Consider the following 72089-nt stretch of genomic DNA (forward strand, 5'->3'; position numbering starts at 1 on the left):
GTGGTCCAGGAATTATGGTGCTGGAGGCATAAAGTTACATGGCCGGTACTTTCAGCTGTCAGCATTATTGCGACACCACACTCTTCCCCATCGGCGTCTTTTCAGAGGTACATTTCATTCCATCTTCAATTTTAAGGTTAACTATAGGTCACCGCTGGAACGAAAGAATATTCAGTGAACGGATTTGCTTTTCCGTTCCCGTGACTTCAATCACATTGCGCATTTGCGGGATGCCTTGGGTAGACGTACTGCAACACGTCCACTTACGCTAAGGACCATCCTGTAGTTGTAAGCTGCGATGGTGTAGGAATGGAACGCCCTGCTACAACTTTCTGATCGGCAGGGGAGCAAGTTGCCGAGCATACAGTGCCGTCCATGGGGGTCACACGCACTCTTAATAATCATGCCTCACCCTTGTTAATGTCCAGGTAACAATCTAAACTCGCATTGACTTCAGTGCAATTATCTTCTTTGAATTAAAGTGTAGTTTTTTCGCCTCTCTGCGTGTTTCTATCAGTTGCTTTCTGTACTATACTGTAACAGTTCTTTCTATGTACGGTCCAAATTTCGTCAGCTGTATTACTTGGCAAAGACCCATCATGCCAAAGTTACTTTCGCCTTTAAGTTTTGCACACCAGTGTATAAGAGCCCACTGGCTGTATCGCGACGGGGCTGCACTAAGCTCGCCATATGCTTGGACCTGACCTGTTAGTCTTTGGTTCGTTCAGACCAGAGAACTTGACGTGGACTGGGTGTCATGAAATAAGTACCGTGTACAGTTCTCCATGGGTGACTTTATTTCGGAAATAATTAATGTAGCCTATGCACACTGACATGCGCAGGATTTTCCCCCCACAGGTAATGTGTGTTCAAAACGCCGCTTTCGACCTAACTGATTCGGTACCGGTACATTTGAAAATGAAATTTCGGGAATACATCTACATCTACGAGGATGCTCTGAAAACCACACTGAAGTGCCTGGCAGAGGGTTCGTCTAACCACCTTCACAATAATTCTCTATTATTCCAATCCCGAATAGCGTGTGGAAAAACGAACACCTATATCTTTCAGTGTGAACTCTGATTTCCCTTATTTTACTATGATGGTAGTTTCTCCCAGTGTAGCTCGGCGTCAACAAAATATTTTCACATTCGGCGGAGAAAGCTGATGATTGAAGTTTCGTGAAAACATTCCGCCGCAACGGAAAACGCCTTGTTTTAGTGGTGTCCAAGCCAAATCCTGTACCACGTCAGCGACAGTCTCTCCCCTATTTCGTAATAACACAAAACGTGCTGCTGTTCTTTGAACTTTCTCGATGTACTCCGTTCATCCTATCGGATAAGAATCCCAGACCGCTCAACAGTACCCCTGAAGAGAAAGGACTAGCTAAGTGAAGGCAATCTCTTTAGTAGATTTGTTACATTTTCTACGTGTTCGCCAATAATATGCAGTCTTTGGTTTCCCTTCCACACAACATTTTCTGTGTGTTCTTTCCTATTTCAGTTGTTCGTTATTGTAATTCCTAGGTATTTAGTTGAATTTACTTCCTTTAGATTCAACTGATTTATCGTGTAACCGGAGTTTAACGGATTACTTTTAGTACTCCAGACAACCTAAGACGGCTGTTCAGATAGTCTCCTAAATCGTTTGTGTAGATAAGGAATAGCAGGGCCTTATAACTCTACCTTGGGGAATGCCAGAAATCGCTTTAGTTTTGCTCGTCGACTTTCCGTGATTTACTACGAACTGTGAACTGTGACCTCTCTGACAGGAAATCACCAATGCAGTCGCATAACTGAGACGCTATTCCATAAGCACGTAATTTGATTACAAGCTGCGTGTAAGGTACGGTGTCAAAAGCTTTCTGAAAATCTAGAAATACTGAATCAATCTGAAATCCCTTGTCGATACAACTCAACAATTCGAGTGAGTAAAGAGCTAATTGTGTCTCACAAGAACGATGTTTTCTAAACACGTGTTGACTACTGTTTTAATAAGCCTTTCTCTTCAAGGTAATTCATACTCGACGTTGATGATACGGGCCTGCAATTTAGTGGATTACTCCTATTACCTTTCTTGAATATTGGTGTGACCTGTGCATCTTTCTAGTCATCGGGTACTGATCTCTCGTCGAGCAAGCGGTTGAATATGATCGTTCAGTATGGAGCTATTGCGCTAGCATACTCTGAGAGAAACCAAATCGTTATACAGCCTGTGCCGGAAAACTTCCTTTTACTTAGTGATTTACGCTAATTCACTGCTTCGAGAATATCTACTTTTAACTGATGCTGGTAGCTGTTCTAGATTCGAACTCTGGAATATTTACTTCGTCTTCTTTGTTAAGAAATTTCGAAAGACTGATTTTAGTAACTCTGCTTTGGCAGCACTGACGTCGATAGTATTTCCATTTGCTATCGCACAGAGAATGAGTTGACTGCGTCTTACCGCTAGCATATTTTACATACGACCAGAACTCTTTGGATTTTCTGCCAGTTAACCAATTAACATACGTAAGTGATTAACATTGCAAGATCACAGCGCGAGATAAGCCATTGAAAATGAGAAATGCTGGTATATAATAAATGGTGTAATCGCCAGAATGCAAACGAGTATGCATTCTGCAGCACAGGGTGTCAGTTTGTTGGATGGAGTTCCACCCCTGTTGCACGAGGTCGGCCAATAAAGGGACAGTTAAAGCTGTTTGTGGATGGAGTTCAAGTTGTCGTCCGATGATATCCCATAGATGTTCGATTGGATACAGATATGGTGACCGAGCACGCCAAAGCAACATTTCGACACTCTGCAGAGCATATTGGGTTACAACAGTGGTATCTGGGCTAGCGTTATCCTGTTGGTGAAAAACCCCAGGAATACTGCTCATGAATGGCAGTGCAATAGGTCGAATCACCCGATTTACCTACGTATTAGGAGTCAGGATGCGTGGGACGACCACGAGAGTGATCCTGCTGTCATTCGAACATCGCATCCCGGACTACAACTCCAGGTGTAGACCACTGTGTCTAGCATGCAGACAGGTTGGGTGCTGAGGCTCAACTGACCTCCTTCTAACAAAGACACGGCCGCTGCTGGCACCCACGCGGAAACAGTTTTCATCAGAAAACACATATCTGTCCTACCCTCCACTGAGCTCTCGATGAGTGGAATGCGCGCTCAAAGGCATCTGGTTCAGTGATGTCTGAAGTAAACGATTTTTTACAGTTCGATGTCTCAGTATGGTGACAGTTAGTGCTCAGATTGCTACTGCAGATTCAGTGAGATGCGACACAGCCATATGTCGAACACGATGGTCTTCCCTCTCGTTAGTGCCACATGGGCGTCTCCAGCACGGTCTTTTTGATACCATACATTCTCGTGACCATCGCTGCCAGCAACCATTCAGCTTCTCGTAGCCCTATTGGGTGACTTCGTTCACCTAGTGAGCTGTCGATTTTGTCACCTTAAAGGTACCCTTAACGAGCATCAATTCATCACGTCCAATATCAAAGCTAACTAAAGTGTATTTTTAACGCAAACTTGATTTGAATCATCTTAGTGGTCTAGTAGCGCCATTCTTATGCGACTGGCGCTAAATCTGAATAGAGATCACCTTTCAGGTTTAGAAACACCCCTAGCAATTTTCGTTTATGTCGTGCAACACCTGCCTGGTGCTGAGATTTTGTCCGTGTATTTATTTCAATGTTAGATATAAGCTTCATCTTTTTATTGCATTAATTAAGAGAAACCCTGTTACCTTGTTTCACAAACTTTATTATTACTTTAGGACCTAGGTTTCAGATAATAAGTCTATTTTTTAGCATTCAACTGATCCCATAGATGGCAACCGAACAAAGGTGAACACTTCATTTCTTATTTTATCGATTCTTGACTTCACATATAAAAGTTATCTCTGTTAACAGTTTTGACACAGTTACATTTGTATTCTACAACAGTTGTTTTTATACTAAGTACAACTACTACGAAAAAATACACGTGAGCTGAACTAGGTGTACAGTTACAGGAATTTTTTGTAGTTATCTGTTGATGAGTGAAGGCAGAAAGCGTCTTGTCCTATGTAGAGGTTGTAACAATGTCCACAAGGGGTGAAAAACTGAAATGAGTTTGCTAATTTAGTAGTAAATGTGGGGTACACACACACTTGTTTTTTTTTTTTCATTACCAATCTTTATAGGTGTGTGAGCTTTGCTTTCGTTCCATCTATGTGTGAGACATCTACACTGACTACGTATTTGCGGGTTTGATTCAGGCGTAGTTCCCCCAAGGAAGAACCTGCCTTCTTTAATCCACAGCTTCTGTGGCGTTCTCTGAGCCTCGTTCAGATTGACCTCCCAGTCCCTCCATTGTCGCAGGTCTAACACCCCTGGCAGATTATCTTACGAACTCTACATTTCATGATAACCTGTTCTTTACCTTTTGGTCTGAAAAATCATCTACCTAATGTCTATGGGATACAGAAAAACACAAACGAATCTTTGGCCTAAAAATATTGCGTATCCTTTTAGAAACTTTAGCTACAAAAGGAAAGCTATGCACTCTCCTTTTAGGTTTGTGTACATCGTTCAGCGGTGACAGTGGCGATCTTGCTTGCTTTTTCATTTTTTTTATTGTGTATGTTGTCAGTAACGTTGGATGAAAATATATTATTTGTAGTTATTGGTTTTATTGTGTTCCGTTCATGATCATAGTCTTCCTGGGGTTTGGGGGTAGAAAGGACACAGTGGATCATGTAGTGGAAGCTTATATGTTTGTAGGCTGTTGAATGCCGAAAGAAAACTGGGACCAATGTATCAATACGGGAGTCTGTCAAGTATATCTTAAATCTATGTTAACTATTTTCTGTCGGTAAGTTGATGTCTAGGTAATTTATGGTGGAATCCCCTAACTTCATTCTGACCTTTATGTTAGTATGTCGCTGATTCATATTTTCCAAAAACTTAGAAAGTTGTGTAGTAGAACCTTTCCACCTCTTAAAAAGATCTATCTCCCATTAGTCCATTTACATTTTTACTAGCTACGGGGGTGAGAGTGAGCTTTCTGTCTGATCATCTACTTACTTAAAATAGTTTTGTTGAAAGGCGAAACAATTTTGATTTAAACTACATTCTAGTATGCTAACTATGTTCTACTGTTCTTCTGGATTAATGTTATATACGTACAATGACTCCGACCCAACATCTATACACTCTTTCACAGGAATGCTTGAAACCAAGCTATGTATGTCAAACGAGACTGCATTTGTTGGAATCTTAACATCTTTTAACTTCTTCACTAAATTTCAACTGTTCTTAATGCTGTATTTCCCAATGAAGTTCAGTTATTTCTTCATAATGAAGTTGATGCTCCTGGTAGCATTTTACGCTGATGCCTGTATTACAGACAGCACTGATCTGCTTGGCTCTTCTGGTTTGTCCAGCCGTCGGATTTATTTGAAGAATACTCTCACAAATACATTCAGAAAAAATATTGGAGCACTTATTTGCGAACTGTTTAACTTCCTCACTGTGTTTACCTGTTGGATATCTCTGTAGTTTCAGTAGGTGAACTGAATGCCAAATTTCTTCCACATTGTGTGTATGATCTGTTGTTGTTTTTTATTTTTTTACTTTTTTTAACAGCGTTTGAGTCCCTCCTTTACCTGCTCCAGTCACAATCACGTTACTGCTTTCAATCCCGTTTTAGATTTCTTCGTGACTAAGAACTCATTGTTCTCCCCATACTGAAGTTAGTGTTAATTCTGCTGTGCACCTGCTTAGTTTCTCCTGCATGTTGTACGTTTGAAGCTATATCTTTCTCTAAGGCACTAGTTCTAGATCTACTTTTAGGTGGTCTAACACTTTCTTTGTTATTAACATGGATATGGACGCAATCTTTTCTGATTCAGCTGTTAGAAATCGAATCCTCATTGACTACATCCAGGGTGTCGTACAATAAAGCTAGAAAATATTCACAAGGACGTTATTCGTATTCAAATAAACTTAAGTTGTAACTGACAATTAAATATATGAAGTAAAAATATCTGTAAACTTGAGATAATTTGGATAACAACAAAAACAGCTGACACAAAGTACCACACTAACACCCTTCGAAGTGAAGAAACACTGAGGAAACTTGTAGAAAACCTTATTCAACTTCAGTGCCATCCAAACAGTTTGCTTCAAAAAATCTCATATATGGTGACGTTAATGGATTTATTGCACTGCTTTCTTGCTCACTATCTTCTTAAAGTTGAGCAGCTTATGTAAAGTGAAAAAAAAAATGTTTTGAAAGCTACATTCTTTATGTGGATTAAGCATACTGTAGCCCTGAGACAATATATGAACCGAAGTACATGAGATTCTATGAAAACCGCCCTAAAATTGGACGACATTGGCGGACATTTAACATCCTAGGACTGAACAATGGCAGTCTTCATGACTCCTCTTTGTGACATTTAAGCACAGTCATGCCAGTTGACTATAAATTACGTCGCTCTGTGACTGAACATGGTGCTATGTAGCACACAGTCCTGGACGGATTATCTTTTATATCTGAAAATTGAATACTTTTGCTCTGTATTTTCGTGCAAGAAATGGTATATGTACATATCTAAGCTAAAGCACTGTTGTCTTCTTCAGAGTCTGCGATGGAGATATTCGTTTTACGTAATTTGTATTTGTTAATTGATCGGTACTTGTTAATTATCTTAGTTTCTAGTGCAAATTTGCTGCATGTTTATTTACCGGTATCGTTCACAGAAACATAAAATATTAATGACTGTATCATGCTCTACGAAATTTTATTTTTAGATGTATTTATTTCCAAAAAAATTTTTGTCATGTAAGTTTTCACAATATGTCGTCAAATACTATACCAATTAGGTCAAAATTAATATATTTATTTTGTATTTGGTGTGGGTGACGAGTGATACTTAAGAGTAGAAGTGTGACAGATGGAAGTTCGTTACAGTGCGGACAGGGATGTAATGCGGTTAAGAGGAAATATTTTCAAGTAATGTATTGACTGTAATGTGTAGAAAGAGTGTGGAAGGAAATACTGTAACGAAGAGGAACTGAAGTTAAGCTATCTTACGATATGGCCACGGTAATGAAGAGTGTTGTCACCTGTCACGGACGATAACGGCCCTATTCTAGGACGAGCTAACGAACTGTACGCTGCAACATCGTTATGTAGTCTTTAAGACTGTATAAACACATGTGTATGGCAGATAAAAATACGAGAATGTGGTAAAGAGAACAGAACTTGTGTACTGAAGACGTTTCTCAAGAATGGAGAAAAGAACTGCAGACATCGGGATTTGTTCAATGGCGGACCGCAGCTTTATCTAGTTTCAAGAAGATTATTAGATGTTGGGCTTTTACTGAAAAGATATGGGCGAAAATGTGTGCTACAGGAGTATAATGGCAAGAGCAGCAAAAAATACCTTTACTTTCAGTATAGTGAAGGACGTGTGTATGAACTGTGATAAAGTCCATAGTCTGTGTTTCGAAGGGATAAATTAAACCTTACAGTGATGGTCAACATTTAGAAGCAAGTCAGAGCTGTTTCGTCATTTGTGAGGACACAGTAGTGTTTTGTTGAGGAAAGCGAAGTATTAATAAATATGCACTTCCCAGAGAAAATATAATAATAGTTTGGATACTTATTGTTAGAATATAGCTTTAGTTTGTTACCAGGACACCTCAATTATATCTTTACTGAAGTTTTCCCTGGATTACCCAAGACAGTGAGTTTTCAACTAACTTTTGTGTGGAGTGGAATCTTCGGTTCATTAATTTTCAGCTAAATTTTATTAAAATTTGTAGAGAAGACGTCACCATTTATCCACCTGACGAAGCTGATCAACCACGGCAGAGAGACACAAGAAATATAGCAGCCAGCCGTAGCCACAGCCAACTACGAGTATCTCGGTTCAAGGGTAAGATCTTCTTATAAATAGATCTTTGACAGTAGCCGCAAAACAATAACAAAAATGTAATTGTTATGACTCCAAACGTCGCGATCGTCACTAAATCAGTTTATACAATGGATTTAATGGAACCTCAAACTATCTATGTGTAGTACGAAATGAAGTAAAGAAATCAATTTAACTTACAGGCTAAAACCTCGAGAGTTCACTCAAGGTTACGATAGGTAAGCCGACATTAGTAGAACACACAGACAGTGCAGCTTCTCTCGCAGTCTATCACCGTAAAACGGAAGAACAAACGCGAATACAAATTAGTTACATCAGACTCATTGCTGATAACCTGACAGATACAAAAACGATGGTAACAATCGAAGACCAATCATCCGACGCCCGTCCGGCATGAGCGGGACTGCCTCAAAGATCGGTTCTATCACCCCTATTAATCAATATATATATCAACAATATGCCAACAGTCGGAGTACAAATAGCACACTTTGCTGATGTTACAGCCTGCTTTACTAGCGGAAGATAAATAATGGTTCAAATGGCTCTGAGCACTATGGGACTTAACATCTGTGGTCACCAGTCCCCTAGAACTTAGAACTACTTACACCTAACTAACCTAAGGACATCACACACATCCATGCCCGAGGCAGGATTCGAACCTGCGACCGTAGCAGTCGCGCGGTAAACAAGTCGACGCTACAGTGACATGGCGCAAGATTAACTAAGTGCAGGTAAAGCTGGCTAAGACGACTGACATTTACTTCAGTGAAAAACGCTCGCAAATGCCTTTTACACTGAGACTGAATGGACAAGACATTCCATGGAGTACTAAGGAGACATACGTAGTGGTACCCTAAACAAACAATTTTTCCTCCATAAACATATAGAAGATTTTAGAAACAAAGCCACAGGAATAATTAAGAAACTTTTGCTCCTTCTAACAGTTCTGACCTAAGAACCACAGCCAAATTACGACTGTATAAAGCTACAGTCCTTCCAAAAATATAGTATGGCAACTCTGTTTGGGGTATGGTTAGCAATTACAGATAAATTGCCTCCAAGTAATACAAATAATATCATACTCCGATGGATACATGATACTATTCGCTACACCAGAATCGTTGATCTACATAACAAAAGTTAGCACATCGTACTCACACTCGGGAGAACGATGGTTCAAACCCGCATCCAGCCATCTTACTTTACGTTTTCCGTGATTTCCCTAAATCACTTAAGACAAATGCCGGGATGGATTCCTCTGGAAAAGAACAGCCGATTTCTTTCCCATTCCATCCTTCATCCGATGGGAGCGATGACCTCGATGTTTGCACCTCCCCCAAATCAACGAACCAAACAACATAACGAACTCCATATGGACACAATAAATGAAAGATTAGGAATCGTTCGACGAAACTACAAAATAAAGTAGACAACTTGAGAGTCTCAATACATCATATGCGGACATTAGGTAGGGCAATGCTACTCTCATAACACGTTTATAAGGTACCACGATCATTAGTACAACGGAAATACGAACCACTACATTAGCTGGACGTATCTTGCGGACCAACTTAAATACACTGATAAGTAAATCCAAAAAGTTCAACAAATAAATAGAGAGAGCAGACATCCCTGCTTGAGTCCTGGAAGTGTGGATCGACGTTTATTTCATTTCTTTTTCTTTTCTTGAGTCATCAGTCTTCTGACTAGTTTGATGCGGCCCGCCACGAATTCCTTTCCTTTGCCAACCTCTTCGTCTCAGAGTAGCACCTGCAACTTGCGTCCTCAATTATTTGCTGTATGTATTCCAGTTTATTTGTTGGATGTATTCTAGAGTTTTGGCATCTGTAGCTCCTTCTACACTCCTGGAAATTGAAATAAGAACACCGTGAATTCATTGTCCCAGGAAGGGTGTAATATCCCCACGGAAAATTACCCTCTACCACGCACTAATTAATAGTGATCAATCAAATCATCCACATTTATTTACGTTTGAAAAGTATCTGATCAGATTTTCTAGTAAGATATGCGCCGACAGCTCGTCGACGCCAAGGTAATTTTCTAGTACGTTTATTCTCTGGAACAACAGAGGTACAGATATGTATGCTCCATGGTTATTATAGTTTAGAGAGAGAGAGAGAAGGGAACAGTTTTCGGAAATATCGGTGGGAGGATTTTTGGATTGCTAAAGAAGTTTTAGGTACTCCTCTTCGCACTAAAGCGAACAAGGGAAATTTGTGCCGCTAGCGGGATAGATAAAGAAATGATAAACCTGTAAAAAAGTAAATTTCCTGAGACTTAAAATACACGGAAACGGAACCTGTAATTAACAAGGATTCAATATACATCTTTCATCAGAAATAAGGTTTGTGATCATTTTATTACAGAGTGAATGAAGAATGAGTTCTCTTTATGAATCATTGATGATTGTCTAGGCCTGTAATTAATTGGGAAGTTTCAGCTGTGACGAAGAGAACCTGCAATCTATGAGTTTTATAAATCGTCCAAAAAGGCTTCGTCCACATCTGAAATATTAGATCTGTCGTAAACTGAACGAATGGTTCAAACGATCGATTTTCCCAACTGAATGCAGCGCTTAATAATAATAACAAATGTAAAGATTTTTTCTAGCAAGACCGCCGCTGAGTATTAAGACGAAGGGCTCTACCGGAGATTCGACCAGGCTGATCTCAAGTAATTTATATTTGAATTGTACACAGATAAATTAGAGAGAGAGAGAGAGAGAGTGAATGTAATTCTAGAAATTACTTAGAATCCTCCAGTAGTATAATTGTTTGTCTGTCCTTTTACGGATCAGCCAATCATGATACACGAAGCCCTGACTTTACTGTACTGATTCAGGTGTGAGAGTGAAGGAGCGATAAAGACGACAGACACACTTCTGTACAGACAAACATTACACCAAGTTAGCGGCAAGCTGCATTCACACATAAAGACTTTCATCAGAAACAAAACCACAAAACAAAGTAGTAATAAGAGAATTCATTAGAAGGGGAAACTTTATTGACACATTCCTGGGGTCAGAAACATCACATGATCACACTGACAGAACCACAGGCACATAGATACAGGCAACAGAGCATGCACAATGTCGGCACTAGTACAGTGTATATCCACCTTTCGCAGCAATGCAGGCTGCTATTCTCCCATGGAGACGATCGTAGAGATGCTGGATGTAGTCCTGTGGAACGGCTTGCCATGCCATTTCCACCTGGCGCCTCAGTTGGACCAGCGTTCGTGCTGGACGTGCAGACCGCGTGAGACGACGCTTCATCCAGTCCCAAACATGCTCAATGGGTGACAGATCCGGAGATCTTGCTGGCCAGGGTAGTTGACTTACACCTTCTAGAGCACGTTGGGTGGCACGGGATACATGCGGACGTGCATTGTCCTGTTGGAACAGCAAGTTCCCTTGCCGGTCTAGGAATGGTAGAACGATGGGTTCGATGACGGTTTGGATGTACCGTGCACTATTCAGTGTCGCCTCGACGATCACCAGTGGTGTACGGCCAGTGTAGGAGATCGCTCCCCACACCATGATGCCGGGTGTTGGCCCTGTGTGCCTCGGTCGTATGCAGTCCTGATTGTGGCGCTCACCTGCACGGCGCCAAACACGCATACGACCATCATTGGCACCAAGGCAGAAGCGCCTCTCATCGCTGAAGGCGACACGTCTCCATTCGTCCCTCCATTCACGCCTGTCGCGACACCACTGGAGGCGGGCTGCACGATGTTGGGGCGTGAGCGGAAGACGGCCTAACGGTGTGCGGGACCGTAGCCCAGCTTCATGGAGACGGTTGCGAATGGTCCTCGCCGATACCCCAGGAGCAACAGCGTCCCTAATTTGCTGGGAAGTGGCGGTGCGGTCCCCTACGGCACTGCGTAGGATCCTACGGTCTTGGCGTGCATCCGTGCGTCGCTGCGGTCCGGTCCCAGGTCGACGGGCACGTGCACCTTCCGCCGACCACTGGCGACAACATCGATGTACTGTGGAGACTTAAAGCCCCACGTGTTGAGCAATTCGGCGGTACGTCCACCCGGCCTCCCGCATGCCCACTATACGCCCCCGCTCAAAGTCCGTCAACTGCACATACGGTTCACGTCCACGCTGTCGCGGCATGCTACCAGTGTTAAAGACTGCGATGGAGCTCCGTATGCCACGGCAAACTGGCTGACACTGACGGCGGCGGTGCACAAATGCTGCGCAGCTAGCGCCATTCGACGGCCAACACCGCGGTTCCTGGTGTGTCCGCTGTGCCGTGCGTGTGATCATTGCTTGTACAGCCCTCTCGCAGTGTCCGGAGCAAGTATGGTGGGTCTGACACACCGGTGTCAATGTGTTCTTTTTTTTCCATTTCCAGGAGTGTAGTACCATGGAGGTCATTCCATGATGTCTTAACAGAAGTACTATTATCCTGTCATTTCTTTTTGTCAGTGTTTTCCACAAATATCTTTCCTCTCCCATTCTGCGTAGAACCTCCTCATTCCATGCCTTATCAGTCCATCTAATTTTCAACATTCGTCTGTAGCACCACATTTCAAACACTTCGATTCTTTTCTGTTCCGGTTTTCATACAGTCAATGTTTCACTACCATACAACGCTATGCTTCAAACATAAATTCTCAGAAATTTCTTCCTCAAATTAATGCGTATGTTAGATACTAGTAGACTTCTCTTTTCCAGGAATGCCCTTTTTGCCAGTGATAGTCTGTTTTTGTTGTACTCTCTGCTCTATCCGCCATTCGTTATTTTGCTGTCTAGGTAGCAGAATTCCTTAACTTCGCCTACTTCGTGACATTAATCCTGATATTAAGTCTCTCGCTGTTCTCATTGCTGCTGCTACTCATTACTTTCGTCTTTCTTCGACTTATTCTCAATCCATATTCTGTACTTATTAGACTGTTTAATCCATTCTGCAGATCAAGTAATTCTTCTTCACTTTCACTCAGGATAGTAATGTAATCAGCGAATCGTATCACTGATATCCTTTCACGTTGAATTTTCGTTCCACTCCTGAACATTTCCTTTATCTCCATAATCGATTATTCGTTATAAAGATTAAATAATAGGGGTGAAAGACTATTTCCCTGTCTTACCCTCTTTTTAATCTGAGCACTTCATTCTTCGTCGTCCCTCTTGGCTCTTGTACATATTGGATACTACCCGCCTTTCCCTGTAGCTTACCCCTATTTTACTCATAATTTCGAACATTTTACATTCTCGAACGCTTTTTCCATGTTCAGAAATCCTATGAATGTGTCTTGATTTTTTTTTTAGTCTTGCTTCCATTATCAACTGCTACTTCAGAACTGCCTCTCTGCCGCTGTTGCATTTCCTAAAGCAAAACACATTCTGAAGTTTCTTTTCCATTCTTCTGTTCATTATTCTTGTCAGCAACTTGGATGCATGAGCTGTTAAGCTGATTGTGTGATAATACTTGCACTTTTCAGCTCTTGCAGTCTTCGGAATTATGTGGATGATATTTTTCAGAAAGTCAAATGGTATGTCGCCACACTCATATATTCTACACACCAACAAGAACAGTCGTTTTGTTGTTACTTCCGCCAATATTTTAGAAATTCTGATGGAAAGTTTTCAATTCCTTCTGCCTTATTTGACTTAGGTCCTCCAAAGCTCTAATACTTGATTCCCTATCTCTTCTAAATAAATTCCTGTTTCTTCTTCTAACAAACAGACAGATCTTCCTCCTCACAGAAGCCTTCAACGTAGTCTTTCCATCTATCCGCTCTCTCTTCGCATTTCAGAATGGAAATCTGGTTGGACCTTAATGTTACCACCCTTGCTATTAATTTCACCGAAGGTTGTTTTGACTTTGCTGTTTTCTGAGTCAGCCACTTCGACAGTCATTTCTTTTTCGATTTCTTCACTTCTTTCATGCAGCCATTTCATCTACGCTTCACTGCACTTTTCATTTATTTCATACCTTGGTGATTCTATTCCTGAACTTCCCTGAACATTTTTGTACTTCCTTCTGTGGTCGCTCAACTGAAGTTATTCTCCTGTTATCCAGGTTTTCTTCGCAGTTACCTTCTTTCTACTTATGTTTTTCTTTCCAACTTCTGTGACTGCCCTTTTCAGGGATGTCCATTCCTCTTCAACTCTACTACCTACTAAGCTACTTGTTGTTGCTGTATTTTACGCCTTAGAGAACTTCAAGCGTATCTCATCATTCCTTAGTACTTCCATATAAGACCGTATTGATTCTTCCTGACTAATCTCTTAAACTTCAGCCTACTCTTCACCACTACTACATTGTGATCTGAGGCAATATCTGCTCATGGGCACGCCTTACAATCCAGTACCTGATTTCGAAATCTCTATCTGACCACACGTATTCTGACTGAATTCTTCCCGTATCACCTGGTCTTTTCCAAGTATGCTTCCTCTTGTGATTGCGGAGCAGAGTATTCGCTTTTACTAGCTTGAATCTATTACAGAACTCAGAATTTTCTTCTGAGTCATTCCTCGTCCCAAGCTCACACTTTCCTGTAACGTTTTAGTCCACTTCTTCCTCTAAAACTGCATTTCAGTCCCCCATGACAATTACTTTTTCATCTCTCCTTATGTACTGTATTACACTTTCAATATCCTCACATAAATCCTCTGTGTTTTCATCTTCAACTTACGACGTTAGCATGTACACCTTGCATGGGGGCTTAATTATTTTAGAACGCAAATAATTTTAATTTTTTAGTAGCTATCTGTCCGATTACGAAGTCTCGTAAACGGTTGGCCCTGACTAGTTTTAGTACGCAATCTGACTGCATAGAATAACAACAAAGAATGAAAGAAAATTTCCGTTAATACAATTAATTAAGTCCCCAGCAACTATAAAACCTACGAATCCAAAACACAAGTGTAATTGTTCTGTGTGTGGAAGTGTGATTCAACGTACACATCTGGCACGGTTCTTCTTCAATAAGACAAGAAATTTTAAATACCATTTATACTGAAGTAATTAAAAAAAATAGAAAACTATAATTGCGCAAGAAAACCAGAATTACACTCTAATACAAGAACACAAGCAAGATGCTTTGTTGACTGAACCTGTAATGACGCATTATTTAAGACATTGAAATAATAAAAAGAAAAGGGAATTTTTTTACCTTCATATACATTGACGAAAAGCACTCTGATCATTACAATATCTCCATTCGAACAACATCTGCTGTCTAGCCCATCAAACAACTGCATAAAACATGGAACAAGCACTCCCTACTACAACATCTCAACACCGACTCACTACTGCCACATCTCGACAAGCACTCCCCACCACGACTTCTCGACAAGAACTGCCAGTGGAGGCGGCGGAATAAAACTCTTTGGCGCAATCTCTGGCGCTGTGACTCAGTGTAGCCACCTTTCATATGCCCTTCCTCCACGGGCCAGAATTTGATGGTATTTTTGCCAGCATTGGTGGTGAAAATACCACCAAATTCGTCCACAAAAATACAGACAAAAATAAAAGATAATATTAATACGTAAATATCACTTAATTAGATAAAATTTTGGCTATGCACTGACCTTTCAATAACCTAACATATAAAATACAGTAAGCAATACAAATTCTTTCATACATGTGACTTTACATAATAGTTTACACAATACACAAAAAATCAGTTTATACAAGTGTTCACTTAAAATGCTTTCAATAATTCAAAAAAAAAAAAGAAAACAAGTAGTTGATAGTTCCAGCAGTAGCACCCAGCAATGGTCAACATGTGCAAATACCAAGAAGTAACATCATTTCAGTAGAAACAGTTCCAACAGTGGCACCCAGCAATGTTGAGTAGGTGCAGACACCGACAAGTGACATCATTTCAATAGAAGTAGTTCCATCAGTTGCACCCAGCAATGTTGAACAGGTGCAGACACCAACAAGTTACATCATTCAGCAGAAGCAGTTCCATTAGTGGCACCCAGCAATATTGAACAGGTGCAGACACCGACAAGTCACATCTTTTCAGTAGAAGCAGTTCCATTAGTGGCACCCAGCAATGTTGAACAGGTGCAGGCACCAACAAGTGACATTATTTCAGTAGAAGCAGTCCATCAGTGGCACCCAGCAATGTTGAGCAGGTGCAGACATCAACAAGTGACATCATTTCAGTAGAAGCAGTCCATCAGTGGCACCCAGCAATATTGAGTAGGTGCAGACACCAACAAGTGACACCATTTCAGTAGAAGCAGTTCTATCAGTGGCACCCAGCAATGTTGAGCAGGTGCAGACAGCAACAAGTGACACCATTTCAGTAGAAGCAGTTCCATCAGTTGCACCCAGCAATGTTGAGCAGGTGCAGACAGCAACAAGTGACACCATTTCAGTAGTAGCAGTTCCATCAGTGGCACCCAGCAATGTTGAGCAGGTGCATACAGCAACAAGTGACACCATTTCAGTAGAAGCAGTTCCATCAGTTGCACCCAGCAATGTTGAACAGGTGCAGACACTAACAAGTGACATCATTTAGCAGAAACAGTTCCATTAGTGGCACCCAGTAATGTTGAACAGGTGCAGACAGCAACAAGTGACACCATTTCAGTAGAAGCAGTTCCATTAGTGGCACCCAGCAATGTTGAACAGGTGCAGACAGCAGTCCATAATATTCACTATCACTAACCACACTGTTCATCAGAGTTTATCAGCAGAAATTAAACATTTCTAAGTGGCACCCATTAATGTTGAACAAGTGCAGGTAACAGTCCATAATATTCACCATCACTAATCAGACAGTTCATCAGAGTTTATCAGCAGAAATTAAACATTTCCTAGTGGTACCCATTAATGTTGAACAAGTGCAGGTAACAGTCCATAATATTCACCATCACTAACTAGACAGTACATCAGCAGAAATTAAACATTTCCAAGTGGCACCCATCAATGTTGAACAAGTGCAAGCATGAACAACAGTTTGAATGCACACACAATTCCTTTTACAAAGTTATTCTCAATGCTCTTACACTAAACATATAAATTATAATAAACACACAAATGATATCAGATAATTGTCATATTAACTATTACAAATACACAAATATGAGTAAACCTATAGTATTTATGGGTGTCAGTGCTAGCCACAACAAACAAGTAAAATAATATTTAGGAGATAGGTCGGTACCAATTATCTGGGATTAGGAAGGGAAAACACACAAAACACACCCACTCATCTTTCGTCCACATTAGTGCCACTGTGTAATTGGATAGTGTTAACTGTGTAAATGCAATTCTGTCAAAATTTGATGTTCATCATGTGTATCAAGTAGTAGTGGCAGCAATGTATAACAGTCAATAATAGTTAGTCAACGTCATAGTCATCATGTCAAGACCAATGTTTGCCAAGCCAGATCAAAATGTACGGTTGCTGAACAACTGTCAGTGTGCCAAGATATGCAATTACTTCCTTTCTCCCAAAAAAAGTATGTACTGCTTATTGATTTAACAAAGTGTGTGTAGACAATCTTCCTTCCACTTTAGTGTTATAGTCTGCCATCTTCATCCTCCTTGTTCCATATAAACCAACAAAAAAAATATGCTCCTCGCTTACTTTGCCTCTTATCCATCAAAACTCCAATAATCATCAGCATCACATAATCTTAATACTTCAATAATACCTCTTACGTCGATACATATAAACCTTATCATCAATATCATTTACCTTACCTCTTGTCCACCAAAACTCCAATAATCATCAACTTCACATAATCTCAATACCTCAATAATACCTCTTCAATACGTCGACACATATAAACCTTAGCGCCAATATCATTTCACTTCCATAACAACTCTTTCCTCTAATCGGTCTCCTCGAACAAGTACAGATAAAATCCTAGTGCAAACTTCAATTCATCATCCCATGCAATCCGAAGACACAATATCCACACACAACCTCTGTGTAATCCATCTGACCCAAATCTTCTACTCATTATGAATTATAAGATACATTTTGGTTACCTTGTCCATCATTAAATAAAAGAAATGCATACATGACCTCTAACAGACTTTAGTTCGAATAACTCTCAGTAATTAAGTACGATTACGGAGTGGGAATGATCATAATATTTCACAGTGTGTACACCGCTTCAAGAATCATGGCAGAAGCAAACATGTGGAGTATTTTTTGTGTCAAGTGTCACTTGCTATTTCAATTGCTCACGAAGAATGCAGTGTAATAATTGTTAATGGTCTAAACCTAGTATTGATATGTCATGTCGTTAGCTTCCTTCCTATTAGCATAAATTTATACAGCTTCCAAAACACCTCCAGCTCATGTGACTTCAATGAAGTTTCTTGTACCAACGTCGTTCGTAGAATTACAGCAGTTCATTTTTTTATCTTAAAATATAAGGCACTAAGCGTAAGCAAAACATGCAACAGCGAGTAAATATACCAATGGAGAACAAAATGTCAACAAGTGGATGCAGCACAATTCCTACAACGAGGCTCTGCCAAGCAAACAATCTATAATTAATACCATAGTGTGACCTAAACTCTATGTTCGTACACTGTACATCAGCATTGCTATATTCCAAATTAAAGAGTAGTTATGACAACAAAACAAAAATGTGTAAATATGCAATCCATACGCAAAGCAGCAAATATATATCTTACATAATAAACAGGTCATTATCATCATATCAGCATAAGCAAATAAATGCTCATATGTAATCTTAATAAGTAAATATGAAGGCGCAAGCAGATAAATCACAAAGTGTAACGTACATACATAACCATATCAGCACAACTAATCAGGTGACAATTATAATTTAAATAAATAAGCACAGCAGGCACATAATAAAAAAACTGACATCAGTGAAAAATATACACAAGTAACAACCCTGTTCATTAATCAATCATTGTCAAAATCAGTTAACGTACGCAAGCACGTCGCTTCAAAAGTAAATTCATAGAACATGAAATTAGCACAAAGTATCAATCACGTAATCGCGAGCAGCAAATTACGCCTAAAGTACGTACCTAAGTGGAATTATGTTACCTGAAAAATAAACTCAATTAATAGTTACCTTTTTAGTTTATTAGTTTCTTCTTCGAAATTACATTCTTCCTGAAATTTTCTCGATAGCAAGTCATCTTAACGTCGGACACGCACAGAATTTACCTTAAATATTTAATACAACCGTATCCTGAAAAATACTGAACGTTAATAACATAATTTATCAAGTCACTATAGCTTTTTACTGAATTTAATCAGAGAAATTAGACTGTGTATTTGTTTACGGCTGTCAGTGCATTCGCACTGAGCGCTCGATCAGCTGTAGGTACGCGTGACGTAGGAAGTAATTGTTTGCGGTCAACGACTGCCTTGTGCGCCGCGCAGACTTGACTGTTGCTTTGAGTATGTGCCGCCGCCGGAACACGGCGCGGTATCCTTGTATTCTCTGCGTGTTTACATGTAACTGTTAGTCTCTCAAAAGTATGTCATTCCACAAAAATTTTAACGTTCGATATATGATGTATTCCCTTAGAGCGCCGAAATTTAAGAGTTTCTACTTCAACAGTGTTATCGTGAATAATTTTGCGAATTCTATACGGACCGTTATAAAGCAGAAAAAATTTGCGACGCAAGCCTTTTCCTTTGTGAGACAAACGGTGAGACTTAATTAACACCTTTTGACCAACTGACAAGGTTTTTAAACGACCAGGACGTTTAGCTGATTTCTCTCTTCTAGCAGCCGCAGATGCAATATTTTGTAGAGCCAGGTTGACAACTTCAGAATGCCGCAGTTTCCGTGTAGGAGGAAAAGGAACGATTTCAGAAATGGGATTTGTCGGTGCTTTATTTTTTAATATCAATATAGGCGGTAAAGAAGTTGAATCATTAGGGAGTTCATTCAGAATGTTTTGAAAAATGTGAAGATACTGATCCCAAGTTCTGTGATTCTGATGACAATAAAGTCGACACAATTTATTGATTTCCTTCATCCATCTCTCTGAAGCGTTAGATTGAGGGTGAAAAAGTGAAATAAAAATTGGTTTAATCTTACGACGCCGTAGAGTACGAAGCCAATTTTTAGAGCGAAACTGTGATCCATTATCTGATATAACCTTATCAACATGACCCACTTCTTCAAGAAAATGTTTGATGAAAGCGTTAGATACTGAACGAGCTGTTGCTTTGCGTGAAGGTGTAAAACACACATATTTTGATGTCAATTCCACTGCTACCAAAATTTACGCAAAACCATTAGTAGAACGAACCACTGGACCGAACAAATCGACTGCAGCCATCTCCTTTAATTTCGCTGGAATGATAGGAAACAACGGTGCTCTGTGAGAAATAGTTGGCGGCTTAGCCTTTTGACATAATTTGCTTTTGGCAAGAAGAGATCGAATACGTTTTTCCATATTACTGAAGTAGCAATTTTCTCGTAATTTATGAAAGCATTTTCTGGGACCAAAGTGTGCAGAACTGAAATGTGTGTACCAAATCAATTTATTGACCCACTCATCAGGAATACAAACTAACCAAACAGAGTTGTCGACCGATTTTCGTTTAAAAAGAATATCATTGCGAACTAAATAATACTGTCTAATCGCTACGCTTTCCTTTGTCCTCCACTTCTACTTAATGTCCTTCCAGACTGGATCCTTGTTTTGCTCCTTAGCGATGTCCTGGAGCGAAGACGAAATAAAATTTTCGAACGCAACACCTTGAATATACATCAAACAATAATTGTTTTCTTTGCAATCCTCTTCAGCACTTTGTTTCAAACCCATAGGTGCACGTGATAAAGCATCAGCAATAATATTTGAAGAACCCTGTATGTAAACAGTACTAAAGTCAAATTCCTGTAGATACAACACCCATCGTGACAATCTTCCATGAGTTAATTTTGTTGACATAAGAAATTCCAAAGCTCGATGATCGGTGTAAACCTTAGTATGTCTGCCAAACAAAAATGTCCGAAATTTTGTGAAAGCCCAAACAACAGCCAAGGCTTCAAGTTCCGTAATCGAATATCTCTTTTCTGATTTAGAGAGAACACGACTTCCAAATGCAATTGTTTTCTGTACTACAACGCCGTTTTCTTCTACCTCTTGAAATAAATGTGCACCTAGGCCTTTGTATGATGAGTCCGTCGCCAAACAAAAGTCTTTAGATAAATCCAGATGTGAAAGAAGTGGAGCAGCAACTAAAGCATCACGAAGTTGTTCAAATTCTGACTGAGCTTCCTCATCCCAACACCAATTAGAATTCTTTCCAGATAGTTCACATAAACAAGGTGTGGCCAAATCGTCCAATCTAACAAAGCGTCTAAGAAAATTACAGACACCAAGGAAACTACGTACATCACGTTTTGTAGTAGGAACAGCATAATTACGAATAGCATCTAGTTTCTCTGGATCAGGAAGAATACCTTCTGTAGAAATAATATGACCAAGAAATTTCACCTGAGAACGACCTAATTCAGATTTTTCCAAGTTCACTGTAATGCCAACTCTTGCAAAAATACGTAATAATGAATCCAAAATTTTGTTGTGCTCACTCCAAGAACGTTTAGCAATAAGAATATCGTCAACATATGAAGTAATATTGTCACGAAGATAAACAGGTAAAATTTTGTTTAAACTACGAATGAATGCTGCAGAAGATACAGTAAGTCCAAACGGTAATTTCCGAAATTGGTAACAGTTACCAAAGGCTAAAAAGGCAGTGTATTTTCTACAATCAGGGTGGAGTTCTATTTGCCAAAAACTTGCGCGCATATCAATCGTGGATAAAACTTTAATTCCATGGAAATGTTGAAGAAGTTCATCTAAATTTTGTGGACGGTCAGTTTCAGGAATGATGATGTTATTTATCTGCCTGGAATCCAGAACCAAACGAATTGACCCATCCTTTTTAAGAACGACGTGTAATGGGCTGGTATAAGGACTGACTGCTGGCTCAATAATGCCTTGATCTAACATGTATTGAAGTTCACTCTTAACCTTGTCTCTGTAAGCCAAAGGAATAGCGTACGTTTTTCCTCGAAATGGTGTGTGTTCTTTTACTTTAAATAAATATTGTAAGCCTTGTATAGTTCCTGTGTGATGACTAAATACTGTAGCATGTGAAGTCAAAATGTGGTGCAGCTCTTCTCTTGCAACGTCATCTGGCACTTCAGCTTTCTTAACCTTTCATTAATTAATTCGTCGCTATTAATTATATCATCCATCCCGTCTCTGTATCTATTGTCATTGTCATGAATGAACACATTGTCGTCATAATACTCAGCGAAAACATCAGAAGTAAGAAACCTTAAACATTTTGTGTCTGATTCAGATTTTGTTAAACACTCGAAAAATTTCAAACTTCTCGGCATTCCGGCAATAGTCAAATTCACACTTCCTTCTTTAAAGTTTAAAATTGCCTTATGTGCGTTAAGAAACTCCATACCTAATATAATTTGTGTACTGAGTAATGGAACAATAATAAAATTAGCAGAAAATTCGTATCCTTGACAAATGAAATTTAAGTTGGTCTGTTGTTTGACTTCCACACTTTTTCCAGAAATAGCGCCTCGAATTGTAGTTTTAGAAACAGGTAACACAGGACAAGCAATAGTTCTTACACATATACGAAAAACTGATTCACTAATGACATTCAATGGGCCCCCAGAATCTAAAACTGTAGTCAACTTATTCTTACCCACACATACTTCAATAACAGGATGTAAAAATGCGTCTACATTATTTTCCTTTCCGTCTAGCAAAATGTCTCTCATGTCTTCCACGCGTACGTAGTGTAAAGTCGTAGTGTCATTACTTTCTGAACCGTCTATATTGCTGCCAGAAGCCGAAGCTACAAGTCATTGTCGATTGTTTGCGTCACGTCTTTGATTATTCGCGTCATTTCGCGGATCAATTTCTACGATTTGCACTTGTCTCTCTGAAGTTCTGTCACGTGGAGGATGCCAATTAGGTCCTTCCTGTCTGTTAGATGCAAATTCTTGGTTGTGTCTGTTATTAAAATTTCTATTTTCCTGTCTGTCCGCATAACTACTTCTTGTGTAATTTCGACTGTCACTTCTGAAATTACTGTTAGATCTACTACCCTGGTTATTTCTGTAGTAAGAATTTCTATTATTGTATGAATAATTTCTGTCTTGATGATACCGATTACTGTTTCCGTATGATTGATCATTCCGGTAGGAATTACCGTTATTATAATTGTCTGTGTAATTTCTGTTAGAACGTCTGTTATTGTCATAAGGCTGGTATCTATTGTCCTCTCTGTTTCGTCTGTCATTCTCAAAATTACCCATATAACGTCCGTTCCGATCATTATCCCTTCTCTCTGAAAATCTATTGTAATTACTGTTACTGAAAAAATTACAAGAAGTCCCGTCGTCGTTGTCATACTCAAGTTCTTGTAGCAAAGTCTTAAAAGTCTCAATGTCGTCTTTACATCTTCCGGCTAAAGCAATTTGTCTTATGAGTTGTGGCAGCTTAGTTAAACAAATGCGAATTAATTCAGTCGGGCTATAAGGGTTGGACAGGAACTGATTCTTTCGAATCATGTCTTCAAAGTATTCTGCCGGCGTGCGGAACTCAGACTGTTTAAAATTACGCTGCAGAATCAGACTATGTTTGACTCTGTCTTGCGTGTTTTCGGACCAATATGCCGATAGAAATGCATGATAAAAATCATTTAAATTATTACAATCTCTAATAAGTGCACGCATGCGCGTCGCCGGTTCGTTTTCTAAATATCCAGACATAAATTCCAGTTTGTGGCTTAGTGGCCAATTTGGTGGAAGTGCGTACTTAAATTGATCTAACCATGAACATGGATGTATGTCATTCTTGGAATTGCGAAATATCTTAAATTTCCGAACATTCAAAAAGTGTTTATAGTCAAAGTTTTCGCCTCGTGGTGACAAAGACCTACCGCGTCTGTCCCAGTCCCAATGTCGATTATTGTCAAGTTCGCGCGCCTGGCGCTCTTTTGTTGCATCCCGTAAATGAAACAAGTTACTTTCTTCAAACCCCTCTGCTATTTGTGATTCTAAATTTCTTATGCTGTCTTTTCCTACAATTTCGCCTTCAATTTGTTTGACTTGCTTTTGTAATGCCTCAAATTCCCTTTTAACGCGTTCATTAAATTTTCCCTTATTTTCAACATGCTTATTTATGTTCTGGTACTCTTCGGTTTCTGCAAATGGCAATGGAGCTGTATCATCTAAATCTCTGTCCCCATTTAAACTAAGACTTGTCAGTTTATCTGAAATCTCCTTAACTCTTTCCGATAAGTCACATATTTTTTCTTTCTGTTTATTTACGTCTTCTGTAAGTGTCGCGACTCGGGTTTCAGTATTGACACATTTAGTAGTTAACTGTTCATATTGTTGTGTTAGGTTATTTAATCTGTCATTTGGTACGGATTCCTCGATTCTCTCAAATATTTCTTCCTTATCGTGTGCACGTTGTAAATTTAACTCTGAAAATTTTTGTACTATCACGCGATCTCTTTCTTCCTGTTCTCTATCCTGTTCCTTTTGTCTGATTTCTATTGAAATTAATCTATTACTGTGAGCATTCAAAATCGGTTGTACTTCCTCTCTAATTTCTTTCTTTAATTCATCTTTCATGTTTTTGAAACATGTCCCTATTCGTGAATCTAACCGTGTTTCCATTGTTTCCATCTCTGTTTTAATTATTCCTATTTGTGAGTCTAATCGTGTTGCCAAAGTTCCCATCTCTGTTTTTAATTCATATCCTAACTGTGATCCCAGTGAGTCCAACCGTGTTTCCATTGTTCCTATATCAATTTTAATTGTTCCTATCTCTGTTTTAATTTCAGATCGTAACCGTGATCCCACTGTTTCTAATTCAGATCCCAGTGAGTCTAACCGTGATCCCAAATTTAATATTGCACCCATCAACTGCTCCATATGAACTGGTTCAAAATTCCTTTCGCCCCTAACATTTCCCACAAAACCAGCTTCCTTCGTCATAGCTGTAAAGCTATCTGTGTTCGATACTATTCCAGAATCTTCTGTCGTTAATCTCGAATTCTGAAAATTTTCTAATTGTGTAAAATTTTGAACTGGTTCTGGACTATTTTCCCTGCTTATTAAATTGTTTTCAACTCCATTATTCATCATATTGTTCTCCTGTGTTGGCGAGTTCGCCGTGTTAACAATTTCGTCATTCTCACTAACCATCATTTTTGCCTTTTTCATCGATCGCGTAATCATTTACAAAACATACAAAACTCGTCACTATACGAAAATTACACACAATGACACTTTATCTCCAACAATACCATTCACATGAAATGCTTCCTTCAAACACGATTAACGAACAATTGAAATTTTCATAATTGCACAAAATTGTCAAACGCGTATACAAGACATCAAAAATTAAATTTTGCAAAATACCATTAGAAGAATGACAATTACCAAATCTACACATGCAATATAGACTACAATTACTAAACTACAAATTACTACAACAATACTTCTGTCTGCTATTTTTACAAACAGAAGAATTCCAAGGGACGATCCGAAGCAGCGGTCGCCATGTGCATGGGGGCTTAATTATTTTAGAATGCAAATAATTTTAATTCTTTAGTAGCTATCTGTCCGATTACGAAGTCTCGTAAACGGTTGGCCCTGACTAGTTTTAGTACGCAATCTGACTGCATAGAATAACAACAAAGAATGAAAGAAAATTTCCGTTAATACAATTAATTAATTAAGTCCCCAGCAACTATAAAACCTACGAAACCAAAACACAAGTGTAATTGTTCTGTGTGTGGAAGTGTGATTCAACGTACACATCTGGCACGGTTCTTCTTCAATAAGACAAGAAATTTTAAATACCATTTATACTGAAGTGATTAAAAAAAATAGAAAACTATAATTGCGCAAGAAAACCAGAATTACACTCTAATACAAGAACACAAGCAAGATGCTTTGTTGACTGAACCTGTAATGACGCATTATTTAAGACATTGAAATAATAAAAAGAATAGGGAATTTTTTTACCTTCATATATATTGACGAAAAGCACTCTGATCATTACAATATCTCCATTCGAACAACATCTGCTGTCTAACCCATCAAACAACTGCATAATACATGGAACAAGCACTCCCTACTACAACATCTCAACACCGACTCACTACTGCCACATCTCGACAAGCACTGACTACTGCCACATCTCGACAAGCACTCTCCACCACGACTTCTCGACAAGAACTGCCAGTGGAGGCGGCGGAATAAAACTCTTTGGCGCAATCTCTGGCGCTGTGGCTCAGTGTAGCCACCTTTCAACCTGAACTATCGGTGTCGGTGTTGCTTTGTTGTCGATTGTGATAAGAACAACTCTATCACTGAACTGTTCATAGAACCACGCCCTCTGCCCTACCTTTCGATTCATAACGGATACTACTCCTGTTATACCATTTTCTGCAGCTGTTGATGTTACCCTACACTCATCTGACTAGACATCGTTGGCTTCTTTCCATTTCACTTCACTGATCCCTATGAGCCTCAGAATTTCCCTTTTCAAAATTTTCTAGCTTCCCTACCACCTTCAAGCTTCTCGCATTCCTCGTTTCAACTCGTAGAACGTTAACCTTTCACTGACTATTCAATCTTTTTTTCATGGTCAACTCCCCCTTGGCAGTCCCCTCGTGGACATCCAAATGGGGGACAATTCCAGAATCTTTTGTCAGTGGAGGGATCTTCATAACACTTTTTCTTCAATTACAGGACACATGTCCTCTGGAAGTACATTACGTGTCTTTAATGCTGTAGTTCCCATTGACTTCTGCATCCTCATGCCGTTGATCTTCCGCCTTTAGGGGCAGTTGCCCACCCCAAGGACAAGAGAGTGCTCTGAACCTCTGTTCTCTCCTCCATGAATGACAGTCACTTCTTGTGCCTGGAGACTTCGGCCGCCAATGCTGATTGTTAATCAAAATTGAAGCTGTGCTGGTGGTGGGACCGAGGACGTTTTGATTACTAATCAAAGACGCTACAGCTAGACCACCGGTGCCTTCATTGGATGGGGTGCAAAAAAAAGTGTATGCAATAACAACAAACCAAGACATATTGAAATTCCTATGTGGCATTTTTCCATTAAATTCAGTGTGAACGAGTGTTCATACTTCTGTTGTCTGCTTAGAACGAGTGAGGCAATGCAACGTCAGAGGAGCGTAAAAATGGTGAGAAGTTACCGACTAGGTGGGTGTGAGGAAAGCGGTAACATTGTTTTACTGGATTACCACTTCGTTCTAAAGATGAAATAACCGAGTTAAGTTTAGCTAAAACATAGTGTGATAGTAATTGGATGCTACAGTGTACAACATGTGTATCTGGCGTCGTAGTAAGCAGTACACTGAAAGAGATTCATAGAAATAGGCAGCTTGATATAGGGAAAGACCAGGATCAGCCAAGAAGATAGTATCAAGCAAGCACGGAGATGGAACGTCATTTGCGATCTAACATCCCAAAGATGTTCGGGCTCACATGCGGTTCTTCGAAGAAATGTTTTGGATGACACTCGTGTAGGGGTGGAACCGCACATGTCGCATTACACGCCCTAAATTAGACACTTGTGACAATTTGTTAAAATTGTCTGGCTGATGGCAAGTTTGCGATATACAAAGTTAACATAACATATAATAACAATAATAATAGTATCGGGAACTAAATATCGACACATAAATGATGTAGGCCACACAGTTCCGATTTGATTAGAATAATGTTTATTCAGAAAGCAAAGTAATTGCGAAGGTGGTCGTATTTAGATTTACTGTTACACTCGAGAGCATATCCATTTGACACAGTTCGATCATTCACAATGTCATCGCGAAATACAAGTCTGAGTTCACACCAGGAGCATGGCTGCTCACCGATCAGAGACTAAGTCCCGCGATACCACAAAACGCGAAATTTTAAGTCGTTTCACTTCCTGGCTGCCCAAAGACCGACTGTCTGCTTTCGCGTTTGCACCAGCACTGTCCCTCCGCTTGTCCTCGGCCGCATTTTCCGCGTGCCTAATATCCTCGCTCAACTGACTAGGGCAGTTCTCTTTCCTGAAGCCGTCCATCTGATTGGCTACAGCTTACCCACCATTATTTTAGATTTTAACATATTTAAATAATCAAAGCTTAACCACTTTCATGTTCTAAATAAAGTAACAATAATATCAATTAAATAATAAACCTTAAATTGGAAGTAAAATCAGCATTTGCCGTATTTTGTTGTTTTATTGTCAGCAAAATCGATTTTCGGTCACTCAGTGACCATCCTCAGTGCTGTAATAAACAATTAAAATTGGTAGGCACTAGTATCAAGCTATAACCACAAGCTTAGAGCGATCAGTTTATGTTATCGCTCTAAGCTTGTGGTTATAGCTTAATACCAGAAGAATTGGTGGTGGCGGGAAGGATCCATTTGGCTCCGGTAGTGAAGCAACCATTGAAATCAAGTTTGTAATGTTCAGCTGCATGTTATGCCACAGGGTAATCTACTTTGCTCTTGGCCACAGTTTCGCTGTGTCCGTTCATCCTGGTGGACAGCTAGTTGGAAGTAATACCATCATAAATGGTGTGAATGTCGTGTGTGGGTCTCCCTGAATGACTATGGCTGTGGCCGAAAGCCTTACGTAAGTTTTTAATTGTGCCTGTCTGCAACTCGATATGTCTTCTCTTTCCGTAAATAGCAGTCTCTCTTTTCCCATGTTGTTGATATTGCTGCCTGCAGTTTCCTTTGTATGAATATTTTCCTTTCATTTGATAAATTAGTCTTAAGTATATGAAAACAGCTCCGCTATGTGAAACAATGTGTAGTCAGTTAGCCGTCACGGGGCCTTGAATTCTTCGTATTTCGAGAACAAAACATTTTAATCCTTTCATGCTAAGCTTTTACATCCCCAGTAGAACTGGATCAGCACATCCTGAGCTATATCTAGCAACGTACTTGGCCCCTATCAGTAGCATCAACGATATGTGGTTGTGTAGCTGCTCATTTACTTATCTAAGTGTGTTATTTGTCTACGGTTCACAGCTCAGAGAAAAAACAGGCTAGAAAAGGCCCTTCTTCAGAACTGTAATTAAGATGTGACACAAATAAATACTGACTTGAATACTGTTGCCAGTTGTGAAATAAATATAATTTCACTTAAATACAGAATGGTTGGAAATCATTACGTAGCTAATCAGTGCAGCGCCATAATTGAGTTCTTATCTCCATGAACAGTAATTGAGATCCTTGAATGATTTTTGCCAAATACCATTTGAGTATCTTAGGGCAGACTCCCCTGGCGTAAGGTAGCCTTCTGTATGTACTGCATTGCCTCACATTCGCTTTAAATGTGTCTATATACATCTACAGCTACAGATACATGATTACTTTGCAGTTCACAATTAAGTGGCTGGTAGAGCGTTCATCGAATCACCTTCAGGCTAACTCTCTACCGTGTTCTCAAAAATCGCGCCACAAAATATAACATCTTTCCGTGCGAGGTCTAATTTCCCTTATATTATTATGATGATAAGGTATCCCTACGTAGGTGGGTGCCAACAAAATATTTCCCCACTCTGAGCAGAAAGATGATGACTGAAATTTAATGATATGGTTTCGCAGTGAAAAGCTCCCGTGTATCATATCCGTATCACTGTATCCCTTATTTCGTGATAATACAAAACGAGCTGCCCTTCTCTGAACTTTTTCGATGTCCTCCTTCAGTCCTATCTAAATTGGGTCCCACAAAGCACAGCATTACCTCTGAGGAGGACAGACAAGGGTAGTGTATGTAGTCTCTTTAGTATACCCGTTACATTATCTAAGTGTTCTGCCAGTAAATCACAGTCTTTGGTTTGCTTTTTACACAACGTTATATATGTGATCGTTCCAATCTTATCGGATTCCATTTAGTACTCTTGTAAATGACTTGACACTTTTAGTTATTTAGACAAATTGCCACCTTTTTCACTGTGTAGATACCTTGTCTATATCGTTGTGTATTTCATTGTGATCATCTGATGACTTAACAATACCAAAAATGAGAGCATCATTTGCAAACAATCTGAGAGGGCTACTCAGATTGTCTCCCAAATCGTTTATGTAGATCAGGCACATGGGAGCTCCTATAACACTTCCTTGGGGAACGCCAGATTTTACTTCTATTTAACTCGATGACTTTCCTTCAGTTACTACTACCTCCCTGACAAGAAACCACGAATTCTATCGTAGACGAATTCTGTAGGCAAGAAATCTGATTAGGAGTCACTTGCGAGGAACTTCGCCAAAAGTCTTGTGGAAATCTAAAAATATGGAATCAATTGGACTTCCCTTGTCGTTAGCACTCATTACTTCGTGAGAATAAAGAGATGGTTGTGTTTCAGAAGAACGATATTTTCTGAAACCTTGTTAGCTGTTTGTCAATAAACCGTTTTCTTCAATGGCTCTGAGCACTATGGGACTTAACTTCTGAGGTGATCAGTCCCCTAGAACTTAAAACTACTTAAACATAACTAACCTAAGGACATCACACACATCCATGCGCGAGGCAGGATTCGAACCTGCGACCGTAGCGGTCACGCGGTTCCAGGCTGTAGCACCTAAAACCGCTCGGCCACTCCGGCCGGCCCGTTTCCTTCGCGGTAATTCATAATGTATATGTTTCACAATCCTACTGCAACACGACGTTAGCGAAATGGGTCTATGATTCTGCTACTTACTCCTGTTTCCATTCTTGGGTATAGGTGTCACTTGTGCAACTTTCAAGTTTTTGGGTACAGATCTTTCTTCTATCGAGAGATTAATTGTGATTGCTAAGTATGTAGCTGTTTTATCAGCATACTCTGAGAGGACCCTGACTGGTACAGAATCTGAACGGAGCCTTGTTTTTCGTAATATTTTAAGATGCTTCGTTACACCAAGGATATGTACTTCTAAATTACTCATGTTGGCAGGTGTCCTTCATTCGAGATGTGGAATATTTACCTCGCCGTCATTTGTGAAGGAATTTTAGAAAATCGTGTTTAGTAACTCTGCTCTAGCGGCACTGTACTCAGCATCATCACCGTCGTCACCGCGCACTGAAGATATTGATTGCATCTTGCCCATCTTGCCACTGGTGTACTTTACATACAACCAGAAAGTCTTTGGGGTTTCTAACAGATTTTGAGACAGATTTTCGTTGTGGAAATTATGAAAATATTTCACATTGAAGTTCGTGCTAAATTCCGAGCTTTAGTAGAACTTCGGCAATCTTGGGTATTTTGCGTTCTTTTAAATTTGGCACGCCTTTTTTCGTTGCTTCTGCAGCCGTGTTCTGAACTGTTTTGTGTGCGATGAGGGACCATCTCTTATTAATTTATTTGATCTATATATCTCAATTGCCGACGATACTGTTTGTTTGAATTTAAACCACATTTGGTTTACGCTTACATAGATTGGAAGGAGTGGAGACTGTCTCTTAGGTAGCTGTCAGGAGAAATTTTATCCGTTCTTTTTCCACTGTGAAATGGTCAAAGTTCACCGTCTTTTTTCCATCTGTTCAGGACCTCTATTATGCCTTTGACTGACATGTTGTGGCAATCCGAAGAAAGAATTTGCTAAACATATACAGAAACAAGTACCTTTTTAGAAAAATATGATTAACTTTACGAAAAGAGAGACTTTACATCATATACGAGTGTGTTGTTACTTTAGTGCCAGAAAGCTGTAAGACTACGGTACATTCGAGTTTTAGGTGTTACAGATATACGGCAGCATACTTCTGCAAACAACAGAATTATCACCGTCAGATTTCGCACTATATGAAATGTAGTTTCAACAACGCTGTTTATAATGTGGATGGAGGTACGTGCAGCTTTGAAACGTTCGAAAGTCTGCAGACTTAGGGCATCACGTCCGTCCCGTTTGTTTGGTACTGTTTGCTGGAGGAAAGGACAGTGGAATGTAGGGCAGCCACTTTCAATAGAGAAATAAAAAATATCGTATTTTGTAACTGTAAACTAGGACACAGAGGTTAATTTTTATCTTCAGAATGTCTATGCTTGTAAATAGCTGTACACAACTTTTTTAACTCATGTCAGAACTGTTCATGTGCTAGACAAAATTATTATACAACTTTTAATGTACCTGCTCTGTTTAGAATAGGATTACCTTTACATGTGGCTCTTATTATGTCCTAACATATGGAAACTCTGTCACATATAAAGCTATGAGCCACATAATTAATTAACGTACGCAGTCTGACTGCAGCACGAGAAATAAAAGTTATCGGAGCAGTCCACGCTCACGTCAATAACGGAGCGACAATTATCAGACTGGAAATCTTAAGGCAGTAGATCTCAAGAATCGTTTACAAATGTACTGCTGCAAAGGCAGTGACTTAGTCATTCACATGTGCAATCGAGCCTCTGTATTATAAAAAATCAGCTCTAATATTCCAGGAATAATAAATGTATTTAAGCACCTCGACCCGTAGTTGGTTACCGAGCACTAGGGATGTAACCTACATTTATGGCTATAACAGTCAAGGACGAAATTTTGAACATACACAGTTCCGTATAGTTACGTGTAGCGTCCCTGCTTGTTGTTCCAGCGTCACACTCATCTTATATACTATAACTGCATGCATAGAACGGGATACATGATATTCCTGTAATGCTATATCTGATGTAGTCCGCAGCTCGTGGTCTAGCCGTAGCGTTCTCGCTTCCCGAGCACGGGGTCCTGGGTTCGATTCCCGGGGGGGGGGGGGGGTGGGGGGGTGTCAGCGATTTCCACCTGCCTCGAGATGACTGGGTGTTGTTGTGTCGTCTTCATCATCATTATTCATCCCCATTACGGTAGGAGCAAGGCAATGGCAAACCACCTCCACTAGGACCTTGTCTAGTCCGACGGTGTGGGTCTCCCGCCACGTCCCCTACGCTCTGTTACGGAGTATGGGATTTCATCACCATATCTGATGCAGAAGTATCATTCAACAGTGCTACAATGAATTTCTCACTTCAGTCAAATGATATACAGGGTATCCCAGAAAGAATGATCAACATTCGGTGATATGAGTGGACCGATCATTCGAGGCAGAAAAGTCTAGCAAACGTGGGCTCTAAAGTTTATACCTTGGGAACTGTGAGCACTCCACCTTCTACACTGTGAAAAAAGTATCTTCTACTGCAAGCTCTTTGCTTTCCATATTTTGCGAGGTGGTAGAACAGACCAAAACAAGGAGGAAATGGGCTCGAAATGCTTATCTGAAGAATTATTAGCACTTGTTCATCTTCGCTACTTTGAAACACTTCTCTGCTATTGAAGGTATTCATTTTAGAGCCCATATTTACTTCACAATTATTTCTTATTTTGCTCATACTACCTCCTCGCAAAATATGGAAAGCAAAGAGCTTGCAGGAAAAGAGATTTGTTTCACAGTATCTAAGACGAAGAAGTGCTCATAGCTCTTAAGATATTAATATTAGAGCCCATGTTTACTGGAATTTTTAGCTTCGAATGATCGTTTCAGTGACATCCCCGATTACTGACCATTCCTCCTGGGACACCATGTGTATTGCATAGTGCTGTTCTATAATGGCTGCAAAGTATCGGTCCTGTTAATGCAGTCAAGCGCTTATGAAACACATGAGAAAATAAGGTGATAGTACTTATGTACGATTGCATATGATTAATTGGTAATGCAGTTAAGTACTAAATAAGCGACCAGGGAAAGCGAAATAAGGTGAGAGTTTTTATGTACAGCTGCATTTAATTGAACTGTTAATGGTTCAAATGGCTCTGAGCACTATGGGACTTAACTTCTGAGGTCATCAGTCCCCTAGAACTTAGAACTACTTAAACCTAACTAACCTAAGGACATCACACACATCCATGCCCGAGGCAGGATTCGAACCTGCGACCGTAGCGGTCGCACGGCTCCAAACTGTAGCGCCTAGAACCACTCGGCCACTCTGTCCGGCTGAACTGTTACGACAAATAAAATAGTACATCTCCTTTGAGTCCAGAAACAACACTTGTGACGTAAAATAAAGTGCATACTCATCATATGAACAAAGTTGTCATCACAATATAAAGTGTTTAATACGCTAAATTGATGGAAAAAGTTACAGAATCACTCTTTGCATTCAGTACCAAGCCTCGTGGCTTCTGAACAAACGAAGTTACAATGGATTAGCAACGGCTTTAGGAGCGTAAGACTACTCGCGGGTTTCATTGTAGTTCCGATCGGGACGAATGACTCTTCAGCCATGGAATCCAATCATCTCATGAATGATTAACGGAATAAGTTTGCAGATAATCAATGCCTACAGGCAGCTACAATGAAGTAAACCAACTCACCAAATAGAAACCCTCCAACATTCTGCATTCGACACCAAACCTCCTCGCATCACTGCCGTCTAGACCAGACCAGCTAACAGCAGAGTAGCAAATAGAATAGATTTTAAACCAAATGACCCCGTGTTCCAAAGCGGCCAGCCCTCTGATGAGCCCGCACTACCAGAAGTGCCCCAAAGCATGCTTTTTTCAACTGTCGCAGCCTAAAACTCAATAGATCTCCGTGTTTATTGTCGATGATGTGTACAGAATCGTCTTAACAGTAATAATGCAACAAAAATTTAAAAAAGTAATGAAAGTACAGAAAAATAAAATAGAGCACGGGAAGTGGCGATTTAACAGCCAAATTTCAGACTGAAAGCATTTTTCTTTGTCTCGCCCTCTATTGCTTACCTCTAACATTATTTAATGAACCTTTTGGCGACCATATCGCTTCTAAATGTCATTTATACCGACATAATAGACGATATCAAACTGCGATATGATGCATCGCTGCGCAGGTGAAAATTAGAATATACGATCGGTTAGAAGCCATGGTAAGGATGTTTAAGGACATTTGTAGCATAATAAATAGATATTGAGTTGGTTCATCAATCTATGTTTATTGCAAATAGGTTGTGGCTGTTGTAATTCAACTTAAAGCTAAGTGTTGAACATAAATTCCCCCGATGCTCTCAACCCAATAGACGTCTTGGATTGATTACAAATGTACTGCTGCAAAGGTAGGTAATGTCTTAGACACGTTCACGTATAATCGATCAATGTCTTTTATTAATAAATAATGTTTCATTTGAGACACGTATACAATATTAATAAATAAATCTTTGGCATGATGTGTTTCTTCCTGAAGTAAACTGTCGTCCTTTGGACTAATATCCTGAGAATCTAGGAACAGTTCTCACGTCACGCCTGAGTTCAGTCAGCAGCAGGAAGTGTCAGCAGCTACCTATACTTCCAACATTGTATTCAGACGTATGTCTGAAACAAAGTGGTAGATGTCATAATTCTTCTCGTTTTTCATGTCGAAGAAAACACAAATAAATAAATACGATGTCATTCACTCAGCAGAGTTTTTTCAGTCTCCCTCAGCTTATAAGAATCTGGAAAAAACAATAATGAATTACAAAATTGTTTATATAACACACAAAACGCTTACTGCTTATTTCATTCAACAATTTTCGTAATCGATTGTCTGTAAAAGACCCAATCTTTCTAAAATCTGTCCCACTCTTCAAAGTACAGATGACTTCCCGTAACGGTAAAAGAATGGCTTAAATATAATTGGTTATAATTAATGATTATTGATGATAGTGTTACTATTTTAGTTCTGAAATTTACGTTAATCGATAAGACCTGAGAAAGTACTTTTTTTACCGAGTATTGGCCTCTCTGATGCTGCTCTGCTGAATCTCCAACATGGAAACGCTCCAGATAAGGTAGGAACGCAGTACGATTATTAGTGAAAGAATTTTAAAAATGTTGGTATAGACTGGAAAGATAGGTTAATAAAGGAGATATACACAAACCCAAAAGTGACAGTTACAGTAGGGAATGAGGACACTTAAGAGATGAACATTGTATGGAGTGTAAGGTAAAGCCGCTCACCGTCGCCGAAGCTGTTCATCTTATACAGAGAAGAACTGGAAGGAAAGGCCACAGAGGACGCAACAGGTAGGGGGAATCGGAAGAGGAAATACAGCAGATGTTGAAGAGTACTTCAAGAAGGGGTGAGGTGTATGAAAAGAAGATGAATACAGAAAAAACAAAAGTGACGAGAATAAGCAAGCTCCAGTTAACATATTCTTACAAGGGATGTACACAAAACAATTAAAATCCTTAATTTACAAGGGAAGTTTAATGAAATGGAAGGGTAGCTGCACGGAAGAAATAAGAAGTAGGATATCTGTGGGAAAGAGAGCATTTGAAGATGTGAAAAATGTCAGTGCAGACAAGGAAAAGATGTTTTAAATGCTGTGTCTGGATTGTAGTGTTATACAGCAGTGAATCAATTAACACGCCTACCAATTTCGGAAATGTGGCTCTGGGAAAAATGTTTAAGACGACGTGGATTAACATACATTTAGTATACGTAGTTCAATGGTCGGATGCAAGTTTTTCAACCGGACACCTCTTTGACGACCTGCGTGTCGCTAATCAACCCCAGTTATTCAACCAGGGAAACGAGATCTACAGTTTAACGCGGAATCGGAACCCTATGTCGTTTCCGGCGATCCTTCACATCATTGAGAGTTGAAGATTAAATGAAAGGCGGACAGAAAGTTTCCATGGTCCGACCTGGATTCAGTTCTCTCACCTCTGTGTTTCCACGAACGCGCTTTGCCACAAGACCACCACACCCGATTTCTTCTGAAGTGAGTACTGGGTTATCAACTCAAAATCAAAGACGGGTAATACAGGAGTAGGTATAACAATGAATGAAACTACACAAATGCAAGAAACCCCTTCGAACAACATAGTGGACACATTGGCAGCAGGTTCAGATGAATGTAAGTTACAGAGATAATGAGTCCTGGGCTGACTGATTTGAAGTCTACATCATACCAGTCTTCGGGTCGAAGAACGCAACAGCAACAATAACAAAGTCAACAATAACAGTTCATGCGAGGAATGAAAATGTGAGTTCCGAGCTCATTATTAAAATAGAAAAACATATACTGAGACAAAATACTCTCTGCGAAATTTTGGAAAATATAGAAGAGATTATTGCAGATTGTCCACGAGGAAGGTAGAGGTTTAATGCGCAGTTTTAATCTGCGAGCAGGTTTCTCCATAGTGTACACTTTACTGTGAAATAGATCCAGTGAAGGTAAAAAACCTTCTGAGTTAGTTCGGCCACGTTATATTCGTCTTCAAACTTCTAGACTGTTCGACGTTTCGATCCCTCTGATTGGACCATCTTCAGGAGTCTTCTAGTGTCCACAAATGGCTGAACAAAGTCAGCAGCATCGCCTCGACTTGTAATGGGTGTTTGCCCGAACCTTTTGGGGGAAAATTTACGTCACTGGTTGTTTAGCCACCTGGGGCACCAATTGAATGCTGAAGGAGATGCCTGGAGGAGGGTCGAAACATTATCCTAGAACTTCGAGCAGGAATGCGGCACAGTCATGGATGACAACGAACACAGAAGATTGAAACCTAAATAAAAGACTTGTTATCGAAATTAGGGGTCCAAGTGTGGTGCTACAGAAGCTGGTCGGTACCTACTACTGTGCCTGCGTGCCCGCCGTGGTGGCCGTGGCCTGCTGCGGCTGCTGCTGCTGCTGGGAGTAGTACGCGCTGTAGGCCAGCTGCTGGGGGTCCCACACCCGCGCGTACGGGTTCCCGTTGCCGTTGCCATTGCCGTTGCCGTTGCCGTTTCCGCCTCCGGCAGCGGACGCGTCCCAGCCCGTGGGCGCGCCGTACTGCGTGCTGGGTGGGCCGTACTCGTTGCTAGGAGGGCCGTACTGGTTGGTGGGCGGGCCGTACTGGTTGGTGGGTGGCGGAGCCGGGGCCGGAGGTCCGTAGGGCACGGGCGGGGCGGGCGCCGGTTCCATGGACATGGGCATGGGCATCATCATGCCCGCCTTTTTGCACAGCTGCACCACCAGGAAGCCCACTACCAGCAGCAGCGCCAGTTTGCTCATGATGAACGCCTTCAGCGACTTGATGCCGATAATCGCGAGGAAGATCGGAGTGAGCGCCTTCATCTTCAGCTTCAGCAGCAGCAGGAGGGGCATCAGCAACTTCTTCTTCAGCATGCCACGGGCTGCGAAGAAATAGAAAAATAAACTGAAAGCGGGTGCCACCAAGCAGTCACAGACAGGTATTTGCTTTTAGTACCGTTATCATCAGAGCAACGGAAAAACTGGTGGAAGCCGACCTCGGGGAAGATCAGTTTGGATTTCGGAAAAATGTACGCACACGTGAGGCAACATTGATCCTGCGATTTATCTCCGAAGCTAGATTAAGAGAAGTTAAACCTACCTTTATAGCATTTCCAGACTTGGCAATGTTGACTGGAATACCCTCTTTGAAATTCTGAAGGTAGCAGGGTAAAATATTGGAGCTGAAGGCTATTTACAACGTATACAGAAGCAGATGGCAGTTATAAGAGTCGAGGGGCATGAAATGGAGTGAGACAGGGTTTTAACCTATTGCCATGTTATTCAATTTGTACACTGAGGAAGCAGTAATGAAAGAAAAGGAAACTATGGAGTAGGAATTATAGTTGTGGGAGGAGAAATAAAAACTTCGAGGTTTGCCGATGACATTGTAATTCTGTCAGAGACAAGAAAAGACTTGTAAGAGCAGTTGAACGGAAAAAGCATGTTCATCTGACACTCGTTTCGAGTATGTCAGATGAACATCAACAAAAACACAACAAGGACATGGGAATAAAGCCGATGTAATGTAGTTGAATTAAATCAGGCGATGCTGAGGTAATTAGATTGGGAAATACTTAAAGTAGTAGATGAATTTTGCTGTTTGAGCAGCAAAATAACTCATAATTGCCGAAGTAGAGAAGATATAAAAGGCAGACTGGCAATGGCAAGAAAAGCATTTCTGGAGAAGAGAAATTTGTTAACATCCAATAGAAATTTAAGTGTTAGGAAGTCTTTTCTGAAAGCATTTGTCTGTAGTATAGCCATATATAGAAGTGCAACATGAGCAACAAACATTTTAGATATGAAGAGAGTATGGGCTTTTGAAATGCGATGCTGCAAAAGTATTAGATGGCTAGATCACGTAACTAATGTGAAGATACAAAATAGAATTGGGGAGAAAAGAAATTTGTGGCACAACCTGAGTCGAAGGTTCACTGATAGGACAGGTTCTGAGACATGAAGCGCTCGTCAGTTTAACATTGGAGGGAATCGTATGGCGTAAAAATCGTAGAGGGACGCCAAGAAATGAATACAAATGCAGAAGCATGTAGGTTGTATAGTTATTCGGAATGAATAGTCTTGCAGAGGATAGAGTAGTATAGAGAGGTTCAGCAAACCAGTCTTTGGCCTGAAGACCACAACAACAACAGTTATGAGACCGAAAGCAAACAATGTACATTTACACATTCATTCCATTGTGTCACAGAGGTTGTCTCTCAATCATCAGTTTCGAATTTTTTTTTGATCATTGAATCTGTAATAAAACATAACCAGACAACATCTAAAACTGTGAGATTAAATGTGTGAGTTGGAGCTTTACCCGATCCTTCATTGTGCCTTCTTGCAGGTGATTTTCTTACCAGATCTGTTTTCTGACTAGGCTCACGCTACACTTCGCATATTGAATCATTGTTTGGCTGTCTAATTCATGGTTGTAAGTTTCATTATAAAGTGCACCCTGCTGCAGCGAAAGGTTCAATTTGGAAATATACACATTCCTTAAAGGCAGTGTTCTTCTCGAGTAATGTCGTGATATTACCCCATAAATACAAAGGCAGAAGATCGAAAGCGAATCTACAAGGTAATTCCGTGATGAAGTTGTAGCTTCAGGGGTGATAGAGAAAAGTATCAATTCGTGGTCCCTGGTCCGGTTACAACTGAGTCTAAAATCGTTGTGATACCTCTGACAGTAATCTTGTTCCAATGCAAGCTCTTTGCTTTCCATATTTTAGGATGATGTAGGGCGGACAAAACAGTAAAAAATGTCGGGGAAACATGGGCTATAAAGTGGATTCCTTAAGAACTATGAGCACTTTTCATCTTTGCTAGTGTGAAACGCATGTATTCTACTGATCAATTGCTCCTAATGCTTAAGATATGCATTCTGGTACTCATTTTTACTGGGCAATTATTTCTTGTTTTGGTCCACAGTACCTCGCCTCAAAATACGGAAAGCAAAGAGCTTGCAATAAAGAGGGTCACTGTCAGAGATAACAGAATGACTTTCACCTTCACCTTACGACTCGGTCGTTTCCAAACCAAGGTGCCTTACCTCAGACTGATACATTTACCTTTTTACATCATCGCTGAAAGTTGGTAATAACTTCACAAAATCACTTCCATTAAATTTGTTCCATTCAAAATATCTTTAGTGCAAGTTTCTGATAAACCATTAAACTCTGTGGTCATCTACAAGGTTCTGTACAACGCAGTTACGGAATAGATACTCTAGATATTACATTACGAAGGGTACGCTATATTTACGTGGGAAGGGTAGTACTGTCCTCCAGAAAACGAGAGAAAATCGCATATGACTCTGTAAATATTTTCTCGATAACTCAACTTCTTATCTTTTTACAGAGGATACTGAAAAATGTTTCTCACGCGCTGGAGAGTAATTCATTTACAATTCGTTTGAACTGGAAACAGGACGACTAGTTTAGTTCCATTTATTAATATCACAGCTGCCTTCGCAATTTACTCTTGTTATATTAATTTTCCGTATTAGTTCTCACATTTAATAAACGACTGAGAACTTTTATTCTGATTGAGACCTTTAAACAATTCGTTCCTCGTCAAGAGAGGGTGTTCGGGTTTTGTGATACCTGCAGCCAAGGAAAAACCTCATGGTTTATTGCTGAGTCGTTGGTACATTCTCATAGCTACCTTCTCTGATCTATAGTCAAGATTTTTTATCGTCATTATTTTCTAAATTAATGTTTTGCTTGCTCTTTCGTGAGTTACTGTTTACAGTGGATCTCCAAAGACGTCTGAACACCTGCTCTAAACGTGATAGACATTCCCCATCCAGTTCATAATATCCAATGAGACATATGTTGACGGAATCTCTCTAAGTCTGACCCAGGGCGTAATGCGGCACACAGCAAAGAATAGGTGCGTTTTAGACCACATTATTCGAGTGTAATCTTCTGACGTGTGGAGCGCCACTGAACTATATTTTCGGTGTAAATGTAGCTAAATTTCTTGTGAGTGTGAAATTGTTTTTCTACTAATTATTGCACGTAATTGATCCACCAGTCATTGTGAAGTCAGTCATTAATTCGAGCCATAGCTGTTACTCAGTGCGAAGTCTCTGTCACAGCACTCTACTCAGTCAACAAAAATTTTGAGCCATACAGTGACTGAGCTGCATACGTGCAGCTGATATTCCGTTTCTAGATGCCTTGTATCTACATCTACTTCCTACATCTATTTCTACGTTATTACTCTGCATTTCATAACTGAGTGTCTGATACAGGGTTCTTAACCACATTGACGCTATTTCCCTACCGCCCCAATCCCGAATAACATAACACACTCACAAAACACACATTTAAATCTTCTCTATTGCTAATTTTTGCATATGTAGGTGAGAACCAACGAAATATTTTCGGATTCGAAGGAGAAAGTTGGTGATTTCAATTTTATGAGAAGGCCTTAATTGATGTCATCATATTAATTAGAATAGAATATTTGTTTTTGTTTTATTTGGTGCCGCGCATGTAAGTGAATGTTTGTTCATATTTGTTTTGGAAAGAATGGATGATTTAAACCACCGCAGCTTGGCATATCTAGCCATGAGCTTCATACATATAATGAAAGTTTAACGTACAGATAAACCTCATATTTCGCAGATTGATTTATTTGACTACTTTTAACCGTCAGACGCGTGCGTCATCGAGTACTGCTCGGCAGAATCGTCACAGAAACATCGTGGATGATGAAAGAAATTAGGCAAATAAATCGAACGGTTCGCGACATGTGAGCTGTTTATCTGCATATTAATTGCAACAGTCGCAGTGTCTTTTGCGAGTGTTGTCTGTATTTGATAGTTAGCGAACAAACTCCAGACTAATTCCACGTAAATGCAAAACTACATACCTTCGGATAGCGACCTCTCAGTTTCATTCTCCGACTCCGACCTCTCGGTGGGGAACTTGACGTCGAAATCTGCGAGTCCCTTGGAAGGCCTGAAGATGAGTTCGGCGCGCCCGAAAGCGAACTCCGGCAGCTGCAGCTTGAACTGGTGTGTCTCGAGGAACCTCTGGGCGCGGCTGAGGATCATGGCGTCCAGGTGCTCGGCGTCGGCGTCGATGTCGGAGGCGGAGCGGCCGGTGGCGGCCGCGGGGCCGGAGCCGGTGGTGGCGTCCATGTAGTCGAGCACCTTGAGGCGCAGGCAGGACATGGGCAGGCCGCGCGCGCCCAGGCACTCGTCCACGACGGAGCTCAGCAGGTCCTCCGGTGTGGCGGTGGAGGAGGAGGAGGAGGAGGCGAGCAGCAGGGACAGTAGCAGCAGCAGCAGCGCGCTGGGGGCGCCGGTGGTCGGCGACGGACGGGCCATGGCGCAGCACTCGGCACTGGGAAGGCGGCACTGGATGCCACACCTCCTGGCGCGCCGCTTTTATCGCGCTGGCACCGCCGCCATCAGGGTCACGGGAACGCACGCGCCGTCACGCGCCGCACGTCCGTCGCATCCTTTTGGCAGCAGGCGGCGCAGCGCCACTCCGGCGTCGTCGGGCGCCGCCCGCTGAGCGCGTCGCGCCGGCGCAGTCGCAGCCGGCGGGCAGAGCCTCTGCAACGGGCTACACGAGAGCACTTCTCAGGAACATTGTACCGACTCCCAATATGTTCCTATACGCCGCTTATAAGCACGGGATTTTTCCAATGCTCATACCTACGATTCTGTTACTGATAGAAAGGTAAGACCAAGTGTTCCACATAGCACTCGGGCCAGGGACCATTTGTATACCTAATGGAAGGATCGTCTTATTGTAATTATCCTACAGTACGGGGACAAACACTGATTACTACATGTTTCCTCCAGCTTAGGCAAATACAGCGTATCGGTTATTCTTTTTTTTTTTTTCTTTTTTTAATTATATACAGTCAACGGTGCGCCTTTAGGCCCTTCTGGAGACACTACTTAGTTTGTGGGCGGTTCCTGAGAAATCTCGAAAAACGTGGTTTCTAGGTATCAAAACCGAGCTGCAGATTCCAAGACAGCTATCCACAGAAAATGGCTGTAACTTTTACCATGTGCTCCTATGACTCTAATCTCTAAAGACCTTTGAAAAATTTCTTGATCTATTTCTCCGTTTACAAGGTACAGAGATACAAATTTGCACTACTTGTACGCTTCAAATACGCACTTTGTATTCGTTGTGAAGCGAAATCGTAGTTTATAAGTGATGTAGCTTGGGCAAATATGCTTTAAAGCGTCTCCGTCTTCATAAGTAGGGATCTGGGAACCCCATGTCGTAGTACTGAAGTATATGAAAAAACTTTGTGCACATAAAATCCGACCTGAGGTGTAAAATTAGTTTTGCATTACGTCAGTTCCAGTATGCAAACTATCAAAATTTCATTAACCCATAAATGTCAGTTCATAAGAGTGACAAAAATAGGAACCAACAGAAGGGAATACCTATTGAAGAAATATAAAGGCTACTATGCTCCTGTTTTAAAAAAACTCTGACTGATAATTATTTTACGAACTGCCTCATTCTACTTTCCTCAGCACCTTTTTCCAAAGTTTTGGCATCTGAATATATTCCTGCTTTTTTATGCAGAGATAGATGGAGACAGCATCAGTGGCCAAGAGATGGAAAAGTAATATACAATGGAAGATAGTAGGCATTGGTTGTGGTACACAAAGAGCGAGGTTGACATTGGCGTTGTGAGAGAAAGAGAGGGACACAATGGCAGTGGAAAATAGTTGACAGTCGCAGAACAACACTACGAAAAGAATGAAGGAGGTAGGGCCACTGAGAGAGCAATAAAGAGAAAGAGAAAGCGGAAATGACTATGGTAATAACGAAAAGAGAGATAGTAACAGCGGGAAGCAGCAGTGAGAGGGAACGAATGATATGGCACAAGTAAATGAGAGTAAGACGGAGAGAGTGACAGTGAAAGGAGACATTAGAAGAAGGACAGCCTGAAGAAGACTGTAGTTCTGACACAGGAGTTAGTGACAGTTAGACACAAAGACATCATGACAATGAGTTGGGCCGAATGAGTGAGTTAAAATAGGCAAATGCAATTGGATAGGTATGAACGATTTACAGCAATGGATTAGTGGATATGAGAGAGTTACGCGTAAGGGAGCCTGTGGGCGTGAGGTGTGAGCTGCATGTTTAAAAGAGGGCTAATATGCTCTCATGCCAGAACTTTTGGGAAAATTGTTAAAGGTGCGGAGGGAGGTAGAATGAAATAGCTGGTACGTTACTTTTTGTTTCACAGGCTTTTAAAACTGGAGTATATTAGCCTTTTTGTGCTCCTATAGGAGCATTTTTCCTGCATGTTACAAAGGAGAAATGTTACACATTGCGCTCTCCTCTCCCGAGGTTACATAAAAGGGTCGAACAAAAAAACGGTAACACCGCGAGAAATACACACTTGAATATAAATTAAGACGGTAGCCAAGGCTACAGGTTGCGCTGTTGTATTAGACCGCGAACGGCACCTGTGCAATGTCGTTAATGCGTTGCAAGCGTCAGACGTGATCAGAGAAGTGTTTTGTGTAGCTGTGAACACATTATGGCAGAGCTAAGTGAATTCGAACTTGGCAAAATTTGGGTGCTCGCATGGAGGGTGCGTCTGTAACAAAGCTTAAAGAGGCACCTAATCGAAGATTTATAGCGCAAACAGGTAAAGCATCATCCGATAAGTCACGAAGCGGACGAAAGTCTGTGCTACAGATGGTCATTTAAGAGGACTGTGACGAAAAATGGGGTGACGAGATCTGCAACTACAGAACAGAACGTCGCACTTCAGGACTAGAACGATATGGAGAGAGTACCACAAGCAGAGAACTGGAGGGTGAACTGGAATTCCAAGTCCACTCATCACTGATGCAAATGCCAGTAACAGCAAATGTGGCTCCGAAGCCATAAAACCTGCACTATGGAGCAACAGAAGAAAATCATTTGGTCAGAGAAGTGGTGCTTCACTGTTTCCAACTTCTGGCCGAGTTTACATCCCAAGAGTGAAATATGGTAGGGGTTCGGTGACGATTCGGGCAGCCATATCGTGGTATTTCAAGCGTCCCTTATTTATTCTGCACACTCACATTCCTGGCAAGTGTTTTTTGACCATTTTCGCTCATCAGGAACAACGATTGTTCCCCAATGGTTACTTTGTGTCCTTACCGTCCAGGACTCGTTGGTTTTATGAGCAATAGGATGAAATGTCGCATTTTCTTACTACCACGGATTCCGTGGAACCCCTGGTGAACATCGGAGATGTGCGTGTATCTAACAGTTGCTCGCTTGGATGAAGGCGTATCCAGACATTTCGATCGTCAGGGTGTATTAAAAAACGCCGTTCGTCCAGCCTGCCGACTCGTTTCAATTGATCCACTGTCCAGTCTCACTGATCTCGTGCCCACTGCAATCGTAAATGAAGATATCGTTGGGTAAACGTAGAAACACGTTATTATCATACGTTGCGCTAATAGTTGTCGCCTAAACACTAGTGCCTACACTATTGTACTCGTCACATCAACTACAGATCACCGCGTATCCTGCTTTATGAAGCGAGAAAGCCTCCACTTCCAAGTTCTGCGATAAGACGTGGGCATCCAACACCTTGTCACCTACTTGTGGTTTTACCGTCCTTCAACCACTTTCCATAGATGCTCACGACACTATCACGCTAACAGCTGACCAGATTCAGAATTTCGAGATGCAGGAATTTTAGTTTATATTATCTGCATGGCCTCTTTGACTGTCTGTTGTGGTTGTTTCAAACATGAGTAGTTTATTTCAGTTACCAAAGACGGATGGTCTGAGAATTGACGCAATGTACGAAATTGATCACCACCAGTAAATTAAGGGTTCTTCTTAACGCAGTCCGCCCTGATAGCTGAGTGGTCAGCGCGGCGGTCTGTCGCGCCAAGAGGCCCGGATTCGATTCCCGGCTGGGTCGGAGATATTCTCCGCTCAGGGACTGGGTGTTCTGTTGTCCTCACTATGATTTCATCACCATCAGCGGGTGGCAACGGGCAACCACCACTGGAATCGCTTCCCTAGACGTTCGTGCTGTGGACCTCTCTGACGAGACTTCCCCCATGACCAGACCTGCAATAAGGCAGAACACAAAGTTTAAGTTCTTAACACAACTTACCACTGGATTCCAATCGTTTGTTTCAACAACAAAATTGTTGTGGTCCTATTTCACCTTCAGCATGCAAGAGGTTCTCAAATCTGCCCTTTATCGAAGTAGTTTATGTCAGTGAATTTCCTAGTTTGTGTCACGTATCGGCACCAGATGGTTCTCCATTTGTCTCTGCTTCGCTTATGTACTTTTTAATATGTACTTTCCTTACTGCATCACGTGCCCACAACGCCAGTGGGTGGATTAAACCTTGCCGTGTGCACCAGTCATTATGTATTAGCCCATCATATAATGCTCATAGGTAACAGAAAAACATAAAAGTTGAAATACGGCATCGCTAACGACACTGCGAGTCTAGATGTATTATCTGGTGAATACTCCTAATAAAAGATTTTATTGGTGGTCATTCCGCGAATTTAAGAATTTGACACCTTAATGTTCCATATCGAAGTGCACTGGACGTGAAGGGTGGGTGGGGTGGGGGGGGGGGGGGCAATGTAGAAATTTATCTGCTCTGTATACGTTTCTACTAAGATGAAAATATAGGACTAGTTGAAGCACTACTTATACATGCTACAGTTATGAAACTCAGCTTTAACATTACAGCAAGCATTATTTTGAATAGTGTCTTACGAGACGCAATACCTATTTGGCACCGAATTTAAAATACATAACTGAAGAAATCCAAAGTAATAACTCGTATCTGATATTGATTACGTACACTGTATTGAACAACTTGTCTCGTTAGGAAAAATACAAAAACGTTCTTTCAGTATAGTCAGTAATGCATTGAACACTCTTAGAATCATAACATTTTGACAGGAAGTGTATCATAAAAGGAATTTTTATTGGAGGGTCGCCGTTGCCTCCCGCTGATGGTGATAAAATCATAGTGAGGACAACAGAACACCCAGTCCCTGAGCGGAGAATATCTCCGACCCAGCCGATTGGGTAAACGTAGAAACACGTTATTATCATACGTTGCGTTAATAGTTGTCGCCTAAACGCTAGTGCCTACACTATTGTACTCGTCACATCAACTACTGTTGTCCTCACTATGATTTCATCACCATCAGCGGGAGGCAACGGGCAACCACCACTGGAATCGCTTCCCTAGACGTTCGTGCTGTGGACCTCTCTGACGAGACTTCCCCCATGACCAGACCTGCAATAAGGCATAATAATTATGGGACGGAAATCAATAGAAATGATGTACATGTGCAGACAAATGATTACAACTTCAGAAAAATTGGATTATGTATTCCAGAAGAAGAGTTCACTAATTGAGCACCTTAGTAACACGTTGGTCCATCTCTGGTCCTTACGCAAGCAGCTATTGTGCTTGGAATTAGCTGATAGACTAGTTGGATATCCTCCTGAGGGATATCGTGCTAAATTCTGTCCAATTAGCACGTTATATCGTTGTAGGGTCCTGCCCATAATGCTACAGACTTTCTCAATTGGGGGGAGATCCGAGGACCTTGGTGGCCAAGGTAAGGTTTGACAAGCATGAAGGCAAGCAGTGCGGGAGGACATTATCTTACTGAATCGTAAGCCCAGGATCGCTTTCTATGAAGGGCAACAAAACGGGGCGTAGGATATTGGCTACGGACTGGGTTCCAGCAAAGGTGCCACAGATAGTCCTGTAAAAAGAAATGTTGCCCCAGACCATCATTCCTGGTTCTCAGCCCACCTGGAGAGCAACAGTGAATTTGGTATCCTACTGTTGTCTATGTAGTCTCCAGATACGTTTTCCTTTGTCATTGGGGCCTAATTCCAAGCGGCGCTTATCACTGAAGACAATTCTTCTCCAGTCAATGAGATTCCAGGCCGAAGACGTGTCTGTAGACGTCCTGGACAGCGCTGGCGTACCAACTTGCCTGTCGCCCGCCACACGACCTGGCGACCCGGAGTGATGATCTGCGATCCCATTTCTTTTCATATCAGGGCCCGTTTGGTTGGCATCCTCGGCACTCTTACGGCGTAGTGGTACCTCAGTGATATCTATGCCTCTCCCTGATTCCCATAATGGCAAGCCATCCTCGGCTTATATTTCAACAAGATCAGTCGAGAGCTGGTATAGTTTGTCTTCGTGAGCAGCAAGTTCGCCGGACTTCTCCCCATTTAAGAAGGGTTGAAACGTTATGGGCACTATAGGCGAACCAGCTCGGGATTCTGACGTTCTTCCGCACCAATTGGACAGGATCTGAAACGATATCTCTCAGGAGGACATTCAAAAATACTGTGAATCAATGCCAAATTGAATAACAGCTTGCATAAAGACCAGAGGTGGACCAACGCTTTTTTGACTTACTCAGTTACTGAAGCTCTTTCTCTTGAAGGAATCACCAAATTTTTCTATTTTTCTGTGTACGTACATCATATCTACCGATTTCCGTCCCATCCGGATATTTCCTTAGTGGGTCTTAGTTTCTTTTTTTAAATCTTATCGTGCACATTTCGTAATTAAATGCTCCCTGAGTCTCTTCATTATCCACGCTAATGACCGAAGCAGGCAGCAATGCTAACCATTACACCACTACAGGACAATGGTCAACATTGCTGCACGAACTACCTAAGTTGAGTGCCCTTCCCAACACAAACTTCAATTCGTAACTTGTGCTTATTTTCCCTCATATTGTCACTACTGCCAGAGCTCTCCGATATTGGAATAGCACCCCAGCGTTGGACCTAATGGACGTGTAATTATAAGATCCATAAGATCACCTGTGGCACGGGACTCAACGCTGGGGTGTTATTCCAATGTCTGAGAGTCCTGGCAGTAGTGACACTGTAAGAGAAAATAAGCAGAAGATACGAATTGAAGTTTGTGTTGGGGAGGGCACTCAAATTAGGTAGTTCGTGCAGCAATGTTAACCATTATCCTATGGTGGTGTAGTCTGTTTCGATCAACAGTGTAGTGCATTTCAATTGCTAAAATGAACTAGTAGTTGAGTAGTACTTTCGTGAGATAGCTCAACGGCCAAAGATCTAATAATTAGGCCATGTGGGCGTGGAATTAGTAGTTAGCCAACGTGACCATGTATTCAGTAGTTGACAGTACAAGTGGCAACAATTGCCCTTGTCTCTGAGGTAGACACCACACATAGTGAATTTTATATTGATTAGAACCAGGAGTCAGATGACTCTTATTTTCAATAGTGGGAAGCCCATGTGTAGTGCGACAGAATCACAGTGAAAACAGTATTAATAGTAAAAAGTAGATAAAAATTGTACCCCATATACAGGGTGTCTCACTTAACTCTGCCACCTACGATATCTCTGGAACAATAGATATTTTTGTGATTTTTCATGCTATTGATTGCATACGAAATAATAGGGGGTGTCCAATTAAGAATACACAAGATTGTGTTGAAAACAGTATTTTTTTACGTTTTAAAATTTCGCATAGTATTTGGTTTCCTAAGCTCTGCCGTACGTTCATGCTAGTGAAAACCGTTTTTCAAAAATGGTTCAAATTGCTCTGAGCACTATGGGACTTAACAGCTATGGTCATCAGTCCCCTAGAACTTAGAACTAATTAAACCTAACTAACCTAAGGACAGCACACAACACCCAGCCATCACGAGGCAGAGAAAATCCCTGACCCCGCCGGGAATCGAACCCGGGAACCCGGGCGTGGGAAGCGAGAACGCTACCGCACGACCACGGGATGCGGGCAAAAACCGTTTTTGAATATCTACTGTTGTTCAAGAGATATTTTAAGTGACAGAGTTAGGTGAGACAGCCTGTATACATGTTAGTTGGAGAGACACCCCTAATATAAATATGCCTTATGATAAACGTAATTTTGTAACGATTTCATATCGTTTCCCAACTGTTGTAGATCGTAGTCCCTTTAAAAGCTTCCTCTGTGTTACCCACCCCAACCATAAAACAACGAAGGAAATCTATACCCCCCATGACCCCTTAATAAACGTTAGTTAAGTAGGGGAAAATGCAGCGAACTATATTATCGTCAACATTACGATTTCGCCACGCATACTGCACAAAATTATATTCGTAGCTGGAACCTATTCTGGGACGTGCCAAGATTTGTTTTATCGTCATTTATTGGTGTGCCAATCTCACCTAAAGCGTTGTGTTGGAATGAGTCGGCGTCAGAGTGCACATGATGAGCCGAAGTAGATGAATAGTTGCACTGCAGATAAGGAGGCATAACGTTAACAAATGATGATTTCTCCTTCATGTGTCTTATAAAACTCACGGAAAGATATAACCATCATTTGACTCTATGAATGAATGACTGATCACGTGTATCACACAGTCAATTGACAATTTGACTATGTGCAGATGGACTTCGAGGATGCAGGACCAACAGGTAGGTCAGCAGTTCAACTCAGTCACCCTTCGTAAGCTTTCGCTTCCTGGTACAGACAGTTTGTTCCGTAGTAAGTTGTAAGAAATTGGCATTTATTTTCTCTCCATACAAACAAATGTATTTTGTTCTGGTTAGTGATGAAACGAACTAATACCAATGAATGTCTACTACCAGAGGATTTAGTATGTTCCACAGGGTTGTAGCCTATTCCCGATGTTACTAAGTCTGTACACTGAGGAAAGAGAAAAGGAGACCAGAGGAAAATTTGGAGAAGGAATAAAAACTTGAGGCTTGACGATGACAGCAGCAAAAGAACTCGAAGAACAGTTGGACGGATTGGACAGAGTCTTCAAAGGATCATATGAGATGAACACCAATAAAAGCAAAACAAGGATAATAGTATCTAATCGAATTAAACCAGGCGATGCTGTGAGAATTAGAACGGGAATAACGCACTAAAAGAAGTACATGAGTTTTGTCATTTGGGCAGTAAAGTAAGTGATTACACCGAAGTGGAGAGGATAAATAAAATGTAAACTAGAAACAGCAATGAAAGTATTTCTCTAGAAGTGAAATTTGTTTTCATCTAGTATGAACTTGAGTGTTACGAAGCATTTGTTTAAAGATATTTTTCTGGAGAGTAGCTTTGTATGGAAGTGAAACTATAAACAGAATAAACGTATTTGAAATGTGATGCTGCAAAGTAATGGTGAAAATTAGGTGGGTAGATCACATAACTAAGGAGGAGGTACTGAAGGTAACTGGGGAGAAAAGAAATTTAAGGCAGTATTTCTCCAAAAGAAGGAATCCATTGATTAGATGCATTCTGACACTACAAGGAATCATCAGTTTAATACTAGAGTGAAACGTGGGGGTAAAAATTCTGTAGAAAGACAAAGAGGTAAATACAATAAGGAGGTTCACATGGATTTAGCTTACACAGGGTAGAGTAGCATGGAGAGCTGCATCAAATCAGTACTCGGACTGAAAACTACAATGACAACAGACTATAAATATATACCCAAAATAATTCAGGCTCTTTTGTTTCCATATTCTGATACTGCGTGATACTGGGTGGTGTAAATATTATTTTTTAAGTATCTGGGTGTGACAGGTACTTGCAGCATTAGTTAGGACTAACATTTCTATGAAAGTTAGGACTTACTTTTCTATGAAATACTAGGAGCTGTGGCGTGTGTAAATATACATCAGGAGACGCAAAACATGTGTAAAGGTAACTTTCTGCTTGTCACTAAATGCCCCCCCCCCCTCTTAAAAGAGCCGACGAAAATGAAGGGGATTTACGTCCAGTCGACAAAAAAATACACTGCTGGTGAAAGCAGAAATTTTCACTATTTTCACTCTCAGCAGACATTAAGATATACACTGTCCATTCAAAAATTATATTCGATGAGGCAGTTTAATCCTCCAGGCATACCTTTGCAGCACACTGAGGTACTGTTTTAACTGGTCTCTGGAGAATCAGTGCACACCGCATAAACTTTCCTTATATCAGATATCCAATGAGCTAATGAGAATTAAATCCGGGTGTTATACCACATTGTAACTTGTGTAATAGATAAGTTACCTGTGAGCACACATCTTAGCTACTCGTACATGGTGTGATGGTGTGTAGAGTCAGTTACGTACTTGCAGAACATACTGTTTGCAAGAAAGATAAATATACGTGAACGTCACTTGTTGCTCCAATGACTTGAAGGCAGAGAGACAATACATATTCTTCCGTGTAACGCTTTCGGAACAAGATACAGTACTACTTCAGCGGTATTTGAGAGAACTTTATTTCAACGCTATTTAAGGGAACTTTTGTACAAGAGAACCACGCACTTCTGTTGCCTTCTAGACGTCAATTAAGGATATTACAACTAAAGCACTTTCTTAATTAGTATTGTCACTAACTGTTCGCAGCCAAAGGAAGAGAGCACCTTTGAAGAGAGTACGTCTGAGCATCGCCATTATTCCTTCACATTTTCAGACATCTGGACATCAAAGAAGTTTCACGTGACTGATTCTTCTTCCATTTTGGTGCAGAGATTCATTTGTAAATACAGAAGTCCCAAATACGCATTCTCGACATCTAGCCTGTCTTTGTTCAGATAACCATCTTCATTGTTAGATTACCATATTCCGTTCTCTAAATTTATCGTTTCCGAATTGGTTCAGCTGTACAGACAGCAATTTTGTGTTTATGTACGTTAATCAAATAAAATTGCGTTAGTTTGTCATTACTGAGCAATGGGGAAAATCGAAAATAAAGGTATGTTACCATAACACGACTAGTCTGAATCATTACGAATACAGTGCAGTAGTAACAAGTATCATTCTGCACGTAATGAAACGTAAATTACGTTCAATAGATAATGAATTTTAGTGGGCTTTGTAGCTGAATTTATGCGAAACACAGAGTTAAACTTTGTATTGACGATGATGTACTCAATAATATACGGTGTTCACTTTGAATAAAATTTCGGAATAGCGACCTCAATAAATGCAGATGCAGCTATAAGGAAATGGAGAAACAGTTTTCTATCCATGACACCGTTTATTTAGTGATTTTTAAGTAATAATTCGGAACCAGCTACATGAAGAAGGACCGAACTTGTCAGACCGTTAATGCCACATATTTGGCGAGGACGTAAAAGAAAACTGAAACTATCCTATGCAAAAGTATTCCAGAAATGCTAGTACTAAGCTTATTGTATCCTCAGAACTAGTAATATTTGCCTTTTTGCCTGCAGTTATCGTCTCATGAAGCGATACACGGCGTACGTTAGAGCCTAAGCTGTGGGCATCGGTCGTAATGTTCAGAATTACGCTACTTGACAAAGAAAGTGAAGCACCCAGAAGACGTGGTCGGATGTCAATGTAAATTCATGTACGTACACATTACCGGCGTTATGTGAATGATTAGTGAACCGCTCTGAAGAGCACCACGGAAAACCGATATTTTATCCAAACTGATACCGGCCGTGGAAGCCTGCGAACTTAAATGAAAGATTAGAGCTGCAGTTCTGTGTGCTAGGTAGAACGGCGACCATAGGGCATTGGTGTTCTTCTTGCTTAGCGTTGTTAGCAGGCCTGTTACTGTATATAAGGGCGGTGAAAAATATCAGACGTTGAGTGATGGTTGTGAAGGGTACGGAGATGCCGCGCACGCATGTGAGACAGCGTTATCAGCACCTGACAAAGTCTAAAAGGGGAATCACTGAGAGGACTTGACCTGTCCAGCTGATCGAATCACACAATACTCAGATTTGGGGTGCAGTCCCATGCGACAGTGGCCCAATGTAGGACTGCGTGCGAACGTAAAGACAATATTCCGGTCGACCATGCATGACAGCCACAATGGAAGAACGCCGTGTTGTGCACCAACCACATCGTAGCCCATTCACATCTGTTCCTGGCATCCGAGAACCAGTAACGGACTCATTGCACCAGTCTGTGTCATCTCCCACCACTGGTCAGACACTAGCAGCAGCCAAACTACAGAATTAGTGTCTTATGTATAGGCTGCCGTTAACATCACAAGACAAACAGCTGTGTTTGGAGTCGTGATGCGTTAGAGAAGCATGGGCTGGTGATAAACGGCGTCATGGTGCGTTCAGCGATGAATTTGCGTTGCCCTGGATAAACGTCGTCAGTGAATCCAGTGGCGATCTACACTTCTGACCATTAAAATTGCTACACCAAGAAGAAATGCAGATGATAAACGGGTATTCATTGGACAAATACATTATACTAGAACTGAGCTCTGATTACATTTTCACGCAGTTTGGGTGCATAGATCCTACGAAATCAGTACCCAGAACAACCACCTCTGGCCGTAATAACGGTCTTGATACGCCTGGGCACTGAGTCAAACAGAGCTTGTCTGGTGTGTACAGGTACAGCTGCCCATGCAGCTTCAGCACAATACCACAGTTCATCAAGAGTAGTGACTGGCGTATTGTGACGAGCAAGTTGCTCAGCCACCATTGAGCAGACGTTTTCAATTGGTGAGAAATCTGGAGAATGTGCTCACCAGGGCAGCAGTCGAACATTTTCTGTATCCAGAAAGGCCCGTACAGGACCTGCAACATGTGGTCGTGCATTATCCTGCTGAAATGTAGGGTTTCGCAGGGATCCAATGAAGGGTAGACCCACGGGTCGTGACACATCTGAAATGTAACGTCCACTGTTCAAAGTGCCGTCAATGTGAACAGGAGGTGACCGAGACGTGTAACCAATTGCACCCCATACCGTCATAACGGGTGATATGCCAGTATGGCGATGACGAATGCACGCTTCCAATGTGCGTTCACTGCGATGTCGCCAAACACGGATGCGACCATCATGCTGCTGTAAACAGAACCTGGATTCATCCGAAAAAATGACGTTTTGCCATTCGTGCACCCAGGTTCGTCGTTGAGTACAGCATCACAGGCGCTCCAGTCTGTGATGCAGCGTCAAGGGTAACCACAGACATGCTATCCGAGCTGATAGTCCATGCTGCTGCAAACGTCGTCAAACTGTTCGTGCAGATGGTTGTTGTCTTGCAAACGCCCCCATCTGTTGACTCAGGGATCGAGACGTGCCGGCACGATCCGTTACAGCCATGCGGATAAGATGCCTGTCATCTCGACTGCTAGTGGGTACGAGGCCGTTGGGATCCAGCACGGCGTTCCGTATTACCCTCCTGAACCCACCGATTTCATATTCTGCTAACAGTCACTGGATTTCGACCAAAGCGAGCAGCAATGTCGCGATACGATAAACCGCAATCGCGATAGGCTACAATCCGACCTTTATCAAAGTCGGAAACGTGATGGTACGCATTTCACCTTCTTACACGAGACATCACAATAACGTTTCACCAGGCAACACCGATGAACTGCTGTTTGTGTATGAGAAATCGGTTGTAAACTTTCCTCATGTCAACACGTTATAGGACACCGTCGTCAAACTTGTGTGAATGCTGTGAAAAAAAAAAAAGAAGTTTGTTCAAATTGCTCTGAGCACTATGGGACTCAACATCTGAGGTCATCAGTCCCCTAGAACTTAGAACTAGTTAAACCGAACTAATCTAAGGACATCTCTCACATCCATGCCCGAGGCAGGAGTCGAACCTGCTACCGTAGCGGTCGCGCGGTTCCTGACTGAAGCGCCTAGAACCGCTCGGCCACATCGGCCGGCTCCTCGGAAAAACTAATCATTTGCATATCATATCATCTTCTTCCTGTCGGTTAAATTTCGCGTCTGTCGCACGTCATCTTCGTGGTGTAGCAATTTTACTGGCCAGTAGCGTAGATAGAGGCGTCTTTCTTCCAATTCTTCTTTTGAGAGGCACAGTGGTGTTCCTTACCCTCTCATGGCGTGTAGCACCATTGTTTTTATGAATTCAGGTCACGGCTGGTAGAGACTAAGGTAGCCATGATGGTAAAACTATTTGTCACAGACATAATGCGTTACTTCTTAAGGGACAGTATCATGGTGCCATTTTTCAGCAGGACATTGCTCGACCACTCACGGCACGTCGTCTGTGTAATGTTGAGGTATTCGCATGGTCAGTAAGTGCCCCAGATCTGTCTCCAGAAGCCGGTTGCTGTGGCCGAGCGATTCTAGGCGCTTGAGTCCGAAACCACGCTGCTGCTACGGTAGCAGGTTCGAATCCTGCTTCGGGCGTGGATGTGTGTGATGTCCTCAGGTTAGTTAGGTTTAAGTAGTTCTAGGTGACTGATGACCTCAGATGTTAAGTCGCTTAGTGTTTAGAGTCGTTTGAACCATTTTGTCTCCAGCACACTGGATATCAAGGGTCAATTACTTGTGGCCTATAATGCTTCAGGAGGTAATACAACAGCTGCGTGACACCTTCACGTACCGAGTCAGCGCATACATCCAGGCCAGAGAGAGTGCAAAGTCATACCGATAGGTGAGCTCATACTGCTAAGTTCTTTGTAAATTTGACTTGAAATTACTCGATACAGTCTCTCAGTGGGAGCAGTTTAATTTTGTTGTCTCCTCCTCTTGTGGGCGCTTAAGCTGGATATTCTGCTGCGACGAGTTAATCATGAGAGTCTGACAGACGTCAGCAAAGTGTGGTCCCTCTGATCTACCAGCTAGGAATGCAGCCGATGTCAATAGCTACACTGAGCAACAGGACCATCTCCTCCAAACTCTCTAATTCCTAAACATTGCGACGCATAGGTTTGAAATTTGGCTTAAAGGTGCGTACGACGTTCCTGTCTAACGATGCAGAAGCATAGTTCTATGCACCGTCCTTCTCGGGCTCGACCAAGCTTTGAACCTCAAGGTGTTGACAAATGCGAAGATCAACTACAGCTCAGAAGTTCATGAGAGTTGTAAGGTGGGTTAATGGTGTAACATTGACACGAAACGTCGTTTTCGGACCAACGCCATCATGAACGTGCCACATGATAGATTGTCACAAGCCATCTTATCCACATTTTACCACAACTTTTGACGCCTCTGTGATCGAGATTAGAACCGTGAAACCGTTGGAATAACGCAGTTCCGAGTTTGGTTACGAGTGGCCGAGAAAAACATTCCAGACACATCGCCGCTCAAATCCGCAATTGTGTGATTGGATTGAAGAGTTCCTAGATAACAGAACGCAGCATGACATTCTCAATGGAGAGAAGTCTTCCGAAGCAAGAGTGATTTCAGGTGTGCCGCAGGGTAGTGTCATAGGACCGTTGCTATTCACAATATACATAAATGACCTTGGATAATATCGGAAGTTCACTGAGGCATTTTGCACATGATGCTGTGGTGTATCGAGAGGTTGTAACAATGGAAAATTGTACTGAAATGCAGGAGGATCTGCTGCGAATTGACGCATGGTGCAGAGAATGGCAATTGAATCTCGATGTAGACAAGTGAAATGTGCTGCGAATACATAGGAAGATAGATCCCTTATCATTTAGCTACAAAATAGCAGGTCAGCAACTGGAAGCAGTTAATTCTATAAATTATCTGTGAGTACGCATTAGGAGTGATTTAAAATGGAATGATCATATAAAGTTGATCGTCGGTAAAGCAGATGCCAGACTGAGATTCATTGGAAGAATCCTAAGGAAATGCAATCCGAAAACAAAGGAAGTAGGTTACGGTACGCTTGTTCGCTCACTGCTTGAATACTGCTCAGCAGTGTGGGATCCGTACCAGATAGGGTTGATAGAAGAGATAGAGAACATCCAACGGAGAGCAGCGCGCTTCGTTACAGGATCATTTAGTAATCGCGAAAGCGTTACGGAGATGATAGATAAACTCCAGTGGAAGAATCTGCGGGAGAGACGCTCAGTAGCTCGGTACGGGCTTTTGTTAAAGTTTCGAGAACATACCTTCACCGATGATTCAAGCAGTATATTGCTCCCTCCTACGTATACAGGATCATTTAGTAATCGCGAAAGCGTTACGGAGATGATAGATAAACTCCAGTGGAAGACTCTGCGGGAGAGACGCTCAGTAGCTCGGTACGGGCTTTTGTTAAAGTTTCGAGAACATACCTTCACCGATGATTCAAGCAGTATATTGCTCCCTCCTACGTATATCTCGTGAAGAGACCATGAGGATAAAATCAGAGAGATTAGAGCCCACACAGAAGCATACCGAGAATCCTTCCTTCCACGAACGATACGAGACTGGAATAGAAGGGAGAACCGATAGAGGTACTCAGGGTACCCTCCGCCACACACCGTCAGGTGGCTTGCGGAGTATGGATGTAGATGTAGATGTAGAAAAAGTCTCAGGAGGCGGAACCATCTCTTCCCTGGAGCGTTGATTTTCATACATTTCGCCGCAGAAAACGACAGTTGCGTTGCGAATAGTAACACGAAGACCTTGTTGAGAAACGTTGACACCGATGACACTCTCGGACCTGCCCACCCTTGTCTAAGGACGTCTTCGGGTTGCATCCCCATTAAACGTGGTTTGACCCTTTTCGAGCACAGGGTAATGGTAATTTTTGCTCTCGTGTACAGGTTGCAACTACTAGGGACCGTTCAAAACCATTAGACGAAATGTGAACATTTAGACGAAGTGTGAACATGATTTGTGGCAGGAAAGGACACTTATGCATATTCATTCCTCCTATTTCTTGTTCTGTAGCGTGATCACGGCCCGGGGGCAGGGGGAGGGGGGCGGGGGTTAGTGGCTAGGACATTGGTACAAGTGAATAAAACGGCAAAGGGTGCCTCTAAGACCCCATTTCGGTAAAACCCACTGAGCCGTTCGTGGATCGTGTTCCCACCGCCGTGTATTTTACACCTTGTTTATGACGTACTTCCACCTCACTGCGTTAATTTAAATAACTACTGTCACTGAGTTGCTGCTTTGCCTGACCGTGAGAGGCGTTAGCAGCGCATATCAATATATCCCCTCTCGTAGTATCTTTGCTCGACTGCTATTTTTCCCGGTGGTTGTCTGTCGTGAGGCAGTTCGGGTGGCGAGTTCGGGTCTGCCAGTGAGTTGGAAAGCGCCTGGAGCGCAATCCGGACCTGCCAGTCGGGGAGTTGCAATGCGGCACGAGTGCCGTCGGGTTGGAGCAGCAGTGAGGTCTGCGTCGACATGGCTCGCCCGCCCATTGCCACCACGCATCGCTTGAGCCGGGCCACGGTCTTCGTGGATCGTCGGTCGGTCGTCCTACCGGACGACGCGTTTTGGCTCCCGATCATTCATGAGTCGGCTGTGTATGTGTGTGTGTGTGTGTGTGTGTGTGTGTGTGTGTGTGTGTGTGTGTGCCTCGACTCCCGATTTGTCTTCGTGCGTGCTTAGTGATTTTTGGGTATGTTCAGGTCTTTGTGCAAGTGTTTGTTAGGTTGTATGTGTTGTTGGCGTTATTTCCACTGACGACTATTTTTAGATGTTGTCGGCATTCTGCGTCGAGTCGGTCGGTTGCTGCGGACCAAGGGAGTTATCTCTGCGCGGTGCAGTCGGCTGGGTCCGCTGGCAGTCCCTGCGCAGTTCAAATGGCTCTGAGCACTATGGGACTTAACTTCTTCAGTCCCATAGAACTTAGAACTACTTAAACCTAACTAGCCTAAGGACATCACACACATCCATGCCCGAGGCAGGATTCGAACCTGCGACCGTAGAGGTCACGCGGTTCCAGACTGTAGTGACTAGAACCGCTCGGCCACTCCGGCAGGCTTTTGGCCGTTAGTGTTCCTGTTGCCTCCTCTGGTCACTAACGTAATTTCAGGCAGCGTCCTTTCCTCGCATGTTGTCGCTGTCCAACATGGTGTGTAGTTTTGACAGCTAATACATATTTCATTGTGGATAATCACGTTCGTAACCTTTGGTGTTTGAGTTCTCATGTGCCAATTGGTGGCAAGGTAGTTGTTTTGTCGGTCGGTCCGTGGCTGTCCCCTAGTTGGGTTCCGACGGATCAAGTGTAGTTGGGCTCATCACCTGTCTCACCTAAGTGAACGAGGGCAGACCGACCTCCCTGGAGGCTTCTGAGTGCCATTTTCTTTATTATCCTTCTCACCGGTGTTTAATTGGTTGTTTATAACGTATCATAACCAATGATTTAAAGAGTCTTAATTTTACTGGACTTAAGGTATTTTTTAATTTTGGAAAATCAGTTGTGGGCCTTAAGCCGCTTAAAACCTTATTCTTGAAATTACCCTTTAAGCAAAAACATTCCGGCCTTCTGCCTTAATGGATTATGGTAATATATTTCAAAATTTTCAATTTAATGGCAGTCCTCGGCCGCTTGTATTGCACCTTGCATATGTTTGTTCTATCTACCTTTGCCTTCAGGCTTTCCAGCCTAGCTGTGATACCACATGTCCCTCCGCCGTGAAATAATTGCCTTTTTGAAACTCGTATTTCCAAAGGTTGGGCTATTTGCCGTTTTGGTTTAAAGGTGTAATCAAATTACAATAAATTACAATTTTGAGTGAACCTGACCAACACGTTATTTGGCCCTTTCCACAATCCTAATCGCCTGTTCTGCCCTGTGGGTTTAGCGGGCGTCTCACCCACGAAGGTACCTGCCCATCTTTATCACTATGGTACCTGCCCGTTTCTATTGATAATTTTTAACATAACTGTGTGCAGAAATAACCCGTAAGGTAGGCAACTCATTGACACCCCTGCGAATACAGTTGGCTGGTCGCATGCACTTCGGACTACATTACAGATTTCATCTATACGTATTCATGTTTAAAATTCCCAATAAAGATGGGCCGTGCCACCAACAGTTTTGGTGAACAGCGGCATGTATATGCCATTGGTGAACGTCTTAACTCCCCCCCCCCCCCCACACACACACACATGTGATCACCTTTGCTTCTTTCGACCATGTTCAAACTTCGCCGAATGATTTTGAACGTACCCTACTTGTTCTTTCCTGTACACGAGAGAAAAAATTTCGGTCGTGTTGCACCCCAATAGGGTCGTATCCTGATGAATGAGGATACGACCCCACAATGTCCTTAGATAAAGGTGGAAACGCCCAAGGGTGTCAGCGCTGTCAAAGTTTGTCAAGAAAGTCTTCCTGTTGATCATCGCACTGCAAACTGTCGTTATCGACGGCGAAATGTGTGGAAAACAACTCCTCTGAGGCTTTTTCGTGCATATCTGAGCGACGATGTGTCTGGAATGTTTACCTCGGCCACTCATAAGAAAGCTGCATGATGTCAAAGCTGGGCGTCACGATTCTAACCAATCATAGAGGCGTCAAAAGTTGGGATGATAAGCGGGTAAGAAGGGTTGTGACACCGTTACTAAGCAGGTAAGAAAGGTTGTGACACCCTTACTATCATTTGACACGTTCACGGTAGCGTTGATCCGTATTGTGGTGAAGTTTGGCGCCAACGTAACGTCAATAACCCATCTTACACGTCATATGAACTGGACTGTGGCCTTCATTTCAGTTAATGTCGACACCTTCCTGTTCGAAGCGTTGTGGAACCCGAGAGTGACATCGCAGGGCACCATGCTTTTTTACTACTATAGAGGAAGATTATATGCACCTTTGAGCCAGATTTAGAACTTATCCGTGGGAATAGAAGACCTGTAAGGGGTTTTCAAAGAGTTATGCTGTGTATATGCGACTCGTGGTGGGCAGTGGGCAAAATCCAGCTGAAAATTGGTGCGATCAATGGCTGCCAACGACCACACCAGCCCATCATATTAACACAGTTTTAATATTAACATAATTTTGCTGTACTTCCGAGCGGTCTAAGACGCTGCAGTCATGGACTGTGCGGCTACTCCCGGCGGAGATTCGAGTCCTCCCTCGGGCATGGTTGTGTGTGTTTGTCCTTAGGATAATTTAGGTTAAATAGTGTGTAAGCTTAGGGACTGATAACCTTCGCAGTTAAGTCCCATAAGATTTCACACGTATTTGAACAGTTTTTTTTTTTACTGTATATGCCTAGTGCAGCGTCTATATATCACAATTCTGCAAAAAATGCAAAAAAGTCTCTAGTAAAAGCTGTAAGGTTTGAAGGGGCTCATGGAGTTGTTACCTCGAAATGACCTTGAACCCTGTTTTCAAGGTCAGACCAAGGTCAAGTTCATATTTGCAAATGGTAACCTCCATTGTTTATTCCATACTCGTATCCTACGTGAAAAAATACGCATTGCTTGTAAGGAATTTTTTTTTTTCGAAAAACCAGTGGTTTGTCGCCAGAGGGCCGTTCGTTGTAACTTTCCCAGGTCACCATTATTTCGAGAACGAAGCGAGATCGGGATAAATTTTCAATGAAAATTTAGTACGGTTTCTGAACTCTGGCCACTGGTGAAATTTCCGTGAACTTAATATGGCCTAGTAATTGTTCAGTAAGGATTAACCTGAATGCAGATACCGTAGTCATTGGCGGACCCCAGTGTACACTACGTAGAGGTTGCCCAGCGGACATTGCACATCGTTAACCACCAAAAGGGCTGATTGACATGATTGACATTGTTCTCACTGGAAATTTAGGATCTCAGATGCTCGATCAACTGCCCATTTTGTCTAATGTACATCTGCACTCTTGTTGGAAACTTGTCTCAACATCATTCAATGTCTGATGAGTGATTGCCTGGAAAGTCGCTAGAATCCTTTCTCTCATATCTTGTGGTGTCGTCGAGGGAGTGGTGTACACTCTGCTTCGCAGCTCCCCATAAGAAGAGGTCCAATGGTTTTAAATTTGGCGTTCTTGGCGGGAATTCACGAGTTACACTACTGATACTAATCCATCGATTCGGGTACGTTGCATTAAGGTACCTTCTGGCATGTACGGCCTGATACGCAGGGGCGCCGTCATGTTGAAACCAAGAAAGTGCGCCTATGTTTAGGGGGATATTTGCTAGTAAAGGAAGCACCAGATTCTGGAGAATATGAAGGCAGCGCAAACCGTTCAACGTTTCGCCATAAAAAACAAGACCTTTCACATAGTCTCCAACTACGCCCGCCCAGACATTAACCACCGTCTCTGTGTTCGGTGATCTCGTTGAAAGCGAGGATTTGTTTCCACCCAGCAGTGTGCGTTATGGAAACTGATTCCTCTCATGCTGTCGAAGTCTGCCTCGTCGGTAAAGAGAGTGCGTGCGAAGAAAAAGAGATCACGACGTACTTGCGTTTCGGCCCATCGACAAAATGCCAGTCGTCCCTCAAGATCCCCAGGCTCAATTTCTTGGGTGATAATTAAGCGGTATGGGTGGAATTTAAAGTATCTTAAAACACGAGGTACCGTTGATCGAGGCAACTCCCAGCGCAATCGCCTCTCTGGGACCCGTATTTCGTTTCTGCCTATTCAAAGTTCCTCTTTCAGGTCGTCTTACCAGAGATCTAATTGTAACCTTCATGAGATGATGGGCATCGTAATACCTTTCGGCATACAATCTTTGCACGTTTGCATAATTATCGCGACAATCGCCAACAATTTTTATCATTCTCACTATTTCTAACGGCGGGTAATCAGCCATTTCGGACAGATATGAGTCGAGAAATAAATTGTACTGATTACTTTCATTTTTATTGGTTTGCTTAGGTGTTTCCTTCAAGCAAACATCCGGCAAGCGTGTTACAGGACAACTTTCTTATTACAGTGTACGCGACCCGTTTCTTTACACATGCTCGCTGTTGTTTACGCCACAACGTGAAGCTCTTTCAGAAAATTACTTAGGTATCTAACGGATGAGTGTGTTTCAAGATGGCACATTTACGTATCTCGATACTGACGTAAGTAATAAAATAATGAAATACGCCATGGTAATCCGTCCTTTTCAGATATGGAGAGAAGGCAGAAACGAAAGATAGGCTAGAGAAAGTCGATTGCGAGACAAGGTGACGCAGATAAATTTTGAGAATAATTTTGCTTTCTGGATTTGGAAAAATTTCACTTCGGTGGAACTCATTAGAGTCTAAAATTACAATGAAATGAGTACCCCTAGCTGCATACAGGCGTTGATATAAGTCAACGGGGACTGTTGAAAATATGTGCCCCGACCGGGATTGGAACCTGGGACCTCCTGCTTACACGACAGACGGTCTATCCATTTTTTTTTCGATATACACTCCTGGAAATTGAAATAAGAACACCGTGAATTCATTGTCCCAGGAAGGGGAAACTTTATTGACACATTCCTGGGGTCAGATACATCACATGATCACACTGACAGATCCACAGGCACATAGATACAGGCAACAGAGCATGCACAATGTCGGCACTAGTACAGTGTATATCCACCTTTCGCAGCAATGCAGGCTGCTATTCTCCCATGGAGACGATCGTAGAGATGCTGGATGTAGTCCTGTGGAACGGCTTGCCATGCCATTTCCACCTGGCGCCTCAGATAGACCAGCGTTCGTGCTGGACGTGCAGACCGCGTGAGACGACGCTTCATTCAGTCCCAAACATGCTCAATGGGTGACAGATCCGGAGATCTTGCTGGCCAGGGTAGTTGACTTACACCTCCTAGAGCACGTTGGGTGGCACGGGATACACGCGGACGTGCATTGTCCTGGTGGAACAGCAAGTTCCCTTGCCGGTCTAGGAATGGTAGAACGATGGGTTCGATGACGGTTTGGATGTACCGTGCACTATTCAGTGTCCCCTCGACGATCACCAGTGGTGTACAGCCAGTGTAGGAGATCGCTCCCCACACCATGATGCCGGGTGTTGGCCCTGTGTGCCTCGGTCGTATGCAGTCCTGATTGTGGCGCTCACCTGCACGGCGCCAAACACGCATACGACCATCATTGGCACCAAGGCAGAAGCGACTCTCATCGCTGAAGACGACACGTCTCCATTCGTCCCTCCATTCACGCCTGTCGCGACACCACTGGAGGCGGGCTGCACGATGTTGGGGCGTGAGCGGAAGACGGCCTAACGGTGTGCGGGACCGTAGCCCAGCTTCATGGAGACGGTTGCGAATGGTCCTCGCCGATACCCCAGGAGCAACAGTGTCCCTAATTTGCTGGGAAGTGGCGGTGCGGTCCCCTACGGCACTGCGTAGGATCCTACGGTCTTGGCGTGCATCCGTGCGTCGCTGCGGTCCGGTCCCAGGTCGACGGGCACGTGCACCTTCCGCCGACCACTGGCGACAACATCGATGTACTGTGGAGACCTCACGCCCCACGTGTTGAGCAATTCGGCGGTACGTCCACCCGGCCTCCCGCATGCCCACTATACGCCCTCGCTCAAAGTCCGTCAACTGCACATACGGTTCACGTCCACGCTGTCGCGGCATGCTACCAGTGTTAAAGACTGCGATGGAGCTCCGTATGCCACGGCAAACTGGCTGACACTGACGGCGGCGGTGCACAAATGCTGCGCAGCTAGCGCCATTCGACGGCCAACACCGCGGTTCCTGGTGTGTCCGCTGTGCCGTGCGTGTGATCATTGCTTGTACAGCCCTCTCGCAGTGTCCGGAGCAAGTATGGTGGGTCTGACACACCGGTGTCAATGTGTTCTTTTTTTCCATTTCCAGGAGTGTAGTTCGTTGCGTTTAGTCTGGGTGGACGTCACAAGACATCCGTTCAAGTTAATCGTTGATTCCGTGACTCAGTCTTTCTTCATTACAGAGAACACGCAGCCCTCTGACCGAACACGTTGAGCTACCGTGTCGGCTCCCATCTGAGCCACCGAGAACACATAGGATAGTGCGCCTGCAGGGACTTATCTCTGACAAGCCTCCCGTGAGACCCACATTCCCAACTTATTGTCCCGCACTATATTCATAGTGCCCCTGCCATTTATACTCATTATTCGCGGCTTTTTGCCGATTCCCGTAAGAGTTCGGGCACTGTTTGTGCAACCGCAGAAAAGAAGATGGTTAAATGGCCGGTGAGCCTTATATATGTCTGACAGCGAACTGAGTGTTCTGTACGGACAAGTTACTATGTAATTACAATATATGATCTGAAGATGGGCAGCTATCCCGAAACCGGTAATTGAAAATAAAGAATATCGATCGAAGACTGAAACGCCATATTTTATGACATTCAATTGTTTGGGAGAGAGGTTTCATCGGTGTGTATGTGCGCTTGAATTAACTTCAGGGGACACACTCATTTACATATAACATTTGAGTGTTGTGAATTTCAGTTATCTATTCTGTGCATTAATGAATGCTACAGATAAACATACTTGCTGGTGTCCATAGACAAGGGCAGCATACTACAATTTTGTGAATTATTTGTCCAAAAACAGTGTAAATACGAGCAGTGTATAAATGCATGCATCTTCACTCTCCCAGTGCCAAAGCGTATAAATATGACCCCTGTGAGTATCAAGTCCACTGAATCAGAATTCACAGATGGTATTTCTATGAAGTCACACCTGTTTGACTGAATGCTGTGTAAGCCAAATTTAAGATGTATAGAAAGCAACTGTTTGGAATATACTGCTCAGCACAGTGGCTGTGATACGCATATATGTACATAAAGAAAATACAAAATAATGTTATTGTTGTCCCCCCTATTGACATCCTATAATTGGATGCATGCAAACATACCAAGGGTGTTAAGTGCAAGGCTGCACACATTATGTGTTGATTGTGTAATACATTTTAGTCTCCAGCATGTAGGGCTGTTGTCAGTGCACACGAGGTGGGCAAGTATGTCCCAGCTGTGGGGCACTAAGGAAGTCTGTGGCAGACCATCCACCAGGCTACCCACCAGCTGAGATCCAAAGAGGCAGAGGAGTCTCACAGCAATGCCTGCCACCACCTCGACTCACTCCACCCTTCTACACCATATAGTGCCTGCCACATCCACTGGTGTGTACAGCCAGCCAATTCAGAACTCACTTCAAAATGCTTGGCTATCACATTCCTCTTTTTTAATAGTGCAGTTTTGTATTGAATGCTTTATGCTGATGCTTAAATTTTTCTCTTCTCACAGAAAAAAATGTGTGCAACATTAATTAGCTGCTTCTTACAATTTTTTTTCCAAGGTAGTTCCTCTAGTCATCTATAGCGATTATGCTCTTTTGTAAACGCCCACAATAATGTAAAAAGGCAGAACTAATGATTTTAGTTACAATGCTTTTTCTTTACATTGTTCTTTAAAGATATACATACAAAAGTGAAAATAATTTTTCTGAACTTTCAAGATGTATATTTGTATCATTCCATGGAGAGGTATCAAGAAGATGGTTTATGTACAGCAGTGAAAATAGTTTTAACAATTTTTTCGCTTGAAAAAAGATGATGGTTGTGGAATTAAAGGGACCAGACTGCAACGGTCATCGGTCGAAAAAAGATGATGTACATACTATTTTAAACTAATTAAACTACATGTCTTATGGAATCACAGACAGTATTTTATACTTTTTATCTTAAAAACTTAATATAGATTACAATATTTAAACTTTAAGAAAAGATTACAGAAATGAATTTTGACAATAATAATCTAAAATACTACTAAAATGGTTTTTAAGCTATTTACAGTTTTCTGTATATATATAATATTTACACTGAATGGGGAACTATCAGCACACACGCAGAAAACCACACATAGCAGATACAATTTGCAATCTTTCATACACATACACTTATGATGAAACACTTCACCTATCTATTCCAAACACACACACATATGTTTATACACTCACGCATATTGTGTACTCTTAATTACTCTCAAGTGGCTAGTGTGCACACAGATGAGCCATTTGTCATCGTAGCGTGCTAGGCCAACTTTCAGCTACAGTGCAGTATGTACCTAATGACCCTGAAACTGAAGGACTATTAGGCATACCACATGCCAATATTCATCTGTACTAGCAGGCAGGCACTCATTGTTGTCCTCAGTCATGAGAACTGCACAAATCACACACACACACACACTTATTCCACGTTTGGATGGCGCCTTTATTTATACAGTACACATAAATTTAAATTTCAGACCCACAAACTCCACAATTTGTGCGCCATTCGTCTCGTCTTCAACAGGGCCAATAACCTTCTGGTTCTGACGTGTTATGCCATAAGGATTATCAGTCAGATATCGAGATATGTCGAATTTCTGGAGGATTGTACCCAATTACCTCATATGGATTGCAGCCTTTCACTCAGGATACGTAGCAGTTCGTATCCATATAAAGTAATTGGGAACGGGAAAGTTTGGTCGTCCATTCACAGTTGAATCGGTACATGTAAAGTTTGGTTGAACGTAGAGAGATCCAGAATACAAAAAATGGTTCAAATGGCTCTGAACACTATGGGACTCAACTTCTGAGGTCATCAGTCCCCTAGAACTTAGAACTGCTTAAACCCAACTAACCTAAGGACATCACACACATCCATGCCCGAGGCAGGATTCGAACCTGCGACGATAGCATTCGCGCGGTTCCGGACAGAAGCGCCTAGAACCGATCGGCCACCGCGGCCGGCCAGATCCAGAATACACATACCGGTACAGACATTCTTCGTGAACTTCACCTTAGCCATTTTCACAGCGACATGCTGACACTGTGACATGCTTAAAATGTGGCCTGGTGGTGTAATCGCGTCCATCCCATCGATAAACAAAATGAATCTTGCAGATGTTTCAACATTCTCCTTGGATTTTCCACAAACAGAGTTATTCATTAGTTTATAAAAAACTTTTCTATGTCATACACTGTGAGGGTCCTCCTTTGGTATTAACATCAATGAACTCCTTCAAGCAGGGATGCTGCTAAAGAAGATGCCATATGTGATTCGAGGAGATCATCCCCAACCTGAGACATTGCCAGACGTTGCTGTAATGTAGAAGGTATCTTCCAGCACTGTCATCAGGTTAGGTATGGAACTATTCCATGGGACTAGGCACTTAGGACACTGTGACGAATTGCTGTGAACATCATGCAAACTGGGAGGATATTCCAGGGCTGCCTTCGGGACATATCCATCATCCACAACTCCAGCCACATTTTGGTTTCTTTTTCTAATCTGGCTGTTTTATCTATGGACAGCAATTGAAACCCTCAAAATGGCAGCGACTGTTTCATGGCAAGTCCATGGAGATTGTTTACATCCTAGTAAATAATTTAACCACACCGTCAGATGACTTGTACTCCTTCTTAGTAATTCATGGCTTATTCACCTTGCTGTACCGTGCACATACTAGCACATGAATCCTGCATTTTGAAAAACCAAGATGTCAACATCGCTCAGCAGTTCGATGTTGATAGGTGTCTTTTTTAAAATTGTATCACACAAGAGCTCTGGTGAGGCATAACAGGAGGCAGGATCCAGGCATACATTCTACAATTTCTCAAACACGTCTGGGATCTTTTTTACATCTGTTAAGATGTACCATTTAATATATCTCTTTAAATTAAAGATATCGAACTCCTGCCAAACATTCACTTCATGCCTATACTCTGTATCCATTATGGCAGAGGCTATGAGTTTGCTGGTGACTGCAGTTACATCAGGCAACGTGGTTTCATGGAGTATGTCTATAAAATTCAGGAACTCGTATGGAAAGCCCTATTTCTTTGCTACAAGAAGAAAACATTCATCATCAGAATATGCAGCTCTGGTGATATACATATGCTCCCCTCAGTAAGTTACTGAAGAGATGTGTGAGTTTGACAGTTCTCACATGACTGGATGAACAATTTGTCAGTAGCTGGTAATCTATATTTAACAGCAGTGTATGCAACATCTGAAAAGAAATACTTTCGCGTGACAGCATGGTCTCCGGCTAGCTGTAACGCCACTATCGGATGAGGAACTTGATGACAGTCACGCATCTTGATGCAGCAGGCATTGGAGGTGCCGCAGTATATGTGTGATGTGTGCTGTACCAGTCCTGGCTGTTGTGCCAATGCAAAGGCCAACCTGTACCCCACTTTTAGAACATCATTCCGACACATGTGGTGTCCACGACGATGCAAGGGGTATGTTACATGGCATCTTCTTGGTAACTGTTGTCTTTTCTTTTATAAAGTTCAAATGCAAACATAAATTTTCTTTTTGTCGTGCCACTCAACCCATTCTGAGCAGTTTATAATATGAAATTGTGGCTTGATAACTATTTTGGTATGGAATACAATTACATTACTTCAACAAGTCATATATTTGAACATGATCTCAGTATGTTGGAGCCTGAATTGTTATGAATATCCTATGACATAACACAAACTGTAAGTGTAATATCGATGTATTTCTCGATATATTAGCCGGTACTTCAGGTTTCGAAAACTAACGCACTGCTGTATTAAGAAATTCATTTCTTTTTTTTTTAATTTCAGCTAGCGTTGTAGGATATACGGTATGTATATGCACGTAGTTCTTTACCTACATCAGGTAGTAATGATGAACCTTATGTACTGCATGCATAAGCACACAATTCGTCAAAATTTTTTGCGAAATCTTCCTTAGAGTTGTTGTGGCTAATGAATTCTGTAAGAGCGTTCCGTATACTTCCTAAATTTCCATGCACATACATCTCCTACGAAACTAGATCACAGCAGTCTGAATGGCTGGCATACACACATTTTGTTTGTAAATGCTGATTCCTAAATGTCAGTGCACTCCTCCATATTCTAGTTGCCATATGAGTTCATCTTAACTGTCTTTGGGTAGTTGTTAACACATACAGTGTTGTCGTCCAGTAACACAGGAGGTGTTCAACTGCTGAACATTGGACATATACCCGAGAAATTTTTACATAATACACGCCAGTCATGCTGTGAAAGCAATACGTTTTCAGTTGTCAGCACACACATTTGGACTGTATATTATACAGAATAACATCACCTTAGCAGGTGTAATATCCACGACTATATCTTATTCAGAACGATATTCACGACAGAATTGTGTGTGAAATTTGAGCGAGCATTCTGGTGATATTAATAAAATAGGACTTCATCGGTAATAAAATAATAATAATAAATAATTATTCTCAGTGACATAGTTTAATTTTCTGTGAAAATCATATCTCAGACAATACTAATGGAAAAAGATAATGGAAATAGTCATCTTTTGTTACCTATGATTCTTCTAGAAAAATTCTTCTGTTTGTTCGAACTGTTGTAATGATCGGACGTGATTGATATCTTGTAACACTGAGGTCGGTAAAAAACTGTATTATGTTGTTACTTAACATTTGGAAAATAGAGTTTCTGTGTCACTGAAATGAATTTTCTTTGTTTACAGTTTTATTTTATTGTAATTCCCGTCCTATATAAATGTTAAGTTTTATGCTGGGCTGCAAAGGAGCGCAGCCTTTAGCGCTTTTGATCTACAGCGCGGTTTAATGGTAAATGCTGAATAATAAGCAATTAACATTGAGAAATATTTTCAAATGTTAATGCATATAGTGAAGGTACAAAAAGATTTAATATATATTATTTGTTAGTCGTAAAACAAGGCATGAAGCAGAATCGATCAGTGATTGTCTTATGCTAGCCGCCATCTTAGTGCATAATGCAGCGGGAGTTTTCAATAGATTTTCTATATGGACATAAATGTTGTTCCTCATAATTGCAGTATTAATTCTGTATTGGTGGCCCAGAACCCACTTTGAGGAAGTAAATTCGACTTAGATTTTAAATAAAGTGCAAATAGCATCTTACGTGATATAAATTCTTATCTGCTGATGTATGAAGCCTAGGTATTTCGTAAGAATTTTTATGATATATTTTGAAAGGAAAAATACATTAGTGTTGTGTGCGTGTGGTATTTTGTGACAAACCTGTCCATTTTTCTTAAAGAAACGTGCTGTCACCTCAAATAACACTAGCGTTAAATTCGATAAACGATCTGAAACTTAGTGCCATTTACGCTGCTTGACAGACAACATTGATACACGTTTCAGGTGGAGATTTCTATAACAAAATAGCTTTCATTAGCCGGGAAAAGCAGTGTTTAAATAAAACCTCATGTTACGTTGATAATAAGTAACTATTTTTATTGTAATCTTGCTGAAATTGTACAACAGGCAATCAAACCACAATACTCGGACGCCACACAGATGAGGTACGCCACAGTTATAGGTTGGAC

The 72089-nt window shown here is 41.7% G+C and overlaps 1 protein-coding gene across 1 annotated transcript; it reads right to left on the reverse strand.

The window, feature by feature from the left end:
• Positions 1-34897: 34897 nt before the first annotated feature.
• LOC126251751 (uncharacterized) lies at positions 34898-42536 on the reverse strand. The gene is made up of 3 exons (XM_049952362.1): positions 42059-42536; positions 37518-38058; positions 34898-35392 (listed from the first exon to the last, which is right to left on the reverse strand). Coding segments are annotated over exons 1-3 (1002 nt in total). The 5' UTR covers positions 42519-42536; the 3' UTR covers positions 34898-35391.
• Positions 42537-72089: the final 29553 nt, after the last annotated feature.

This window comes from Schistocerca nitens, chromosome 4 (assembly GCF_023898315.1).
Source record: "Schistocerca nitens isolate TAMUIC-IGC-003100 chromosome 4, iqSchNite1.1, whole genome shotgun sequence".
In the NCBI taxonomy this organism is placed as follows: Eukaryota; Metazoa; Arthropoda; class Insecta; order Orthoptera; family Acrididae; genus Schistocerca; species Schistocerca nitens.

Coding starts and splice junctions, on each gene's coding strand:
- LOC126251751 (XM_049952362.1), bottom strand. CDS start 42,518: ATGGCCCGTCCGTCGCCGACCACCGGCGCCCCCAGCGCGCTGCTGCTG. Junction 38,059..42,058: donor TGAGAGGTCGCTATCCGAAG/GTATGTAGTTTT, acceptor ATTTCTTCGCAG/CCCGTGGCATGCTGAAGAAG.